A 72,089-nucleotide genomic window follows, 5' to 3' on the forward strand; every position below is an offset into this window, starting at 1 on the left:
CACTACATAACCTGAAAATGGAAAAGAACCATGGGAAAGAGCACAAGACTCATTCCCACAAAGAAGTACAAGAGGGATGCTACTGCTGCACACCATCTTACTTATTATGTAGAGCAGGAATCTGTCACAGAGGAGGAATTAACTTCTCCACAAAAGCAAACCCAAAGAAAAGAGTGAAGAAATGTAGTAGATCTGCAGCTTGTGGAGTTTCCATTTGGAATATATTTCTCAGAAGACAGACAAAACAGGCTTGAAAAAACCTACCAGCCAGCGAGGAATATTTATCCAGACTCCCTCTCCAAAACTGCTTTATTGATCAACCACTACAGAGGTCTTCTCCATTGACTTCTACATAGATGCCAAAAAAAAAATCTTACTCTTAAAAAGGACATTTGAAAGAGACTAGGGAGTTTCCCACTGAGAAAGTTCCTGAAAGTTGAGTTTTTATCTCTATCTATTTCCACCAGTAAAGAATAGAGTGCTATTCTTAAAAGGGAACAGATTTTTTGGTTTTGGCCAGATATAGAAATCTTTGTTGCTATATTTGGCTTCCAATGTAGGACTTTCTGCTTGCTGGTGGGAGGAGGAAATTAGAGCTGGTGTTATTCATAACTAAATGGGCATGAAAAACAAACCACGTCTCTTTGAACTGTAGTGCTACTATGGGCATTCACATTACAAATCATTTTTAAAGCCTGCAATACCTCTGTGCACGCAACAGCCAACATCAAAACTTTATTACCCGCTCATTTTCCCTCAGTGATAAACCATTGCAGATGTACAGTTATTGTCAAGGCAAAGACATTGGTGTAGTTCATGGTGGTGATTGTGCTCTGTTTTGTTTTTAAATATAATTTCTCGCTCATCTTGAAAGAAAGCAAAAGTGATGTTCTGAAAGACAGACGATTACTGGAAGGCTGCAGGATCCAGCCCCCCTCTTCTTCCCAACAACCCCAAAAAGAAATCAGCTAAATTAATTGGCATCCCAGCCCGACACACAGCTCAGCCATGAGGAATTCTCACCAGATGTCTCAGTCCCCACCCGGCCTCCCACGTCACGCAGGCAGCATAACCCTTCAGAGCCTGAGGTCCTGTCGGGGCGACTGGCCCCAGCGTGCTGGGGGTTGATGCAGAGGGCTGATGTTAGCCCCAGCAGCTGGCCCCCACCCACACTTACCTCCCCCACTAGTGTGGCAGATGCCAACCTCACTCCTCACATATTCCATGGCATTTCCCTCATGCCAAGCAGGCTGAGCACTGCTGAGGTTATCCGGCTCCCTCCTGGCACCAAGGGAAGCGTTTCCCCATGGCATCAGGCAGGACCCCAGCTGGCAGTCAGTAAAATCCAAAGTAAGAGTTATCTGGATGGAAGTGATGAGATTTTTGATGGATGTCAGGTCAGTAAATCCAACTGAATGGCACAGATTTACATGAATGGAGGCTGTGGTTCAGCTTGAATATAATCAGTCACAAAACAATTCCTTTTCTGGAGCATCACTGCTTCCCCTCTTGTTTTCTGATGCAGTGAGTACATACAGAAATAACACTTATGAGCATTTGGAAACCAAGGCATGGGGCAAGGCAGCTGGAGCTCTACTCTGGTGAGAATAGTAGATGTTACTAAAGGAGAAAAAGCACATCAGCTCACTCATCCCCCAGTTTAACAGCACTATTGTTGCCTAGAACACGTTTACTTCACTGAGGCTATTTGTGATTGTCCTAAAGCAAAAGGGCTCTCCCAGATCTTTCCTCACAGACTAAACCACAGTGTACACAGCTCACTTCAAAGAAAGAAGTTTCCTGCAATGTTTATTCCAGCTTTTTCTTGACACTTAGTTTGTACCAAATTTCTAAGTCCTCACACTGCTCTGGTATTTTTTGATGGCTGTCATGTCCCTTTCTACTTCTTTCATGTACAAGCCAAGCAGTTGTTAGGCATCATTTGCTTATTTTGCAATGGTCTTTATCCCATCCTCACCTCCATCATCCATGCAGATTGTTTATCTCCCAGTAGTTTCCAACCACTTTCTCTCCTACAGAAAGTTCTGAATGCAAATTCCCCCTTCCCTGGTCTTCCTTTCCTTACATTTCAAGTTCTTACTCATGGCCCAAGAAAGAAAAGGGCGATTCTGAGCAGAGGCAAAGCACTCTGCTTGCAAAATGCTCTGCTTACTGTCCTGGAAATCAGTCCTGGAGCAAGACATATAGGGAAATTCCTGCTCATCTACTGGTGCTCTGATACTGTATAGCCCATATGGTCAGGATCTTCACAGAATTTTGCAAGTAAACTCTTAACAGCTCCCTGCTGATCGCGTGCAAGTGGCAATTTTTCAAAAGCTCTGTGCTTGGCCAAAGTTTGGAGGTTTCCCCTCCCCTGCTGCTGGAACAGTAAATGATATATTTGTGACCAAAATACCAAACGTTCAGCCCTCAATCCAGAATGCAGACATGCGAACATCACTCAGTTAAACAGCTGTAAAATAATTTTAGCAAGGGCATAGTCACTTCCTTAATGGGAATTACTGAACTGTCATAAAAAAGAATCAATTTGTGATAAAAAACTTTTATGGAAAACTTCTACTTGATGAGCATCAAAACTGCAACAAAATTATAAAACTAAAAATCTGTTACAGCAAGAAGCCTCAGGTCTACCAGGTATACCATCTTACTAGATCTGATTTTAAAATAGCCTCTCATTCTAGAGCAATTTAAAAGGAGGAAAAAAAAAAAAAAAAAAGACATTGCAGCAAATGCAACAGACCCTATCTAATGAGAAAGCTAGTGTCCCCATGCAAGAGCCCTTTTAGAAATCCCTTAGATGCTCGCCTTTTGCTCTATCCTATTTCAGGAGAGAATCAGTAGTTTAGGACACTTGTTTTAAAATGTTTTCAACAGGAGACAAAGTCTTGGCTGTAGAAATTAATCTCATGAAAAAAAATAGAAACTCAGGATGCTGTAATTTACAAAGAGATTTATGAGTTCTTCAGTTGCGTAAGAATAAAAATAAAAAAAAAAAAGCATTAGCTAATTGTTGAGAAATACAGACCAAGCTGAAAATACTACATTAAAAATATAACAATAAACTTCACATTAAATTATTTATTCAGTAATTAAAACAGTGACACTTTTCTTTATACAAAGACTCCCACCAGTTTTGATGAGAAGGATGAATGTTCAGTGGAGGTTCTGAGGGTAGCAGGATTAAGAATGAAGGGGGGAAGGAGAGGGACCCTGACTTGACTGATGGTTTTAAATGATAACTACAGACAGCTAGCAGAGAAAGTGCAGCATAGTTCTGCAGATACTTTACTAGATTACTGTAAACCTCAACTGCTATGAACATTGATTGTATATAGGTGCCAATTACCTGAGCCCAAGCTTGCTGGAATCAATGTGGATTCCAGTACGTGTCCACCAATGTTGGACCAGACCCTGGGCATCCACTCTGTTCCAGCCAACAATGGACTGCAGTTTAGGCATTCACAGCTGGTCCCAATGATCTTAATGCCATCAAAGACTTCAACAGACTTTGAGGAAGAAAGGAGGAGCAGGGCTCCTGCCTGCAAAACACCACTGTCAGTGATACACAGCTGATCTATCTTGAAGCCTTGTGCCTTTGTGTGGGTGCATAACAACTGTGATGTTTTAATCACCTCCATCCCTAAACTAAGTTTATTGGGAGCTAAAAACATCTTGCAGTTCAGAGGGAACTCCAAACAAGCTATCACAGGTCCCACCATGGTGTCATGGACACCACAGAAAAAGAACAGCCAGAGGATTATGGGCACAGTGCTGACCAATGGCTGCTAAAACAAAGGTTTCCAGAGATATCTTTAATTCCCTTTGGCAATTAGTTCATCCTATAAGAGGGTACAAGTGTAAACTTGCAAGTACAGTCTAATTTTAATGTGTTGTGCAGCATCTGCCCAACCATCTACATACGATACTGGAGAAGATCAGTTCTGCTCACAGAACTACCATCTCAACCTTTGTAAGACCTCTCCTGACCTTGCACAGGCAAGAGTCCTTTAGTCTTTAAAGGGTCCTTTTCTGCATCATAGCTGTCAGATTGTGCCCATAGGGCTAATATATAAAAGCAGTATTTATTTTTAAATACCATCCTGCTTTACATGAGATTTCAGCTCCAATAAACATGCATCAACTTTTTTAAAAATTCACACAAAAACAATATTTATCATCCAAATACTCCTTAAAAGCTCAAAGGCAGATATATTAAAGACAGAAGTCAAGTTTAAAATATATATGCATATATGTAATTTTGAGCTGCTTGAAAGAAACATAAGTTGCTGGTCCATTGATACGGAGAAAAATATTGTACCTGAAGTGAATTAAAATAATTGTATTGAACAAGATACATTTGTCTACTGAAAGGCAACATATTGTGTCTCTTTGCATAACTCCTTTGACACCATGGTCATCTCTACACACACAACAAATCAGGGCTTTTGAAAGATTAAGTTTTGGGGAAAGGGGTTGTCTTCTCTCTCTCTCTCTCTCTCTTTTTTTTTTTTTTTCCTTTCCTTTCTTAATTTTATTTATTTATTTATTTTTTAAGTGTGGAAAAATTCCATTCACTCCTGAGGTTACGGAGAATGCAATAAAATACCTACTGTTTTTTTTTGTTTGTTTTTACAGTCAGATGAGATTTAGTAATGTCATTCAGTTTATTTCCAAAGAATGTGCATTCGAAGCATGAGGGAGGAATGGAGGGAAGAAGGTACTAGGTATAACAACGTGTGTGTGCATATATATATATATGTATATAAATATATGCACATACATAAAGAAATGTAGGAGAAGAAGAGCAAGACATACATGATTGATTGGAAACAGAAAGGGTGGGTGCATGCCAAGGTGAGTGAACATAAGCACAGTGGGGAAAATATAATGCTCCCCTCATACAGCCTCTGCTCTCAAGAGGTGTACAACCCGCCTCCCTGAAAGCTGTGATGGGAAATTAATCCTCAAAAGCATGTTTCAAAGCAGGAGAAACAGAATATTGAGAGAATCTTGACATTCACTGAACACTTCACACTACAAAAGAGGAATCAGAAAAGCTGATGAGCAAATTTGTGTATCTCGTGAGTAGAAGAATCATAAAAAAGTGCATTTTACTGTCATCAAGCATGGATTATCCAGCTCTCCAGAAATAAAATCTGCTGGGTGGTTAGTAGCTGTAGTATTGCATCATCTTTTTAGGATGGAAATGCCCCAGCTGAAACAAAATGGGAATCTGCTTTCCAAAATCTGGTGGTCAGGTTGAACATCCCCTGCCTTCAAGCAAACAAGACACAAAAACTGAGAGCAGATTTCTCAACATTACCAGGAACAAAATAAAATCCTGGATAACTGTAAGGACTTTAATGTTTAGGTTTTCTTGAAATAAAACAATAGTTTCCCTATGTTCTCCCAGAAAAAGTGACAGAGTACATCGTGTTTTTATAAGACCTCAGAAAATGAATCATCCACTTTCTTGGGACAGCATTAGAATCCACCACACACACACAGAAATGAAACTCCTTTAGTAACACATTAAGACACATAACTTGCCCGTAACCTGATTTTAAGAGTCCTTTATCCTATCTGTGGAAGCATGAGCAGCCTTAGTATTCCCTTTTCTTTCTCACTGCCATCAATGTGCCATAAGTGCAACACTGCAAGCAAGCACTCCTCTCCCCTTTCAAGAGCAGTATTAGCATAGCATCTGCTTCTCATAAGCACATTTCTGTGAGTGTAAATGTGCGTGCATAGACGCATGTGTGAGAGAGAAGCAAATCTGCTCAATTTAACTTAAAAACTTGTCACAGAGAAGAATATATTTTTCTTCTTTCCAATGCTTCAAATCAGAGAATAGAAGCAGGGCTACTGCTACGTACTCAGGCTTTTACTTTCCACTCAGTTGTTAGTACGGGGACTGTTTGTTACTGCGGAAAAAAAACTGAACCTATGTGTCTTCCAAAGCTGGCCGACTGGTGTGTGAACAGCTACAGACGATAGCAGGTTTTTATTGGCACTTGTCTCCTAAAGCCTGCAGAGTAACACAAGTTCTGTAAGAACATTCACAAGTTCAGCTGGGGAAACGGAGCACATAACAGCAGTCCCTGAGGAAAGCGGCAACAGATTCACCACATACCCATGTCCTCTATCCATTAACTCAACAAAATAGTCAAGAAAGAAATTCCAGTGCAAACTCCTGGCTTGACTGTTCCTGACCCAATCCTCTTTGACAACTACAGGCAGCAGGAGGAGATCCTTCATCATTTGAACTTGCAAAGAGGAAGGCAATGAAGTGACTGCTCTTCCTAGACATTAACTAAACTGTTTCAGGAAGTCAAACATATCACATCTCAAAAAGAAATACTACTTTCCTCTCTTCTGCCCTAAACCCTCCAACTCTGATGTTCAAAGAGCTAAATTACAACTTTCCTCATTGTTTCCCTTGTGAAATCTTGCCTCTGCCTTCCAGCTTTACCAAGACTGGGAGGAAAAAAAGAAAATACTTGGATTTTTTTTTCCTCAGTATCTCTAATACTGTAAGAATTCCTAATTTTAAATTTACGTCAGGAATTAATATTTCCTGAATGATTTTGCCCTGATAAACACATCATGGAGGCTTTTGATACCTTCCTTTCCATGCAGTTTTCCCAATCTGTAACTAATTCATTGACCAACTTAGGAGCTAGCTCAACCAGAACAGCAATAATATACAGAACTCTCTCGAGAGTGAAACTCAATAAAAGGAAGAAATATTGATAGACTATAAAGATAAGAGGTGCAAAAAGGGGGAGAACAGCATTAATTTAGCATCCCAACATAGATACTCTAGCCCTATTATTTTTAAGTAACCTATAAGAGTAGTCAATTCAGCATTTTAACACTGCCTGAAACCTCAAATCAGTAAGGTACATGTTTAAAGATTTGCTCAAATTGTGATATAATCCTACTGCCCACAATGTCAGCATGTCAAGCCCTCTCTTATGTCAAGGGAGAACTCAACACCTCATAGGATCGAGTTCAAAAGCTTGGAGAGAAAAAGCAGTACAAGGGTAGAAGGCCTGAATTTCAGACTGGCAGGCACATCCCAATATTCCCCCTCCCCTTTCACACACACATCCATGTGGTGTCCACCTGACAAACTTACATTCACAATACTCACTGACTTAAAATTATACTGTTTCTTATATCAGTATTGTGCTTAGGTCTTGGTTTCCATGTAGATGGTTTGTCTTTTTGACAGGGATGCCTAAAAACAATAGTAACAGAAATACAATAGGTTATGAGAGCCTTGGGAAATGTTACAGAGGGATCCCCAGTGTATTCCTTCACTGAAGGTATACAGAGCAGAAAGGCAACATTTCCAAGCAATATCCAGGATTTGGCAACCCTGATCCTATGCCCAGCTAAGCACATACTGTCACTCGCTGGAGTTACTAGGACTAGACAATGCCATCACAGGAGTGGGACTGTTGAGGGCAACCTTGCAGCCCTTATTCAAGATTGGATCATGTTCTTGGCTTCAACAGAAGTCATTAGAAAGCAAGTCAGACCCAAGACCCAAGGCCAGAAATGTGGCTCCTCTTACATTTTGCAATGTGCTGTGACTAGACATGGCCATGTCACTTCCCAGTTCGGATTTTTACCCTGACAGCGACAAAGCTCAGCTTTTGTGCGTGCTGAGCATGTGCAACTTCTTACAAAATTCAAGAGCAGTAGCTGGAGTCAATAACGCCCCCAGCAAACCTTGGGTTAGACAACCAGATTTTGAAGTCAACAGCAGCTGAATGTTTCAGCATTTCCCATGAGGTCCTCAGCAGACAGATCAGGCCAGTTGAAAATATTTTGTTTCTGCAAGTCATGCATTTTTATGAAAGTGACATTTCTTTCCTAAACATTCATGTTACAAGTTAAAACCCTCGAAATAGCTTAGCTGAAAGTCTTGCCTCATGAGTTAAAATAAGAATATTCTGGTCATTATGATTACTACGAGAGCCTGAAGTGTAACTCATAGACAACTGCATTCATCAGCCTCCATGGATCACAGATGAGGTCCAAACTCAAGTCTGATTCAAATCCGTGAAAGTATTTGGTCCATTTTGAAAGACGGGATGGGTTGGAAATGCAGTTCCTGCAACCCTATGATCCATGCTAAAGGCATTTGCAAGTTTCTGACAGCACAGCACAAAGCCATCTTTAGAAACAAGAACAAAAACACCCTTACTAGAATCTAACACCAGCAGGAAAAATATTTGGCTGAAACTTTAGGTGCGAATTATACTTGCTTAAACTAGAACAAAAGGACAAAAGCATCAAGATCTAGCAATGTGGAAACAAGGAAGGTTTAGCTCTTTAAAAAGTAGGGAAAGATAGACACTTGAGGTAACAAAACAAAACAAAAACAAAATGCACAAACACATCACAGACATCTAAAAATAGCATTTTATACATTTTTGCCAGTGCTTCTCTGAGAGCAAGTTCTTTAAACAGAACTTAACAATTTTTACAATTTTTTTTAAAAAAATATGCCATCCTAAAATAGCCCATCAATCCTTAACCAAACTTTCTGTATTTCTACAAAAATAGATGCACAAAGAGCTACAAAATAATGTATTCCTGAAAGGAGGCGCACTGCAGTCAGGGGAGTCTTCTTCCCAACACTTGAGACTGTTCATAAAGATATCAAGCTGAACGAAACAAAACACTGTTAAAGGAGCAGAAAGGAGTTAGGTTGCCCAGCTGCAGCAGGCTCAGACGAGGAAAGAAAGAAAAGCGAGTTTGTTTTTCTGTTGTTCATTTTCCAACACTGTGGGACCCATAAGTGGCCTTGCAATTAAAAGGCTCAATAGCAAAATGAGAATGGTTGGCTCTTCTTCTTCACTTGTGTCCTTTGCCCCATGCAAAAGAGTCAGCGATGGTTATGTCACCCGCCAAGCTGCACTGACTCCAGCTCTAGCTGGTCTTAAGTTATATCTGGATTTCAAAACCAAGAAGAATCCTTGCTCTTGTCCTGATGCTGTAGACCTGGATTTCAGAACAGAAAAGTAACGCTTAAAATCTGATACATCATTTTCCTCCCCCTCCCTTCGCCTCCCCAAGCATGCAAAGTGAGGATAAAAAGTTACTGATTTAAAACAAAACAAAACAAAAAATCAAAACAAAACCCATAAAAGTAACTTACCATCCTAGTGGATTTGTTAGTAACACTGCTATTGCTTCCAATTCTATCGTTTATGTGGGATAAGCTTAAACCCCACTTAAGTTTTAGACTGGCTTTAGCAGTTCAGGAATGCTGATAAAATCATGCATGCTTTTTTGTTTTGGCCTCATTCGAAGAGGAGCAGGGTGTGAGAAAATCCCCCCACAAGGTCTGCGTAGACCATCCGCTACAGAACATCATCATTTTTCCTGATAGGGGCCAGCCACTGACCCCATCTCTTTTCAGAAAGATCTGCAACACTGTAGGATCTCACCATTTCTATGGCATTTCACCTTATGGAGGAGGGAGGGAAAGTATTCATGCAGCAAGTTTAAAAAAAAAAAAAAACACAAATAATTTCACCTACAGAGTGTCAGATTTTTAGCCAGGAATGGCTAGTGCTTCCACATGGGAAAAATTAATGATTTTCAGCTTGCATTTGTTATGAGTTCTTCTAACATTTTCCTTTATAAAAAGTGAGGACTATCTAATAAATGTGGTGCTATGTTGTGGCTTTAGCATTACGGACTTGGAACCTGTGTTACAATCTGGGATTCCTCTATTCCAGAAGGATTCAATCTTTGCTAGATTTACACCCAACAGGGCAGATACCTAAAATCCAGACCATAGTGGAGGAGGTGAGGATGAAACTTCCCAAAGAAGATATGGTTTTGCTCATTTACAGGGAAAGTGAAAAGGAAAGGTGCAGGCGCTTGTTTTAAGAGGTAGTAACGCACTTATGCCTCACTGATGTAAAACCTGCTCCTTGATGTTTTGTGCCAAGCAAATTAAATTTTGTGAAAGGTGCAATTCCCAATACCGCTGTATCGGCAGTGATTCTCTGTTCTGTATCATGCCATAATTTGGCCTCCTATGCCAAGACCAACGCACAAATTACTTGATGTACTATGAATTTAAGGCCAAATCCACCACTAATTTAAATAGGTGCAACTCTCTCAGACTTCACTGGTGTTACAGCCACTGAAATACTTGTTTGGTAACTGGTGAGAACTGAAGAAGAGCTGAGCATAGATCACTCATTTCCTTATCTGATCACATAGCCAAGCCCACTGTGGCTCTCTGCTCCATTTAACATGCACTTACGTCTATTTCTTTGGACTGAAAAAACTGAGACACGCCTCCAGTACGGCAAGCCACATTCAGAGACTTTACTGAATGAGGATTATTCCTTTTTGCTTATGAGTTAGGAGTTTTTCCGGCAGTATCATTTACAGACAGAGACATAAGCTGCTGTTAGTTTCCTTCAAAGCTCTCTCAAAGTCAGTGATGAGAATTTTGTTATATTTTTTCCCGTCTATTTAATTTTTCATTTTTAAAGCAAGGAAAAAAAAAATAAGAGGGAGTCAGCAGAAAATTTTTGGAGTAAGGGAGTCATTTAAGTCCACCAGTCCAACAAAGGCCCCCAGAGACAGAGAAAGCTGAGGAGAAGAGAGAGATTATACAGTTCATACTGGTTTAATAAACAAAACAAAACAAACAAACAAAAAAACCCACAAATTACACACACGTGTTTAAGAGGACATCTTCCTGACAGTAATGACCAGTAGAAGGGAGATACCAGCTGACCAGGCATGTTCCTAGTTAAATATCTTTGCAGCAAACAGAAACAACTGCAACTGAGAAGTTTAAGGTATAGCCATTAAGTCCAAACAGCCATGGAAAACAATCCAAAGAAATAAAGTTGCCTTAGCTACAGATCTGAATGTGGAACACTTTCCATGCCTTTTCCTCATTATATTCCCATCTTCTTTATGGCAAGACTAACTGCACTTCTAACATGTCATCCAAGTGCAGCCCTACTAGCTAACCAAGAGCTTTAGTTTGCAGCCTGCTGCTAGAACAAATGTTTTCTCCTCCTCAAAGACATCTTAGCTTGTGCTGCATGAGCCAGTATTTCCGCACCAGCAGAACTCCCCATCTCTGAGAGGCCAACGCTGCAGCTAACTGCCTGCCACACATGCAGAACACAGGCTGTGTGGGAACATCTAAACAATCCTGATGAATGGTGACAAACTGGTAGTGTTTGAGCAGAAACAACTCTGCAGAAGGCAGCAGTTTGATCACTCCAATTCTGTGTTCAGCATGACATGCTGGCCTACAGAAGTTTTCAAAGTGGACTTTGCATGGTTAGCCAGGACCAGAGGACACCAGTTAGTTTACCTGTATTTAGGGACAGATGTGCAACTCAATTGGAAAATAGAATTGCAGCTCTCTGATAGGCCAAAATCTTGCTCTGCTTTGAGTGTGCTGGGGTTACAGAAAGCTTTGTCTGGCACATCTGTCCAACAGCAGGGCAAGATTTCCTTCTGGCAGGCTCCACAACAGCGGGGCATTGTACTCTCCACAGGGCAGCACAGCTGGATCTGACCGACACCTGAAGAGTGTCTGTGCTGGCTGCTCTGCTCCTGAGGGCACACAGGCAAGCACTGATGGCTGTAGGGGCAACAAGGCAGAAATTCTCCCTGGTTTTACATGCCCAACTCAGGCGGCACACCCTTAATATGAACACAAGGATTCTGCAGTCTCCATCTACATGTGCCATGAGCTCCTGTCATGCTGTCAGCATGTTAGAGGCTGAACTTGCTTTGCTTGGCACTGGGAAGACTGAGAATTTAAGGCTTAATCTACAAACAGGTTGTGCTCAGTGATTGATACAATACTGATCCTTATTTTGAGCACTTCAGCTTTGGAAAGGCACGGTATACCAGAAGCCACAAGCATAACAGGTTGCTGCAGATTTGATTTAGGCTAGTGCTTTCTTTAATCCCACTTGCGCCAACATAGAAGCTCCTAAAAGGGTTAATTTGCAACATACAGCATGAGGATTAAGCCACATTTAATGGGAATCAGGTACTTAAATCCCTACTCATCCCTCTAAAACAGGACATTGTAAATTCGAACAGATGTGCATGACAGATCAATATTATAGTACCCTTGCAAACAGTGAGATGCTGAAGTCCCATACAATCTGTTCAGAAACAAATTCCCAAATGACACTCAGCATGAAAGGGGAACCCTCTTTTAACCTCTGCAGGGATTCAGCATCATCCATTCAGGAGATGGTATATTTGGCTTTGCATGGAAGAGATGCAACAATGTAGCTGGATGAGGGTAAGATTACAGCCAGCTTGCTCTGATCCCAAAGATATCACTCCATTTAATTCAGCATGAAAAGTTTTGCAAATGTTTCTATAATCCCATGTAACAGTAGCATAAGAAATGTGACTCAATGTAAGAGGGCAAGAAAAAAAAATTATTTGCATATACATATCTGAAGGGCCAAGAAAAACACCCTCTGTTAGCTTTTTTCAAGTGAGTTTGGTTTTTGGTTTTTTGTTTTTTGATTTTTTCTTTCATATAAATCACCTGAAGCTTATAGAATCCAACACATTGATAGTTCCAGGGACTGATGTCTTTTATTCTCTGGGAGTTGTGGGCAAAGAATTCCAGAACTGAGGTTTTCCTGCCACTGTGACCTTACTTAGGGGAAACCTCTTCCAAGAAGATTTTCTTCCAAGCCCTCCAGTTTTCAGTCTCTCTGCTGAGGTTACTGACCCTCAGCAAATATATATATAATGAAATTGTGTGTGATGTGGAGACTTATGCATTAAAAAACCTACCTTGGAGAGGAAAGGGAATAAAAAAAAGATCTCTGCTGAGATCCTCTGTTTCTACAAAGCAGTCACACATCAGTTTTCCTCTTTTATTTCTCTCACAGGAACTCACGGACTTACACAATACGCATGCACCAGAAACTGACTGTCCATGCTTTCCCCACTGCTCCCACCCTGAATGGACAACTATAAGACATGCAAGATATTGGTAAGAACTGTCAAATCAGGATCTTGAGGAAATTAGTATACAGCTGCACCCTTCCACAGGAATTTTCACAAGGAGCATGAAGTACCAGGCAAAGGCTATATTAGCCCTGAAAGGCAGTGCTAGGACCCACAGTCTATTTCAAGGTACTGTACTCTTGAAGGAAGATCACCTGGCTTATGAGAAGAACAAAGAAGCAGTAAGCAAGCCAACTTGCCCAGCGCTGGAATAACTCACAGCTTAGGCAAGATTCAGGAAGTGGTTCTTCTTGACTAATAGCTCTTGATACAGTCCCTGCTCCATCCTCCAAAAGGTAAGTCAACTTCCAGAGTTCCGAAGCTGGACTGCTGGGGCCACTGTCAGATCAGCTGTCTGGGACCCTCTATCAGCGGCAAAAGCAATTTGCTCCTGCTTCAGAAAAAGCAACTTCCATAATGGAATTTGTCAGAACTTTCTATCACAATGTTGTTAGATTACCATCTTATTCTTACAAGCATAAAACACAATACCTCTTGTATCATCTGCATGGCTGGAAATGTTATTAATAAATATAAAATTGTCTAGTATTAAGAATCTTATTGCTCTTTTTCTTAAACTCTTGAAGGAGCAAGTGGCATGGTATTTAGAAGAGGTTACTGGTTCTCAGTTACTATTAAGAGAAGAGAGGTTTTTAGTAGGTTCACTTAGCAATAATTAGGATATGGTTGCTAATATTTCATATTTAAAAAACAGCACTTTTTTCCCACCACCAATTCCTTGTTCTCCTACATGCTAATCAAAGCAAGGAAGCTCTTCTCATACAATGGTCAGTTAGAGCTACCAAGAAGACAGCCTCAAGAAGACAAAAACAGACATCTTAAGAAGTGAGATGCAAATGCAGTATTTCCTTATTAAAGTAATAAAAGTTGTTTAGGTAGTAATCTGTAAGGATATCTGCTGGTCAGATAAGTACCAAGCAGAAAAAGGAGGCCATAACAGTGTACATGAGTGTGGAAGGAGATGCTGGAAATGTATCACCCATCCTCTGACACCATGTGACTATGAAGAACAGTGAGGGTTGCCAGACTGCTCCTAATACTGAAGTGAGAGCCTTCAAGTCAAAACTTGCCTATGATGCAGCAGATGTAGTTTATGAAGGCAGTCCCATGGACAGGGGTAGAATAAATCTAATTTGGAGATCTCTGCCTAGAACCTACAGGATGAAGTTTAGTGTGATGGTGAGTGCAGCTTAAGCAGCATCTCCGCTCTGTATGACACCTAGATACACAGAGGAAGGAAATGCTGGTCTGTTCCAATTTAGATCAGTAAGATGCAATCCTTGTGTACTGAGGAGTTATTAGTTCAGTCCTCTTTGGAGCTATATTTTGGTGAACAGACACACTAACTAGCTGTGGAAGCTTCAACATGGAATTGCAATTATTTCCCACAAGATTTAAACCAGTAAAAAAAGAGTGTATCACACTGCAACTCATTTGGCTCGAGTGGGACCAAGAGTGACCAAGGTCTTTCAGTAAAAGGCAGAGAGCTGGATGTTTCACAGCTTGTCTGCCCTGACAGCAATTTCAGGAGGGATTCCCATCTGGAAACGTATTTGGAGAAGGCCCTGAGAAAAAACCCTACTTCAGCTGCAGGGACTCCACACTGCTTTTCTCAAGTTCTTCCTTCTAAAACAAGCCACAGACACAACTGAACAAACTTACCTGCATCAAACCCAAAACTTGGCACAATGTCCACCGTTCCATGAAAGGCTCCAGCCCATGCTGAGGTAGCGCTGGTGACAGCAGCAGGATCTGTCTTAGTCACGTCACACTGAGGAGCAGGAATCCTGGCTGCACGTACTGAAGGCATCAGCAGAGACCCGTAGCGGGGGTCGCGGTGCGAACTGGGATGGTGATGGTGCATGTGTGGATGAGGGTGATGGCGATGCATGTACACGTCATGCATGTGTGCATATGAAGGGCTCACCTGAGATGCTAAAGGATAATGCCAGGATTCAGTTGCAGCAGGGGGAGGAGGAGGTGGAGTCTGATGAAGGCTGTGTCCTGGCCAGCTGCTGGGATCTGGTGTTGGGAAGGTGCCTGGTGCAGTAATGGGGAAATCGGGGTGTACTCCACTTAAGCATGGTGGTGGGGGAGGCTGATAAGAGCTGGTCCAAAACGAAGTTGGGAAACTGCTCCTTTGGCTTGATATTGTTGAGTTTTCTGGAAGAGAGGAGAGAAAATAAGTATGACTGAAGCTGGAAGAACAATTTAATGACAAAAACCCCTCAATAATTTTCTACTCTCAAATTTATAACACTGAACCCAAGCTTACAGAGTAATTACAGAATCACAGGATGGTTGAGGTTGGAGAAAACCTCATAAGATCATCTAGTCCAATCCTGTTCAAGCAGGGTCACCTAGTGCATATTGTCCAGGATGACATTCCATCAAATTTTGGACAAGAACCAAACTCCACACCCTCTTTGGGCAACATCGTTCAGTGACTGATCACCCTCACAATAAACAAACAAACAAACAAACAAAATGTTTTCCTGTGTTCAGATGGAATTTCCTAATTCATGCCCTGTTGCATTTTGTCCTGTCAACAAACACTACTGACAAATGCTTGACTCCATCATCTTCATTTCCTCACACCAGGTTTTTACACACATATAAGACATCCTTGAGAAGACTTCTCCATGCTGATGGGTCATAACTCTCTCAGGGTCTTGATACAGGAATCAGGAAGAGATAGTATCTCCTGACCAGACCAGAACTTATCATTTAGAAAGGCAGCTGCTGTGATTCTAAATGCTTCTGAGGACAATGAACCAGCTCACACTGCAGAATGAGACATTTTGCTATTGGAATAATACCAGTTCTCTTCAAGTTCATGGCATGCTTTAATGGGGTAGTGATCAACTGAATGCACCTCATGTTATTTTCTTATAGAATACATAACATTGCCTGTTGTCAGGCAAACAACATCACCTACGTAGCTGAAAACAGTCTTTGTCAGAAATAAAAGACTTGCTGCTTCTTACAGCTAGGGCTCAACTTGTATTTAAATGGATTCCAATAACTTCACATAATGAAATCACATTCTAAAAATTCCTCTTTTGAAGGTGCGGTTAGTGTTTTTGATGCGTAGGACAGTATTGGCATCTCCACTCACATATCGCTCTTGCCAACTCATGTTTGAAAGCACTGCTTCATGCAATATGTCACAGCTCAAATAGCTTGGGTTGGTTTTGGTGGGGTTTTTTTTGGTCGAAGATGGAAACATAAAAATACAGGACCTCTGATGAAAGAACAAAGTCATAAAAATAGCCAATAAAGCCAGGGAAACGTAATATTTGACAAGGTGAGGAGTTCTCTATTCCTCGTACAGCATTTACAAAAATGTTTATAATATTTTTCCTAAACGACTTTTTGTTTTGCGTAGTTTAACAAGCAACTGGAATGAGATTTGAATGAAGACATCATTGAGAATGAACAGATTCTTGAAACACTCCTGCCTCTAAACTTTGCTTACATAAAATATTTTGGAAACAAAAACTGTAAAAGTGTTTTCTCAGTGTATCACTAGAACACTTATGTATGTATTTTAAAATCTTTTCAAATAACAATTTTTTTTCCACACATCAATTGGCCAGGATTTAGGGAGTTTATTGAGTCTGATTAACTTCTGGTATTGGAAATACCTTTACAAATGCACTATGGACAATCGTACAGAATTATCTCTGTGCCAAACCCTCTCATAGGCTGCAAGCCTATCTAGCAAACTGCAATATGGCCTTCTTCAAAAGATTGCTTCTTTTTTTAGCATTACATTTCTATTGTGATTCATACTAGAAGACTGAGGAGAGCTTCAAGCATCTAACAGCAGCTTCAGCACCCCTCTGAAACTGGCATTGTTCATCACTTATGAAGTGTTCCTTGTTACAAGGGATTAGACTGAGACACAGAGTGCACAGGGCTTAATGTTGGTAGTAGGGTTGAAAAAAAAAAAAAAAAAAAAAAAAAGAAAATCAAAAACAAGCTTCTTCATACCCAGTCTGTTATTTTCCTCACTGCTCAATAGGGAAACAGCTTGATAATGTATTGTCAGTATTCTGGAAAATCAATCACTGTCGTGGGGAGTTTTTGAAAACCATTTGGCTATTATCAGAATGGAAAAGCCCTATATCCAAACCACCCCACTTCAAAAAAGGGCAGAAAACCACAAACTATCTGCACGATAATTTTAATATCAGGAGGGTACACTTAAAAACACTGAATTTACCAATACGAATTCATCTCAGATTGCATATCAGCTTGGCTTCACCAACAGATCTAGGCCACAGCAAACACATTTGATCATCCCAATTTGTCAAACCCATGTCCATTTCGCAAAGCTATTGCCACTGTCAGAAACTGTCGTGGTTCACCCACCACTGAGACAACCTCTTTGGCCAAGCTGAACTCATATCACTTGGGGTGCAATGCCCATTCACATTATACGAATTTGCAAGGAAACTTCATCCAACCTGAATGCTCACAGAGGATACTACTAAACATTGTGTACATCACCATCAAGAAGAACCATCTCTGTACTGAACCACAACCCACAACTACCATACATTTCCTCTGCGCTTGAAGGTTGCTCTTTCCTCTAAAGTAGTTAGCTCAGACAATTACATTTACAGATGTTACCATGCCAAATGCTTGGCCTCTATGAGACATGGCAATGGAGATATTTCAGCCCTGTCCTTAAGAAAAAAACAGAACAAAACAAAACAAAACAAAAAAACCTGAGTAGTTTCCAGAGGCTTTAGAGAGGGAAGAAGGAGGTATATAACCACAATTGTGTGCCAAGAAAGATATTCAGTTACCACTATTTCCTACTCTGAAGTGGAGGGAGGTAGGGAGATGGCAAGATCTCAGATCCACAAAGTGGTGACTAATGCAAATGCTAATAGTGGTTGGCCAACACACAAGGAAAACATGCCAATGCCCACATGCCATAAAGAAGACAATGTATGGAATTTTCTGAAGCGCATTACTTTTCCATTGAGGCAAGAGGGGAAAAATAACAACCCGCAAAAAAACGATAATTCCCCTTCGGATAGGAAAAAACACGTTGATAAAAATACTATAAAGGTAACATTTATTTAAGTGTAGCCCCCAAGAAAGATTTCAGGTGCATCAGGTATTCAGCATTCATGTTACCTAAGTCTGTAGGAATCTATAATTTGTAGAAAGTCAATCTTGAAGATAATTTTAGCTTAATCTGATCAGTATTTCCTATATAAAATAGACAACTGATTCTCTTTTCTACACAAAAGCAAAATTCCTCCTTAAAACAAAAAATGTAATAATACCATATTTAAAATCATACTTTGCATATCCATCAAGACACTAAAAAAAGCTACAACTTAGATGAAAAATAAGCAGAAAACACTGCTAGTCCTTCCTTTCAGGTAAAGAAATTATAATACAATGAGCTGAATAGACAGCTAATTTCCACACATTTTCCAGTTAAATCTGTACTTTCTAATACAGAAAAATCTTCTTAATTGTTTTTAAATTGATATTTTAATAATTTATTGACAATTCATTATTTATTAATCATGGTTTCTTATTTATTGACAAAAAGGCTTTCCACAAAGTTTATTCATAAAAGATCTTCAATCTAATGATATTTTAAATTCTTAAGCTAATGGAATGCAAATTCATACGCATTTGCTGTAAATGAGCATCTTCAACTATAGTATATGAACAAAAAGTCTAAAGCATTAGCATCATTCTTTCTCCACTTTTTCAAACAGTCATGTTTCAGAAGCTCACTTGGGTCCAATAAAGCCCTGGCCAAATCTCTTCTTTGAAGAAGCAAACATGGTGATCTTCCCTAGAGTCTTCAGTGCAGAAGCAAGCAGCCCTGCCTAGCAACCTCTTTGGGTATTTTCACACTGCTTCAGCAGGTGTAACGATAACAAGGGGCATATTTTCTTACTTTATTCTTGGAACACTTTCCAGACACGCAGACCTCCATGCTCCAATGGCATGGGGCATCGTGGCTAAGGAGTCAGCATGTGTGAGGAACTGCTGTGCCAGATAATCTTGACGCTTGTAGAGACCTCTGTAGAGTCATGTACAACTGAGAGGGTCAGAGCAAAACAGACTATGTCTGAGGCCGAAGAGAAGAACACAACCCCCACCCTGAGATATGTCTCAACATCCAGTAGAGAAGGTCTGTTGTAGGCATGGATCTCTAGTGACTGCCTTGATCCCTCTAAAACACTTACAGTATGTCAGGGTCATTTATAAATGCTCCAGTCTCCTTTTTAGTAAGCACAGATTCAGTTTTATTCTCAGTCAAGTCAACGGAAAATTTCCCATTAACATTAATGGTCTCGTCTGAAGCCATAAATTCCTCTAGCTCCCTAGCCACTTGTGCTGACCTTTTCTTAAACTTCCTTGGATTTGTCATTATCCTTCTGGAAAGCAAGTTCTTCTGTGCTATTTTTCTCTTCACAGTGGTTTCCAAAAATCCTCTCTTTATTATCTGTGACTTTCATTAAAGTACTCTCACCTCAGCATCACTGATTATGAACACCACCACTCCTACAAGGATCCTCCAAGAATCTCTCACTCAGCTTGTTGCAAGGCCATTACTCACTATTCTTTTACAATCCTTTTGTCAGTCCACATAAGGAGATCAGAATTCATGATCTTTTGTGTATCTGAAAAACTGCACAAACTGGCACACGCAACACAAGGAAAGCAGTGTCTTAATGGATATCTTTCTCCAGCCACCAACTTTAAAATCTTATCTGTAAGATCTACCTAGCTCATCTGGCAATATCTGTTCAATACTACACTGAAAATGCTTATATTCATTATGAAGCATGAATATTACAGTGCTGTTCAAATGCTTCACAGCATTGACCATGTTTCTACTTCCTGTTAGGAAGTGAAGTACTGTCAGTCTTATTTGATATGCAGGAGATCAGTAGCAAAGGCCATATCTCTCCCACAAGCTCTTCTGAAAGCAGGCTACAGCCACATGAGCCAGAGCTTCATCCAAGCCTTTTCCAGCCTGTGTCGGCTCCTCCCTACCCAGAAAGCAGCCACAGACAAATCCTAATTACCTGGCAAAGTCACCCAAGTATGCTGCATGGGTCTCCTCACTTCCAAGGACAGAATCCCAAACAGCTTGGCTTGCAGGCCAAGTTTCACACCTAGAGCTTAAAAATAAGCCTCAGATCTTGCAGCAGACATTTGTGAAGCCACATCAGCTCATCTGGGCTCCCTCCAGGCCTTTGTGGAACCATGGGCTATGGGAAGAGTGGTAGACTCCTGCTTCTTCCATGCCTTTGGAACCTCTTTCTCCTTTAATGCACCAGATCACTCAATCACAAGCAGCTCCTCATTTCTTTCAATTTTGGGGGGGAATTTTGAACATGCACAGGGGGGCAAAATTTCAGCTGCAATGTAATATCCATTACTATGATACAGCCCAAGTTCCTGCTCCTCTTACCTCTCCACAAAGGACTTAGCCCTGCCTTGCTCTTGGTAAGGGCGGTTTCTGGGTTGAAGCTACTGGCTTGGCTCAAGGCTCTTGAGAAGTGTTCATCCACTACTGAACCAATGTCTCCCTGGAAGTAGGTGAAAAGGACACAGCGAGAGTTCAGGTACTCCATCTCAGCTGGCTGATCCTTCTCATCCTCTTCTTGCTTGCTGGGAAGGGTCACTTCCAGAGACTCCTGCATCTTGTTGTATACAGCTAATTTCTTCTGGGATTAAAAACAAAACAAACAAGAGATGTATCACTAAAGGCATTCAGTACAAGCTCAACATCTGTTTTCCTTAAAGAAAAATAACTGAATGCATTGAATACTAATTTCAGTTCACTGCAGTTGGGCCACAGGGATATTTTGCACCAACATTTTACAAAGAAGAGATTACCAGAGGCACTTACTTAGAATCTTAATTCCTCACACACAGATGGACCTGCTTCTCAGACACATTTCACAGACACAAGCAATTTAACAGCAATGGCTTTCACCCAATACCTTCAAAAGAAAACAGGCAGACTCTAACAATTCACTGCTGACTCCCACCTGGAAGGGTATTCTCGTCAGAAAGGGCTGCAGAGGTTGTGTCCAGCCCTGCAGACAGGTGGCCAAGTACACAAACTCTGTGTTTCATTCTACTTGAATGTCCACCCAGCTTTCCCAACTGCACTCTCCTGAGTGAGAGGACAGAACAGTGGGTGAACTCCATGATCCATTAACAGCCTTCCATTAACAGCCTTCCTCTGCATTTCAGAAATCCACAAAATACATAAATTGTTACTTAAGGCCAGGAAAGTGTGTGGGTTTTTTGGCTGCTTGGATTCTATCATGAAAAAGTAACTCTTCAGGTAGTGAGAATTTTTGGTTGGTAGAGCTTTCTTTTTTAGTTTGTTTGTTTTAACACAAATTTCTGGAGGAAAGGAGAAAAATTCGAGCAATAAAAAATTTAAACATATGATCTGGAGGAAGAGGGGGATTGACAAGTCTGCAAACACATGCAAAAAAAAATCCCTCCAAACTAAAAACATGGAGAAGCATTTTAAAAAATCAAGCTAGCACAAGCCATCTGTGAACAGCTATTTCAGAATCCTCTCTCTTTCTCTCGAATCAAACCTAAATGTCAAAATAAATGTGTGTGAAGATCCATTTTGCATGGAACATATTTTTCAGATGTTCCACTTTACAACTGTTTTCACAGAAAAAAATCTCCCCACAACAGTTGTGCTGCAGGAATCATAGCTTTTAGCCAGCTAGCCATTTCCACAGCTGACTTTACACACAAGCAGCTTCAGGAACCCAAAACAACTACGGCACATATGCAGAAGTATTTCATCACTTTTCTATAGTCTTACAGCTTGACTTATCTTTTATGGTTTGCTTGGCAACAGTTTAGCGGCATCAGAATCCCTTTAACTTTATGGCTTTTTTCTCTTTTTCCAGAGTTGTTCTATAGAGCAAGTTAAACAACTACGCAGTCTATAAAGTTCCAGTTATACAATAAGTACGTTTGTCAGACCTAGAAATAATTGTAAGTCATTCTCCAATCTTGCATACTATCAATGTACGTACATTCAATGCTTTCTAAAATCACATAAGCTGACAAAAATTATCCCTTTGTAATACAAAATAGAAATTCAGGAGATAATTCTTATTAGTGGTTTAATAACCAAGTGATTATTAAAACCAATTAATTGTAAGGAAGATCTACTTGCAAGTGGAACTAAGCCCTACCATACTACAGGCTCACAGCAATTATGCGATGTATCTCACATTGTGGTAGATTAACTGGAACACATACAACAGTAATATACTACACTTAAATTCTAATGCTGTTGTAAAAACTGCACTGAGGGATGTAACCAAATTTTTTTTTCTGGCCTGGAACATCCAGGCAAAGGACCTGGAATTCAAATAAATCTCTATTTCACAAATAAGTAGTACTGTGGCTCTGCTTAGATAAGGACATACAGCTTTATCACAAGATGTTAAAAAACAAAACAAATAAACAGCAGTAAAAAAAAAAGAATGAAATAATAAAGTTTTACTAGAAACTAATTGCTAAAATGAGAGGTAGCCTGAAGCTATCAGACTCACATTTATACATGTAGAATTTGAAGTGACCTGTACTTTTCTTGGTGTTTTGTGCATCTTCTAACCAACCAAAAAAAAAGTCTAACATTTGCTCCTGCACTGCTCACATGTTACCCACAGTGACCTTTATGGTTTTGTCTAAAAAATCATCATAGGATGAGACCTCAACAAGACAGAAACAGTTATCACAGTATCATACATACAGGAGAAGCACGCATTAGAAATTGATAACACATCCATCTCAGTGGCTTGAAAATGTTTAAAGGTTCAGTACAACTCAGATCCTCCTAAAAAGTGGTTGGGAAGGAGACTTTTAATTTTTTTATTTTTTAACTATTTATTTATTTTAAATAGAGACAAAGTGTGGAAGGGATCCTTTAAAGATATCCAAATAGATACTAATATATTACAACATCTCAGATACAGTATGTCTGCTAGAGTCCAAATACATGCAACACACTTTCAAAGTTGGCTTCTATCATTATAGATATGCTATTTGTATCTATACTGCAAGTACACAAATACATACACAAGCACACAATTATATACAGAAACACATCGTTTAATATAGCCCCTGGCTTGACTTGGTTATCAGGAAGGAAGTCTTTCAATGTTCCCATATAGAGACTGGAGCTCAGGAAATTAAAACTTATCTCCAGAGCCGCTTCTCTGTGCAGGAATGTTCCCCTTTCTACAGCCTAAGAATCTAATTCATTTTCCATTTCAACTCTCTTCCCTCCCCTCCAGTCCATGGGTAGTCATTACAAGACATTCCAAATACTAGCTGTTTTTGAAAACACTGAATCTGAGTCCTTTTTTTTTTAATGTAAAAAAAGATAGCAGTACTGATGGACAACTATAAGGGGCTGTGTACAGACTAAAGAAATTTACAGTGAAAAGTTACGTTTTGTGGAGAGCTTTTTGCAAAGAATGAGATCTCCTAATTAAAAGATGCTTCAAGACCGAATCAACCCTGTATTCAGATACAGATCTACTTAATTTGTATTTCAGGTTAAAAATGTCAGCCAATTTTTTTTTTCTTTCCTGTAATTGCAGAGATTTAAATTTTTAAATAAGAAGCAATAAGAGAGATAAAGCAGATTTTCTTTGTATACAGTGGATATACGGCCTTTATATTGTACACATTCTTTAATAAAAATAATTTTTTTCTCTCCCTAACTCCTTTAGAATTACATCTCTGTGTATGTGTAAATTCTGCATCACTTTTTCTGACCATAACAGTAATCTTTTCTTTGCATTTTCAGCTGCATTTGAATGAGTGGAAAAGCAGGCAAGACCATCAACTGAATTAATTTGTACCACTCTGATGAGAGAAGAAGAAATAAAACCAAAGGAGAAAAAACCCAAACATCACACGTTAGGTTTCTGATAACGAAGCCAGGCTAGTCTGGTTTCCCTTCTATTTCTTTCTTACAAGGAGTTCCGGCATATATCTAAGCAGTCAATAGTACTTGTAAGGTCTTTATAAAGTGTATATGCTGACCAAACACTGCGTCTGCCTTGCCTATGCTCCTATCTGTAATATTTTTAAATGTTTATAAATTATACCTCCTTTTTCCTTAAAGGCTAGAGACTGAGGTCAGAAGCCCCTGAAAAAGAAAACAAAACAAACACAGAAAATCTCAAGTTGGCCAAGACACGGAGTATATAATTTAAAGTCAGATTAGCATTCTGGAAAATAGGTAGAGAAATGGGAAATTCGGTGTTTGTAGCATCTGATACCACATTCAATAACAGACACGAGTTTGCGGCTGAGGGATGAATGGTCTGATCTCCAAGTAAATAATACTTACAGCGTAGGCTGCATTCAGCTTAAACCAATATTATTTTACATGTTTTGTATATTCACAAACAGACTTATTCCAAAGAGAATTCAAGCACTTACTGCAAGTGGTCTAACAAATGGAAGCTAAAGGTCCAAAGCTAATCAGCAATATGGAAATATTAAAGAAGAGACTGTTTATGCCAGATAACATCACGCAGCCTTTAGGAGAAAAACGGACCGCTCAGATCTTTTACGCTAAGAAAGCATGTGGATCAAAATCTCCCACAAAATCTCTGTCTTGCTGATTCCCCTTATTTTCTGACATACCCTACTCAGAACCAGGGGAAACTGCTCTCACGCAGAGAAGCCCCGGCCACATGAAAGCCAATGGCAAAAGTCCAATTGACTTCAAGGGTCCCAGATCTCAGCCGGGGTGTCTGGTAAAAATGTCAGAACATTCCTTTTCATAAGCTGAAAAAAAAAATTCACTTCCAGCTGAAAGCGGACAGTGGGCAGCACACCCTAAAAACTACCAAAGCACAGCTGAGACTGGAAAAAATTTTAGTTAAGCTGAATTTGAACCAAAAATTCAGGCTGGCTCTTATATTACATATAAGCTGGTTGACTGTTCCTACAACTTATTATCTCCATACATGCCATCGTGCAGCATATGGTCCTTTATGCTCCCAAACATGAAAGTCTGGTGTGCCTGTGGCCACCTGTTACAGATTTTCCATTATGAGAGAAAGAACAGGAACCAAAAATAAAGAACCACTACACTGAGGAAATACTATATGACCCTATCCTGAGAAAAAGGCTGTCATTCGACATGAGCTTCTGAGAAGGAATTTCAGTAACAAACCCTAGGCAAATCACGGGCAGTACTTCATTTGTGGAGCTGCCTGCCAAGCAGGCTCATATTGATAACACAGAAAGTATTCAAGAAGACAATTTCATGTAATCATGGAGTGGAATGCTAAGCCTAAAAGCAGCATTTGATGCGTGCCTTGAAAATAGGAAATGCTAACTACTGCCCTTGCAAACAAGCAAACAGATAGCAAAGCAACGTTTCTTCCAGGTGAAAGATGGGATTTAGAGCAGCAGAGCCGGAAGACCTCACAATATTCAGCTGATAGATGGAAGCAGTGGAAATAGTCTGAATTTATAATCTATTGGGGTACCTCTGAACAGAACTGTGCATTAAACCCTAGAGCTCCATTTGTATGCATTTATAGGAAGAAGAAATAGAGTTTGATCCAGATCAGAATAACCAGTAAAGCAAGACAAATAGTTGATATTAGCAGGTCCTCTCTCATGGGATTAAAACAGCAAGAACAACAAACTTCTTCCCTGAAAAAAAAAAAACAACCAACCTCTTCCTCCCCTCCGTCCCCCCGAGGACTTAATCCCAGCTTTACAACCTGTAATTCTGAAAGCAGCCTTTGAAGCCCTTCATTCTGTAGTGAAGTCAGTTGCAGGGCACCCATCAGACTTCAGAACAAGCCTTTAGGAAGGAGCTGAGCTACAAAAACGAAACACAAAGCTACTGTCTGCCTTGCTATCTGTTGTATCGGATGCTGTGGACCACGCACACCCAGCAGCAATATTATAACTCAGTCTTCAAAGCTGCAAACATGTGATGCAAAGAACTTTTCCGGAAAACTGAAGTACATTGTACAAGCATGGGTTTAGCTACAGCCAGCTGACACAACAGTGAGCATGAGTTGTCCCTGTCTGCAGCGATGTCAGTCTGGAAGGAAGAGTTGAGTTAGTGACCTAATTTACAAACAGAGACAAGCCCTTATCTGGAAAAAGTCTGTCTACAACACTGCCAGAAGAAAGTCTGACTTGAGCATATCACAGCTCTTTATGCGAGACTGATGTAGCAAGGATGCTCTTTGGCTTAGTTCTCCACATCTACATACCATGGAGATGTTCCAAAACTACCATTTACTGTAACTTCCCATTTAAAAGGTCGTAAGCTCAACTGTGAGTGAGCTACAGTGAATCCTACCTTAGCCTGAGCTCTGCAGCTAACTGTCCCTAGATGACAGGGTATGGCAAGCTGTCATTGCGTTCCTTGTGCACCAAGAATAAATCAGAATTCTTCGCCAATTAGGTGTTTCCAGACTCTTCGAACAAGCAGCTCTGTTACACCCATTCCTCACCCAAGATATAAGCAATCCGAGGCTTACTACTGCAGTTTCAGAATTGTGAGAGGGGTTTTAATTTCATCATACCAAAGAGCTTTACAGTCTGGCAAGCATGACTCCGTACCACGTACGACAACATGTTCTTATTGTAACACCATCACACATGCACTCTGTATTTTGGCAAAGAAACATAGAAATCCCCTTTTATCTGCAGGAATAGGGTCCCAGCCCATTTTCACTAGCTCCCTGTGGCACCACGTAAGCACCTAAATATATATACTCTCATTTCTCTCCAGAAAACATCCTGGACTTCAGCAGTCTCAAAGATTTAAGGTGCTAAGTCTTCACTCCCATTAACATTCAATAGGAATTCAGGCTTCAGTCCACTGAGCACTTTAAAAGAAAAAGTCTCAACTAAATTAAGTTGCTAGAGTGTTCTTTCTCTGCTGCAAAATGGTTAAAGTGGAGGTTCCACAAACTCCACATCGCTGTGCAAGGCAAAATCAGATCTGCACTGATTCAGTAGAGTGACAACTACAGAAGAGAAATATTGGAGTACCTTTGGAGTGGAATATCTTTTAAGAAGGTGTGATGGAGCATTCTCTAAAGAGAAAAACAAAATAAAATACAATCTGGGCACATATAGATCCATTGTTCAGAGCAACCCAAGATCTGTACATACAAAAAGGAGCTGACGGTTCAAACCCTGCTCAGCACAGAGCAGTGACACAGTGTCAGCTGCTTGACAGAGACATTTCTCCATACCCCCATGTGCAGCATGCAACCTACAGAAAGAGAAAGAGGTGACCTCCAGAGAGGTGCCATGCCCAGAGCTCAAACCTGTCCATCTGCAATGACAGTTCCGCTGCTAAGGAGCTTGCTTTGATCTTCAAAGTGACACGGAAAGCTGCCATCACCCACTGTGTTTGAGACAGATGCATTACAAGGATCTACGAAGATGCATAAGCTTTAATTAGAGCAACACACCTCCAGCTCACTGAAATTAACAGGAGAGTCAAGAAAGACAAATTCCTTCACTGTCTACGGAAAGACAACAGAGTAGTATGAGGGCACTGGAAAATGCCCCAATGGAGTCCTTGGATATTTTAAGGGTGAGCTCTGCTCCATCAGCTCCAGTGCAGGGCTTTATTTTTAAAGATGCCCCCCTAATACATCTTCCCTCATTGTTATTTTTAAACCAGAGTTTTGATTCCAGCAAAGAAGAACATTCTTTAAAATGGTCATCATCCCTACAAAGAGCGCAGGAGTATCTTACATGTTGAACACATGTGGAAGGAGAAACAAAAACCTGGCAACAGACTCTTCTTCCCTCTTTCTTAGGCTCTTTACCACTTGATTAAATGTTCCTGACAGGATGATTTGGAAGAAACAGAGACTCACAGAATGCCATGCATTATCTAAGCAATCATTCCACCAAGACTGCAGAGAGATGGGGAGTCCATCCCATCTTTACTACTTCTTATTTTTTAAAAAGCACTGGATTAAGGGAAAACCCATCAACAGCCCCACACACGGTGGCTGCTGGAGGCAGAGGGCACAGCACTCAGTTCGGCAAGAGCAGCTCGGTTTTCCAGCCTGACGCTTAACTGGTTTGTGAAGACCCTCCAGCTCCAAATGTTCCAGCGAAATTGGCACAAGCAGGATTAACTAAAACAAACTGTCAATAACGCGTGGGACAGCGAGTTCTAGAATGCTTTTTGATGGAAACGGGATACATTGTACTGGCCACGGCTCGTAAGCTGCACTGGCTCAATAGAGCTGTGTTTCTTGCCTTGCATATCTACCTCCACATTTCATAAATAACACAAGCCACAGGAACTCAGTTTATTTAAAATGAAATTTCAAGAAACTTTGGCTTTCGTTACGGTGCCTCTGGGATGTTTCAGATGTGGTACTGCTTACAGCTGATGGAGAAACTTCTTGATTCTGTTTAAAAATAAAGAGCAACCGCACGGGAGTGCGATGCAGCCGCTAATGGGTGCTCAAGAGATTTTCATGTATGAAGTGCTGCGAAAGCTGGAAGCGAAACACAGCCAAGCGCCTGCAGAGCCAAGTGCCAAAAAGTCCACCCAGGCCTAAAGTTCCAATCACACTTTTCTACTTCTAGGTCCCTTAATCAAGGAGTCTAATCATTTGAGGTTATTTATTTTCCCTCTAAGTTGAGCAGGCTACTAACAGGAGCTCCGGATACTCAAAGCTCACAGCTAAAAACCACTGAACAAGGTGAGGGTTCTGCAAGCTGTGACCTAGATTAGAGAAGAAATAATAACACAGGCATGCAGGAACAGACTAAACTCGTAAGCTTTCCAGAGCCCATGTTTACAGAGAATAACATGAGCAACCTGGCAAAGTCCACTTTGGTGCCACACTACAAAATCTCTTCCTCCCAACGATAAAGAAAAAACAATAACAAACGATTGGAATTTTAATGGTTTAGCCCATATTTGTGTCTCCCAGGCAAGTTGATATTAGGGGTCACTTCCCATGTACGGAGAAAACAATCTTCATGGATAATAATGATAAAACCTTATGGAATGCAGCAACAACCAAAAAATGTATTCTCAGATGACTACATTAGGGCCAAGTCAATATTAGTCCCACTTCACCCACGCACTGCATAGTCTAAAAATGCTGTCAGCCTGATAAGAATTTCCTGATTCACTTTTTTTTTTTCTCTTTTTTTTTTCTTTATTCTTTTTCCCTTCCTAATACATCCGATCACCAAATTCAGCTGCAACCCTCTGCAGCAATCCCGCAGCAGAGCCGAGCGGTGCGCCGGGAGCGGCGCGGTCCCATGCCCCTGACGGCCGCACGTTCAGCTCAGTGCGCGGATGCGGAGCGCACAGCGGAGACAGAGGTGAGAAGCAACTTTCTCCCCTCTCCGAACAAGCCAGCCCCGCTCCCCAAATATACGACTGGGGATGGCTTTCAGATTGATTTCAAAGTCTTACCAGGGTCCGCTGCTCTGGGGCACCCTCACGAGCAACCCGCATCTCCAAAGCGCGCCGGGGGCTGCACGGCGCATCGGGCGGAGGTCTCCGCCCCGGGCACGCAGCGATGCGCCGTGCAATCCACTAAGGGGGGGGTGGGGGGGGGGGGGCCGCCGCGACACCCCCATCGCCCTCCCCGCCGCATCCCCGCGCCTCACCTGCGGGCAGCCCCTCGCGGGCGGGCCCACGTAGCGGGGCACGCCGCACGCCGCCGTGCCGGGCTGCTGCATGGCCACGTCCGAGCAGCTCATGGCCGCGGTCGCGGTCGCCCCGCGCCGCCACCGCCTTCTTCCCCCTCCTCCTCTTCTTCCTCTTCCTCCGCGCGAGGCGGCCGCGGCGGGGCCCCGCGCAGCGCCGACTGCCAGCGCATCTTCGGCGGCCGCCGCGCCCCGCGCCCGCACTTATAGCGCGGCGGCGGCTGCGGAGCGGGACGCCCGGCGGAGGTGGCGGCGGAGCGGCCGCGGGGGCGGGGGGGAGGAGGCCGCGCCCCCAGCCCCCCCCTCCCGCCCCGCGGGCGCGCAGAGCGGCCGGAGGCACCTGCGGGTGTCCCCCAGCGGAGCGGTTGTAATTGCCGCGTGTGCGCGGGCAACTGGCTAACAGCTGCATCACCGTTGGCACCTTATTTATTATCGGTAACTTTTCCTTCGGGTGCGGGGACAGGACAGCACCCCCGGATGAGAGTTACCTGCATGGTCCACCTCTGCTTCCTGTGCTATTGGTAGCACAGCCGCGGAATTCATCCAGGAAAAAGGAGGAAGGATCCTGTCCTGTAGAACCTGGCAAAGGCGATGTGTTTTCAGCTCCCTGAAGAATCTCTTCCCACCTTTGGTCTACCAATTTTTTTCAATTTTATTTTATATATATGCTCCCTGTTCATTGCAGGGGAGTTGGTCTAGATGACCCTTAATGGTCCCTTCCAACGCAAGCAATTCTACAATTACATATTTTAATCAATTAATTGCACTGCAATTCAACTTGAAAACCACACAGAAACTCTGAATCAGAGTAGGGCCAGAGCTGATAGAACCAAACCTAATCACAGCCTACCTCTGCATGTGCATTTTTGCCCGTGAGCTGCTCCACTGTAGTGCCGCTGTTGAAAGCTTTCAATCCCATTCCTCACATGGAAATGAGTCAGTGTCAGCATTACCCCAGGTTATAAGTCTGGGCACCACTGAACTTGTTTGCTCTTGTTTTCTTCCCTTTAAATTGAATTATTTCAAATTTATTTTTCATTAATAATAATAATGAATTGCTTTGAAGTTTACCTATACTTAATAGTGTCCAAAGCCCCAAAAATTCTAAATGTGTACTCTATCTCTCTCTCTGTAGATACACACACACAGACATGTGTCTCCTCTGCCAGAACAGTGAGATGAATGCACGAGGTTAAAATAGCTCTGTCTGACCCTGGTAGGATTCCCTGTTTATAGAAAGCATTTCTCTAAAACATTCAGCTGCAGTATTTTGAAAAGAGATCTAATTTCCTGCAGGTACATTGAATTTTTTTTTTATTATTTTTTTTTTTTTTTAATTTTATAGTTTGGGGTATACAGGTCTTAAGCTAGGTATGTACTCCTTTAATAGAGCTCTGATAATGTGTCCCTGATAGCAGTTGCATTTTCTGTATCTGCCTTTGTCTACCTGTGCAGCCAGGAAGAAGTTCAAATACACAGCTGACATGCAAACAATGCACACTTTGCTATGCCACATATATGGTCTTCTGAATGGTTTATTTGAGGAAAACCCAGTGCTAACTGTTATCCATTCAGGGTAAACCTGGGCAATGTGGCTCTCTGAAATACCCTTCCCTCACTTTCTACAGCCCCAACAGTGAGGTTGGCAGTGCTGAATGCAACGGCCCCACTGTGCCACATAGAATCATAGAATCGTTGAATATCCTGAGCTGTAAGGGACCCACGGGATTACTGAGTCCAACTCCAGGCTCCACAAAAGACCGAGATCATTGCCCTGGCACTTTTTGAACTCCAGCACTTGAGGCTGTGCCCAGTGCCCTGGGCAACCTGTTCCATGCCCACTGCACTCTGGTGCAGACCCTTTCCTAACCCCCAGCCGCCCCTCCCCTGACACAACTCCATGCTCTTCCCTCAGGTTCTGTTGCTAGACTACAGGGAGAAATCACCCCTGGGGCTCCTGCACCCGCTCTGGCTCCCCATCCCCCTGTAGTTGGTACAGATCAACAGAAGCCTGGAATACTGTGAGTAGAAGAAAGCTCTTCTCATACTCATGTATCTTTCTGCGGAGAAAATCCATTTAAATCAGCACTAGGCCATAACAGAATTAACGTCCATTTACTATACCAACACCATGTGTTGAGGTGGGAGTGCACTGGACATCACTTTACACCTCAAGTGTCTGAAGGGATTGCAAGAGGCTTGTAGATGTGCTGACATGCAAAGTGTTGTTTCCCATAGGATGCTGAAACATTCAGGTATTCAACTAGTGCACATTCCTCATTACTTTAGATCCTGCAGCAATTCCTATTCGATGCCTTCAGGCATGGTATGGCAGCACGATACATCCCATCAGAAAGCAGAGCAATGCCACTGCTCAGCAGATGTTTGACACGAAGTACCATGCCAGCCAGCAGCACTACACCATACCAGAAATGATTTTGACACAACACAGTGTCAGTGCCGCAGAGCAAAACTAGCATGTTCCAAAAATAGGGACAAATTCACCTCTGGCACAAGTAGAAGTAACTGCAGTGACTTCATTAGATTTGCATCTGCTTATGTCAACAATGAATCTGGCCCGTAATCTGGAATTTACATAGAAGAGCGGTAAGTGGCTGTGTTTTCAGAGATCTTATACAACGTTTTGCTCCAGCACTCAGCATCATGAGGCGGTTGGGGTAAAGCCACCACCTCTCTCAGCAGTTTCCTTTCCACCCCACAAGAAGCAGCATCAAGTTTCCATTTTTAGCAGTGTAACAGTGCCCCAGAGTATACAGTGTCACTTCTAGAGGCATGGGCAGTTCCGAATTTGGAGATTTCTCAAGGAGTAAGAACACTAAGTAAATAAATAAATAAAATTATGGAATAGAAGAGGGTCTCTGCTTTCTACTTCCACACTGTTTCACAATGTTCACTTTAAGCATTAGGGACCCAGGAACTGAGGCAAACCATAAAATTTCTATGAGGGACGGTGCAATAGTAAAATAAAGATACGAAATAAGGAACTTGGCTGAAATGTTGCAGTGTCAGATCTGATGAGATATGGAGGCTTTCCAAAAAGAAACTGTAATGTACTGGTGCTCCCTTTCACCACCTGGGAGCAGAAAACACAGCATAGTGGTGCAAACGCATGACACTAACAAAGGGAGAGAAGGGAGCAGACCAGGCTGATATGAGATATTCACAGCGGAGCAACACGCGTGGTCCTTACTTTAATCTGTCACTTTAATAGGGAACATTAGTTGAAATACAAGCCATTCAGTTGAGTGTATTCATCTTTGCTGTGTATTCAAGTTGCTTAAACCCATCAGGCTGCGTTACTAGATGAACTCCAGCAGTGCTAAGGGCATCCCTAGAAAACAAAGACCAGAAAATCCTGATGGAAAACCAGGTGAGCACAGCAACCAGACACAGCTTGGTACATCAGATCTATGGCCAATAGCACTGAGGAAGCTCGGTTTGCCTGCTACATTCTATTTCTGGCAGAGAGGAACTGTGCTGGGACATGGTGATCTGCTGCAAAGGTGCGTTGAGAACCCATGTGTTTGGCTGTTTCAAGCTGACCTTTTCCCGTTGGTGCTCACTGCTTCCACAGATCAGGAAGTTCACACAGACGCTCGAGCAAATGCTGGAGAACTGTTGCAAGCATTTCAAACCTTCTGAACAACAGCAACAAAAAAGCAAGGATCCTCCCCTCCCTTTTCACCACGACACTGTCACTTCCAAATATTTCCTTGAGGAGAGAACTCTGTACGTTTTGCAGTTCTGCAGAGATTAAAGCAAGCAAACAAACGCGTCCTCTCCCTCATTTCCCCCCTGCCTCACTTCACCCTCTGCTGGCATCCTGTAAGTATTTAAACCATTGCGAACCACACCCAGCTAGCTGTGGCTAGCAGCTACGAGCAGAGCCCCTTGGCTTTGATACTGTGGTCCGCTCAACGGCCAAAAATGCAGAGTGTTACATTTTCCTAAAAGGAGAGACCAAATCTGAAGATATGCACTGAATTCCCAGGAAATAAACACCAGGCATTATCCATGCCTTATATGTAAAGGAATGGAAAGGGTGAAAAATATGTTTGCTTGCAAGAAGCTGGGAATTCTCTCGTAAGATGACAAATAAAAATAATTGATTCTGACAAAACAGAATTTTTGTGGAGAAAGCTCAACTTTTACAAACATCCTCTAATGCAAGCTAGGTTTCTGGTAGAGCTTGCCACACAGATTTCTGATGGTTTCACACCCATTTGCACACACTAGGGAGTTTTCTTTGACCTAAGGACTCGAGGGCTCCTAGGGACATCCCTGTGAAGCTGCAGTGCCATCATCATGGTGACCTCACCTCCAGCTGAAGGTGTGAGTCCCAGAAGTGCAGGAGGCACTGGAGAGTTCCACAACCACAGGGCTAAGCACGAGCTCTCCCTACACCCCAGGGAATACCTAACTTCGGGGCAGGCAAGCAACCCATTCCACTCCTGAAACAAACTGAATGGAAACACACTGAGATTATCCTAAACATCTAGAGAGAGAGAAGAGAAGGATGTGAATTATTTCCTTCTTCCTGGACAAAGTTTCTCTCTATATATACTTACACTGCCCCAGTTGGAAACAATAAGGAAATTCAAGGGCTGAGCGTTTGGGAGAAAAAGAAGTGTTCCATTCATTCAATGCCATTTTCATTCATAAAGCACCTTGTGAGTACAGGAAACAGGCTTAATGTTTCCTTTATAAATATAGTAATTACACACCACCATCAAGGTTTTGACCCCTCTGGAATGGAGGCAGCAGCATGTGTGTGGCAAGCATGCTGCCCTGAGATTTCACATCACTCAATTCAAAGAGCAATGAAATGCAGCAAACAACTGACCAAAGATATGATCATCAGATGCGCAGCAACATTTCTGTGTTTTGTGAGGATCTGGACACCTCTCCAGTCATATCCTTCATGTTCTGTAATAAAAAGAAAGCTGCAGAGCCAATTACACCAAATGTCTATCTTTAAGCCACTAACAGCTTTCACATCTCATGCCTGTAATCTTCAACAAATAGATCAAGGACTGTTATTCATTTTAATGCCTAAATGCATTATATTATTCTTGTTATAATATTTTCTGTTACCACAGAAAATGTTTTGCTCCCAAAGAAAAAGAGGGAATTGTGTCAAAAGCTCAAATTCTTCCCTGAAACATGACCGTTTTTAACGGCTTTAATGAAAGATATGCAGTGGAATCCCAGGGCACAATCTGGCACTAAAATCCACTATCTATATTGGAATTCTTTTACCACGTCTTTTTCACAGTGCATTATTAAACATGTTTCCTTCTCAGCAATTGAGTTTTGGGGCCCTGTTGTGTATGTAAGGGAAGCACAAAGCAGCTGGGGAAGAACTGTAAAGGAGAAGAGAACAGAAATTTTCTGATGCAGGACGAAGCCTTTCTAGCATTCTCACAGAGCACATGGGGATCCTCCCTGTAGCTGTTGCAGTAGCAGCAGTTGGTCCAAGTCAGGGCTGCTCTGTGCCGCTCCCAGCCTGAAGGTTGCTTTGCCCCCCACTCCCTGTGGGATCTGTGGATGGGGCACAGACACTCTTCTCAGTCTCCTGGTACAACTCTGGGGCTGTGGCAGCAGTGGTGAATTTGGAGCAATTCTGGATGAAGCCCAATGGTGCCAAATGTCCGCAAAGCTTGGGGGAACAGGATTTTATTGTTCTGTGAGCTGAAGACAGGCAACCTGTTCATGAACACCGACACTTGGCTCTGAGATGCTTCCTGTTGTCTTCAGTGCAACTACATACAGCATACAATGGTCCTCCAGTCATTGGTACACCTGTAACTGCTGAACAGTATGGATGCAAACACTTTCTGATGAACACTGTACAGAGTTCTTGTCAGTTTTACACAACTGGGGGCAAGCTGGCATTTGGCCTGACCTAGCAGGAAGCCCATAGTGAACCATTAGCTCAGCAGCACATTTAGAATCAAATCTGGACCAATAAACTGAATCTGCAGCAGAGCACGTCATCAACTAACTTCAAAGGTTTTGATATAGTCCAACAAGCCCAAAGGTGCAGTCAAGTCTCTAGATGACTCTTCAGCCACAACTGCTATCAGAAGAAACCCTCCCATCTTCCTCACTTGCTTTTGCTTCCTCTCAACACAGATAAGCGTGCATATCAGGTTAATAGAACAGGAATACTGGCCCAAGTTAGGAGTAACACAGTAAACTTCTTATTTAACTAGGATTAATCATTGGTATGAATAAAATAATCTTAAAATCTGACTTTCTCACATCCAAATGATGCCTAGATTTTCTACAGCCATCTCTGCTGGCATAGCTGGAGCTACCACCTTCCCCCATTCCGCATTTTGATATCACAATCTGCAGGAGAATGGGAATGATACTATGTACCTGTTTCATCCTCAGGCTTCTGTCAGTATTGTACAGTTTTCTCATCAAATTTTGCAGATCCATTTCCCAAAGTAGGCTGCTTTAGGTAACTCCTTACGAAACAGAGTAATTGTAGTACTGCATCTAGTTGTGTTGCATTCATTTTACTTCTTCCTCCTTTTCTTCTGTTCAATATAAGTGGTTTCTACAACAGTTCAGCATGAACTAGTCCTTAAGATTCACTGGATGTGATTAATGACTACAGCAACACTTGATGAATGCCTCTGTTTGCAGAAACAGGGAAACACAAATCCTTTCTTTAGCTTAAATGACAGAAAGTGTTTACTACAAGAGATGCTGCAATGTTTTTAATATCAAGCATCACTTCCCAACCCTAAACATGTAAGTGGAAAGTAGTTTACTGCTATGCATGCAATTTCTTAAACACCTATAACAATTTAACAGTTGCTTGGGTTTCTTTGTTTTGGTTTTTACTTCTTTCACAGAGTGCATTTTAGAGTAATATTTGCTCCTATTTTAGAGTAATTTGCTCCTATTCCAGATTACCATAATAATCAAAACTATCGTCATTTTCTAGTTTCTTTTCTTATTGCTCTTATGACTTCATTATCATAGTCTTTTCATTAGCTTTCCTTCACCCATCAAAAGAATGTGTGTACATGGTGAAGGAAATGGCTAAAAAACAGTTCTAGATTATTACTAGCCTCTTAGTGAATAAAATGCAGATATTAACACTTAAGAAGCTGTTCTCAGTTGTCTATAGCATCATTTTCCCCTCACAAAACTGAATAGTCTTTATGAGTAGGAAAGCACATAGTCAAATCTTAGTGCTTTTATATAAAATTATTTTTACACATTAATATGTACAGCATATTAACTCTCTAATTTCTACAGTGGCTATTTAAGCTATCTCTACTGTTTCTTTTACAGTTGGAGATACAGAGACTATCAGCTTAAACCAGCTCAAAATCATGGGCTTAAGTCATGCCTCTTTTTGATGTCCTGTAGGGAGCAACATTCATTGCATGACTGTTCCGTTTCATAGGCATCTCCATCCTACAGAATATGACTGCCCCAATGAAAAATGGAGTTCTTAAAGCAAACAAAATCATCCTGAAACTGCCTGGAGAAAGCCATTTAAGGAAGTATATTGCTTTCAGTGATGATTCTTCACTTCATAATGGGCCAGAGGATAAGGAAAAATAGAGCAGAATGGTTTCCACTTGGTCTCAAGCTAAAGCAAGCTACAAAATAGGGACAGTATTCCAAAATCAGGAATGAGAGACCTGCAGCTTAAGCTGCATACCCCATCCTATTCCCACAATGGGATTTTCACACCTTATGCCTGAACACATATGTGGATTATCTCTACCATCTAGAAGAAATTCTCTCTTAAAAGTACATATCACACATGAATAGAATAGTTCAGCTGGAATGACAGTCCAACTGTCTGACCTCTTTCTGGCTAATTAAAAGTTAAAGCACATTAATAATGGCATTGTCTAATACCTCTTGAATACTGACTGGCATGGAGCATCAACCACCTTGCTAGGAAACCTATTCCAGGGTTTGATCACCCTCAGGGTAATGAAATTTTTCCTAATGCCCAGTCCAACCCTCTCTTGGCAGCTCTCTACTGTCTCCATTCCGCTATCCAGGAGCAGAGCCTGGCATCTCCTCCTCCTTCCCCTCCTCAGAGAGCTTCAGGGAGCAGTGAGGTCACCTCTTGGTCTTCTCTTCTCCAGGTGGGACAGCCCGGGTGTTCTAAGCCTCTGCCCTCAACATGTGCCTTCCAGCCCTGCTACCAGCTTTGGTACCTCCTCTGGGCACTTTCGAGTACCTTAATGTCTTTTTTTATAATGTGGTGCCCAGAACTGCACATAATATTACAGGTGAGGCTGCAACAGTGTCAAATACAGCTGGAGAATCACCACTTTTGACCAGATGGTTATGCTGTGTTTAATGCACCTCAAAATGCTGTTTACCATCTTGGGTGCCTGGGCACTATGATGGCTCACAGTGAGTCTGACATTACCAGCACTCCCAGGACCTTTTCTTATGAGCTTCCAACCAACCATTCATCTTCCAGTCTGTGCCTTTGTCTGCTGTTACTCCATCCCAGCTGCAGCACCAGTTGAATTTCATGCCATTAATAATTTCTCAGTGCTTCAACAAATCTAGAGCCTTCTGCAAGGTCTCCAGAGAGTCAACAGCACATTCCAGTTTAGTATTATTGGCAAACATGCTAAGGATGAATTCAACCTTTGTACCTAGATCCTTGATAAATGTTGAATTCTAGGCTGGCCCTAGAACTGAACTCTGGGGAACAAAATGTAATTCAGAGTTTTGGAGAAGACAGAAAGTACTAGCATGATGGTTCTATTCTATTCAATTAGAGTTCGCTCTAATTGTCAGATGAATAATGAAGAAAGCACTGGTGAGGGAGTGCTGCCACCTCCGGCAAGGTACATTACAGGCAGAAAAATGGCATGAGCTAAGAATACAGGCATGGCTGCTATACCTCAGTATGAATGAACAACTTAATTCTCACAGTCTATCAGTATCACAATTCCCATGAGCATCATCACGGTGGTGAGGCTTTTTTTTCCCTCCTCCCTAAAGCTTGCACCAATAGAAAGACAGGAAATAGTTAGCAAAGCTAATGTTAAACCAGGATACTTGAATAGCACACTACAATTCATTTCAGAGGTATTTTACTGTTTCAGTACAGCATACTGGAGCACCTCTTTGAATAAAGGCAGACTTGAGGCCTTTAATCTTGTGAAGAAATACTAATTGCCTTCCAAATGTGAGAAGGGTGCACCACTGGGGAATGAGGTACACTGGAAGCAGCTTATTCTATACAGGTCTTCCAAAGAGGTGCTGGTCTCTACCAGTTCTGGTTGCTATATGATCTCACATCCTCGCCTAAACAGAGGAGCAGCAAAGAGCTCACCTACCTGTTCTTGCAACTCTTTCAGAGAAACCTCAGGAAGCACCTTGAGCTGGGCATTCAGTAGGAATGGAACAGCATAACATTTCCTCTCCTAGGCCATAGAACACAGCAACAGCCCTCAGTGACAGCACCTTTCCCGGGAGGAGAATAGAAGGCTGTTTGTCTCCTCCACCTTTATCCCCAGCCCCCGGGGTCCGAGTCTGCTGACACAACTCCAAGTTAGAGGTGGCAAAGCTCATTCACTCAGGCTAAAGGCAATTACTACTTCTGCCAACAGTATCTGCATATCCCCAATCAGGGAACACTTTAAAAAGCAGCAGCAGCTTAGAAAGGTGGGCTGCAGAGTCCTAATTAAACAGCCACTGACATATCACTTTTCAAGCTAAACATCCAACCGGGATGCTCAATTTAGTGCACATGGTTTGTAAACAAGCGAAATAGAGCGCTCCACAGAACAGCCCTGCACACTGTTACAATGAAATAGGCTGAAGGCTTGCTGCAGAGCCTCCCTTTGCCCTTGTAACAAATGATCTAACGATTCTCAGGAGGAGGAAATGAGGCTGATTTGTAGCTCTCTTCAAGAGGCTAACACAGTTAAGCAAGACTTCTTAATTGCCCGCTTTTTATTATTTAATGCATAAGAACATTTAAAAAAACACTTAGGGCCAGATCCCGAAAAAGTATTCAGGCACATAAGCAAGTAACTAGGCAGAATTTAGCTGCAATTATAAATGGTGATATTAAAAACCTCTCCTCAGCTGCTACCCAACTCTGAAGGCTCTTAAACCTACATAGAACCTATTTTGGTTTTAAAGTTCTCCAGGTACCTAGCTTTGGGCTCCATGAGTGCCAAGGAACACCTCACTTCTGACAGGGTAAAGGCAGCTCAGTGCAGCCAGGAGGTTGGAGTTACGGCAGCTTGCTGATCTGACGAGTGTCAGCCACAAGGATTGTTTGTCTGGTAGACAGGAGCATGCTACATGTATCTCTGGAAAGGGTTATATATCAGCCTAATTATAAATTATTAATTGCCAATTATAATACAGCAAAGTAAGCGGGCCTGCCAAAAGGCACGTCACAGATCCAGCAGTTGCACAAGGAGAAGCAGTAAAGCTTCTAATGCTCTTGTGAGCACTTGGAGCTGCAAATTACAATGAACAAATGATCCAGATATTCCATCCATAACAAGGAATGAAAGCATCTTCTTCTTAGACCAAAGCTTGAAAATGAATCCTTTAAATGAGCTGGACCCAGTTCAAGCTATGCTGCCAGCTCATCAGCTGCAGCATCTGAAGGTAAGGTGCTGTCTCCAGCCTTCATCAGATCTTAGAATGGCTTTGGATTGGAAGGCACCTTAAAAGCCTGTTGACATCCACCCAGTTCAAACGCCCTGCCCTGGGCAGGGCTGCCCCCACCAGCTCAGGCTGTCCAGGGCCTCATCCGACCTGGCCTCAAGTGCTTCCAGTGATGGGGCATCCATAGCTTCCATGCCAGCGCCTCATTGCCCTCTGAATGAAGAATTTCCTCAGATGGTAATCTGTCCTATGTCTCCCTTCTTCTAATTTAAAGCCTTGTTCTATCACTATTAAACTCTGTAAAAAGTTGGTCCCCCTCCTGCTTGTAACCACCCTTGCAGGTCTTGCCCCACTTGGAGTCCCGCTAGGAACAAGGATGGGAAAGGCAGAAATGAGCACTGAAGCATATTCTCCACTCTGCTCACACATCCCAATGGTGGCTCTATATGCACTTTTTATGAACAACCTTGCTTTTCCTGACATTTGTGCTATGTCATTTATGTACCACCATTTTGAAGAAGTTAGTTATTTTGTTTTGCTGCAGAGAGCTTTACTCGCATTAATATTTGCTTGAGAGGAATGAGGTTCTTTCAGGAGAGTGTTTGAGACCAAACTATGTTCCACATACAATATCTGATAAGCTTTATTGCCGTATTTTATTAGTTCGCTGTGAATTCTGGTAGTGCACTAGTGGAACAATGAGATAGATCCTTGAGTTGGTAAATACGGGGTCAGAAGAAAAAAGGATTTATGTAAGAGTCTATAAAAGCAATATGGTTTAGAAATCAAGCAGCTGCTCCATTCTTGATTCCCTGCATTGTACCTCATATGGACAGATGTGAGACCGCCAGATCTCTTATATGCTTTGTTGCATTTTATAACGCACAGCCATAACAGAGAAAACAGTAAAGATAAAAAGGATGTGTTAAGTTTTCTGTTGATCTTATGACACTTCACAGGACATTGCACTCCTGGGAGATTTGATTACTTTTAAAATTAATGCTGTGTAATAAAAACACTGTGTATAGGCATACTGCAGTATTTATAAATATAATTACACTCTTCTCAGAATGTTCAACCTTGGTAGATTTCCATTGTTCTGAATAGCATCTATGTAGCAAAACAATAACAAAATAGGTCACGAGGGCCAGAAGTAGTTTTGTTTTATGTTTCAATTGCTGTCATGATCAGTGCCTGGAGACCACTCCCTGACACTGGGAAGATTGCTTACTGCTCTATAATGAAAATGAGCTGGAAACAAAGCCTACTTGGCACAATGTTTTTGCCTCTCCAGAGTGAGGGTAGAGCTCCCAGAGTTCCAGACAGTAGGTGCCACATGTCTCCACAGAAGACAGAACTTTCTGCAGATAAAAATGGAACTGCCTTCCCCAGAGTCCTTGAAGATTTCAATATTTCTTCTGTAGGGTATAAGGAATTACATTCTCTGAAACAGACGCAGTGACACGCATAGCAGTTTTAGTATCCAGCACAACTGCTCTTCATGCCTGCACCTCTCTGAAGAGAATGTAAATTGGAAGATTTTCAGTGCATTTTGCATGCAAGAAATACAATTGGTTTAATAGGAATATTAGTATTAATAGCAAAAATTAACATCCACCATGTTCAAAAGACTATAAATTTGTTACACTCATCCACGGCTTCCACACTCAAAGCAAACAAACAATAAAAGATAAAAGCATACAGTTAATTTTTAGTTTAAATTAGTCAAATCAGAAACTTAAGCAATCACAACAATATACACCAACATGTCACTTAACCATTCATCTCACTATTTATTATGCTTTTGAGTTTCCCAGATGACAGCATGTGTAGGGTTTTACTGACTGTCTTTATCTAAAGAGGTCTTAAAAGGCAGTTAGAATTAAAGCTCATTCAGAATATATTTTTCAAACAGAATTGCTAAGTTGGTAAGCTTGAAGATTCCTCTTTAGCTTTTCTATTTCAACGGCACTTTTTTGCCAAAACAAGCACACAAAACTTACCAAAAGTGTCGTGTCAAACTTGAAATATAAATTTCTTAATGATATTGTTGTTCAAAGAAAAGCAGCCCTACTCATTATGTGAAGGACTAGGGGCACCACAGCCTACTGTGCAATTAATTAGCCAGATACTGTACATGAAGGAGAAAAAGAGTGTGCACAGCAGGACATTCTGTGCTCAAAGACAATCAAAATAAGACCTGCAGTGACATTCCAGTTGCACTGTGCTTATGGCCTTTCTGTTAGATGACTGAAGTAGACAAGATGAGTTAGGAGGGTTTATCAGGGTGTTGGCTGTGATCCAGAGACACAGATCCATCAGTTACTCATTCACTCAGCCAGTAAGAGTGAAAGGAGAGTAGATGACCACAGCATACAGGCAGCATCTGAGCTACTCCTTCATGTTGGCACAGCAGATGCGAAATCAGTAGCATAACTAATTCTAGCAGGAAAACACTTTGATTTGATGCTGAAAAAAGCTTTACTTCTGAATAATTTTGATTAAATGGTCTCAAAATCATATCATGTTTCTGAAAAGAGTTCTGTGATACGTTTCCTGTTCTGTTGTCCATGATTATTTCCATGGTTTACTGTAGTCAAAATGAAAAGGGACTCAGGATATTCTTAACTCTTCTTCTTAAGTATAATTGATATGTAAATCTGTTTTTTAATCAGGCTATTTCAAGTTTCTCCCTTTGAATTTCACAGAGTTCCTATTTTTAGACACAATTCAGGTACTCTCTGCCTATTTGATGTGCCAGTTGTACATCTCCTAGGCAGCAAGATCTAGGGCATACAAGCAAGAGAATTCATTCAAGTCTCCCAGGAATCTTCCCTGTAACATCTGCTGAAGGAAACGGAAAGAGATTGCAGGACTGCATCTTTAATTCATTTTCACAGTTCAGATCTCTCAGGCAATAATCAATCATTCTTCTTCAAAATTTCCACTTGTCCTCTGGGGGTGGGAATTTATCCACTGGAAGCCAACCAAACTGACTCCAGATTTTGAACATGAAGGAAGTGCCACCAGCATCATCTGGATGTACATATGAATCTGAAACAAAAGGAAGAATATAACCTTATCAAGAACAATAGGCTTCTTTAGGAAAGAATCCCATCAGAGAAGCTCTCTAGCAGGCTTGAATATCTTGCAAATAAGCTTATGTCCTTAAAAAAAAAAACAAAAACAAACAAAAAAAAAACCCAAGCAAACAAGAAAAAACATACATAGACGATGTTAGCGTACCTTTAATAAGCAGCTGGGGATTTTGCTGCTGTAATATTAAGTTGTATCCACTAGATGGACCTCAGTTTCAAAAAGTTGAGAGGTTTTGCTTCTGGGCAGAGCTGTGCGGACAAATGGAGGTGGAAGCGGGTGCTGAGTGCGGGAAGGAACGACTGCATCCCAGTGCTTCACGAACGCATTTCAGTAGGGCTGCAAAGTAAGCAGCTGTCATTTCAGGACTTATCTTTTTCAGACAAGATTTTGCTTTCTGATCAACACATTTCCCTCAATTGCCTCATTTCCACAATCACAAAGACTGTTTTCTTTTCCTATTTGACACTTAGCAGACACCTCAGTATTAATAGCTGAATATAGTAATTTCCACCAGCTATGTGATTTATCCACTCCTATATTGCAACTTTCTTGGAAAATAAAAACACTGACTTCAACTGTTTCTTGAAGGTTGCCCACGAGGTAGGAACAGATGGTTATTTTCTCCCTTTCAGTAACCTGATAAGGCGCTATTGTTGATGTGTTTTAATCAAAACTCGCAAGTTAGTTTTCCCCTAAAATCATAACTCAAAACTGACTTTAAAAAGATTGAGTATTAATAATGAGTACATCTGTATTAGTAGATATCAGGCTTCTGAACTCTTAGGGCTTGAATTTTTTCAGCCTGGTTTGTTTGAAGAACATCTTTCTAACTGCTTTCCTGTTTTCTCAATAACAATGAGACAAAAATTGTTTTGCATTTTAAATGAAAGGTAAAAAGTGTAAGAATTAGAAATACGTGACTCAAAGTGCCATGACTAAAGAGCAAACATTGAGTGGTTCTCAGGAGAGTAACAAGCATTGGCAAAATTGGAACAAATTTCTGCCTCTTCCGCTTTAGGCTGATAGTTGGCATTATACATGCAGGCACTTTGGTGTTACATGGCTATGCTTGAAACTATACTTTTTTTTTATTATTATTTTTTAAAACTAAAACTGATTACCTCCAAGCTTGAAGACCAGCATAAAAAAGTCATCAGTGGACTTCTTCAGGAAACCCTCACACATACTGAACCTCTGAAGGAATTGTTTTGAGACAACAGCATACAAATGCTGGGCAGATGCAAAGTAATAAGGAACTAGTGCAGTAACCAGTAGAAAACTGCAGGATCAGAGATGTGGTTAATTCAAATTATGAGATGACATAGCAGTTTCTTCTGTAACTCGTACTTTCACTTCAAAGATGATATTTAAGTCCCCAGTTCAGTCACAGAAGATATTGTCAGTCAAAGATCTGGCTTGCACATGAGATATTGCTGTTTATAGGTTAAGCGAATGCCCTGACAAATAATAGTACAGAGCACTAAGTACTTGAAGACACTGCAAGGCAGCCTTGTGCTAGTCAGCAGATCAGCATGAAGGTATTTCTGCCTCTGGTTCAGCCAGCAAGCCAAAGTAAAGCAAGGCCCATGGCAAGACCTGTTGGTTTTGAGGGACAAGAGAAGGAAATAAACAGCACAGCAGAGTGAGCAATCAGAGCGTATGGGAAGAGGGAAGATCCTAGTGGGAAAGGTAAAAGACACATGGCACAGATCTGTATGAGCAAATGTCATTATCTTAAAGAGCATGTAACAATTTATTACTGTACCACCCTAATTTAACACAGCTTTCCAGAAGAGAGAACAAGTGAAAGAAGCTTGGATAGAAAGCCATCTGTGCAGCTTGCAGAGGAAATATAGATACAGTGCATGGAAATTAACATTTCTAGACACCTTCACACAAATAGCTGATCAAACCAATAAGCTTCTGAAAAACAAATATACATTAAAAATGAATTAACCTCCAGGCTGAAAAATTTTAATAAAAATAGATCTAAAATAGCTGAAGGGCAATGATTCCCAATCCAATTGCTTTTATACATCCTTGTTCTTCCTATAGCTTTACCTCTGAATAATATTTTCATTTTAATTGCATCAGCAGTTTTGCATTGTTCTTCTAAGTAAAGCTTTCATAACTCAGGCTAGCCATGAATAACTTTATTTCTCAAATGGAAAAATCAAAACCTGGACCATATTAACTGTATAATATGTTCACTGTTCCTCAGGGGAAATAAAAATACGGCCCCCGACTGTAGTATCGGGTCATGCTAAATACACCTTCTCATGGTTAGTGAGAGGCAGTTGTTCATCTTGGAGGAAGAAAGTAAAAGAGTGACTTTAGCCTATAGAGTTCAGTTCGAACTGTGGAGGAATGGACGTGAACTTTTTAGGCACCACACCAGAAGTCTTCTCAGCCAAATCTACTTTTTTTTCTGGGAGCACAGAAACTACAAGCACTGCTGAAAGGGAAGCAAGTAAAGCATCCATCTCTGAACAACTGTGAGAACATCTGTAAACTGTGTGATTTCAGTCCTGATAGGGCACGCTGAGTTGCAAAAGGGGCCACACAAGAATGAGACTGAGTCTTCTTGGATGTAGGCAGATAAAGCCACTTCAAATGAAATAGGTTTAACTTGCTGATAAAACCCATCTAATGTGATCATAAAACAGTTCCTTCAAGTATCAACATTGTAAGTAGATTTTATTCTACACTGCAAGAAGATTATTATTAATTATTTTTTTTTAATGGGTATGTCTTTATTACTTTGCTGGGCTTAAATCAGCTTTTAGTATCAATTATTTAACAAAAGCTAGTGGAGGGTTAGAGCAGGTGCTGAAGAAAATGACTTATCTGATTAAAACTGAGTAATACAGAGGTGCCAAATTGCTGGAGAGTATTTACCACAGCATAGTCAGTGATACAGTATCAATCAGGGAAACAGCAGAGAAATCTACAGTTATGACTTACTGAAGGGAAAACACTAAGTCTCTGCTAGGCACATATAACATGGATTTACAAGCAGAAAATGAAATGCAAACTACCCACATAAGCTGGATTTTATTCAATCATGCCTTCTGTCTATTTACCTACTTTTTGTTTAAGCACATTAATCTTTCATCTTCATATTCATTCTGCAACTTGAAGCGGTGTTTCTTTTGAATGATGATTTCATTAGGATTTGTTCTGCCAGATAGCAATGCCTCTAGAGTTATGTACTACATTAATTTTGACAGATCTTTTACCTTGTTTTTATTTTTATTTCACAAGAATTATGGAAAAAAGTCCACATGTAAGAAGATTGGGAGTGCAGGAGGATGATAATTTTAGAAGCAGGAATAAGTGAGACACAAAAATTACAACACTGTTTGCCTGAGCTTGCGGGTGGCATTGTAAGCACCAAAGCCATTCCCATAAAAAGGAGTGGGGACAGAGAAAATTTCCAAAGGGCCAGACACCAGAAAACTGCATCTTCCATTGATACAGGCAATTTGACGATGATGTGCCTCTTACACATCAGAGACAAACCTGGTAAATGTTAATTCAAGCCAAACTGAACTATTAACTAAGCAGATAGCTTTTCACTTATGTCTTTCGTACATTCTTGTGCATATGATAGGAAAAATCTCTTTTAAAACGATATTCAATTTTACCAAAAGCATGTCCAGCACTGAAGGATACAATGTAACTTTCAGTACTTCATTTTTAAGACTACTTGCACTAACAATTAAAAAAATGTCTCGTCTAAACACTAAAGGCAAGCCGTGCTTCCCGAGATCCAGACAGGAGCACTTCTAGGCAGCGTCCATTTACTATTTGCCAGCAAAAAAATGCTTTCTCGCACTTCTGCCCGAAGCGTTTCAAGCGTCCGCGCAGCGCTACCCCGGGCGTACCGGAAAGTCAGAGCCCCCGAACGGCTACAGGAGCCGCGACTCAAAGCTGCGGCAAGGCGCCCGAGGGCAGCCGAAGCCGGAGACAGAAAAGAACAGCGCCCCCCTTCGGCAGCTCCGGAGCCGCGGCGAGGACACGAGCGCTCTAGTACACGAGACGGGTAGACCTGTCCGCTATTCTCGAGGCTTCTAGCTTAGGTTTCATCATTAGGAAAGATTTATTTGCTGTGAGAGTAGTCAAATCCTAGAACAGGCTTCCTAGTGAGATAGTAGATCCCCCTTTTGCCTGCCAGTAATTAAGTGGCATTTGGACAGTTCTCTCAATAACACGCTTGAAAGGTCAGGCAGTTGGACTAGATGATCTTTGAAGGTCCCTTCCAACTGAACTTTTCTGTTCTATTTTCATAAACTTCTTCCAGTTTAGATGAAAGCTGAACCTTTGAAACAAAGTTCACAAAAGACAAGTCTTATATTATTTGGAGTAAAAATGAGACTATATTTTGAATTCAAAGAGCGCTGAATAAATCACAGGTTGGAGGAATAATTAGTGCTAATCACATTTTACATTATTCTTCTGGATGTTTAGCTTCTTTGGAAAAATCTTATAGAGCTTCCTCTTTCTAATTGGAGTGCCAGCTTGAATCTGTCCAACGGATGAGCCCAAACTTTGAAATAAAACTGTTATTCTTGCAGATATGTGACATCTTATGAGGCCTCACATTTGAAAAATAAATAAACAAATGAATCAGAAGAAAACATACCAGCTACCACACTTAAGATACACAACTGCAATAGAAAGGTACTAATGACAGCTTGTGTTAACCTGTTCAAGTTGCCTTTTGTATTAGTTACATTGAGCATCACCAACAGCATGGTGTTCATCAGGAGTTGAAAACCTTGGTTTCGTATTTTTTTTCTTCTTTTCCCTTTCCTCATTTCTCCCACAGCACTTTCATTCAATATAAATATTCACAGAGTAGATCATGCTGTGTTACATGCTGCTACACCACCAGATAGTTTAAGCTGCCTAAAGTATGTTTAGGTAAGGCTGAAGAACAACCTTGTCACCTGTAGAGCAGGGACATGTATCATATTTATGTGAGAGCTTAGACTGGACACCCATTCCATTTTTATAATTTTCAGGTAAGCCCTTGCTGCCTTCAGGAGCTCATAGAAGAGTCAACATTTTCAAAATTCCCTTCAGTGCAAGCTCTAGGTGTTCCTTATGACTATAGTCATTCCTACAGTTATATTGTTACTCTCTCCATTAAAAAAAAAAAAAATTAGGACAGAAAAATCATAAATCATTTAGTCAGAAGAAAGCTATACAATAAAAACTCAATTTATTTTTTCTGGTGTAGGCTTCTCTCATTTAAAAGGGAGATGGAAGGTGATGTGCTCAGTATAAAAACACCGCCCTCAAAAAAGGCAGAAACATTCACACTGCCCAACTGTGAAGAAGCACTCACTGTTCAAAAGTGAAAATGAATGAGATCCTACAAGCATCTCTGCTCCAGCAAAGAAATTCTAACAGTTCAGTTACAGCAGTTTGTTTCCAGGTAGGGACCCCTTTGACCTTGCCAACAGAGGCCCCCTTTAAAATAGTCTGAGGAAAAAGGTGACAGGGAGCAGAAGGGGCATTTCAACATGTTTCTCTTAAGCTTCTTAATTCTTCTCTTAAGCTTTCACTATCATCATCTGCTGTCAACAGTCTCTGTCTTCTCAGACAGTCCTGGCTACCTGGTTAAAGCAGCAGTTCAGCTAGATTCAGCTGTTAAAAAAAAAATAAAAAAACACTTTACACTCCAGTATCAAGAACACTGGAAAGATCTTCATACAGAAAAAGATTGGATCTTATTATTATGATGAAATTTTAAGTCATTACCTATGATATAGTAGTTCCAGTTTGAAATAGAAACTAGAGATAATGGAATATTTAAAAGTTTGTTGAAAATATGTAGAGCTTTTGTCTTGCCTAATGGTAGCCAGTATTGGCTAGGCTCAAATTTTAGGCTGTGCTAAATACTGATTAATATAGTTTCATCTGTGCTTGCTAAAAATGTTGATTTTGTTCTAAGCACATAATTGTGCTAAAACAATAAACATATGGAAGTTCACTGCTCTTTGCAACTCTAGGTTCCCAACCTCTGCATAATTCCCAGATTTCTCCTATTTGAAAAGACTGGAGGCTTTAAGTTAAGTCATTGCAAGCCTGTAACAAGTAGCTGTGCTATTAAGGCTCCATAATATGGCAGAAAAGAATATCCTGTTAAATATAAGTGCAGGGTGGAGGAATACTGATTGAATGATCCTCTAGAAAGATTGAATCTTCCTCTAGAAGGAAGAAATTTGCAGAACTTCATTGGAAAATTTTAGAAAAGTTAGAAATGTTCGAAAATTAAAAACGAATTACCTGGAGAGAGATTTTTTTTAACTGCTTCATTACCAGGGCTGATATTCGATGTCACAGGCTTGACACCTTTAAGAGGAGGGGAGAAATAGTTGCATACAAGCTGCATCTTATCACATTCCATGGTAGATAACTGAAATACATCAGATGCAACTGAGTACTTAGGATATGAAGCTAGAGATGTGAACAGAAAATACCAAATAAGTTTTAAAAGAGCTACTCCTTTCTCTTAAAGCCCCCAACCTCAGTCCAGATGGAAAAAAAAAAAAAAAAGAAAAAGAAAAAAAAAAAGAAAAAAAAAGAAAAGTTTTTAAAAAAGAAGAAGCTTCAAACTTTGTACTCAATATAGCATTTCTTTAAAAAAAAACAAGGAGGGGGCACTAAATTGATGCAGGTCTACAAATTGCTGCATTAAGTCTGCTAATACACAGCCCACGTAAAACAACATAAGAGTAATGCAAAAACATGCATTAGAGATGAAGAAGAATATTAGACCCATCTCTCCTCCCATGAAAGCATGAGCTGAGAGCTGCTGATGGGTGAGAGCTGCTAGCAAAGCCAGCACTTCACTATCTGTGGGTGAACATTTCAGTCCTTTGTTGCATTCTCTTTATTATAAAGCCCACTGAGAACTTAAAGCTGCTTTTCTGAAGGAGCTGTTGTATAACTGTGACATCTGGGGATTTCAGTCGCTGCCATTTTTGAACTGGTTATGGAACACATTAAACCCAGAAGGCTCCACTTCAGCTGTTTACAAATCTTCCCCACTGTACTCCAGCATCCTAGCTTTGTCAACAGGAGTAAGTTCAGCACGGAGCTCCAGGCTCAAGCCTGTCTTTCTCAGATACGAATTACCATGGACTGCAGTAGGAAGGAACCCATGTTTAAAATGCAGCATACTATAAAGCATCTGAAGGAACCAAGACTGTTCTTTTGGAAAGTTTAATCTGCTACTCCACCTTTGGATTCACCCAAGCAAGCTACTGTGCATATGAAAAATCTTTGTGATTTCATATGAATGTGAAGATAAAGCTACACAGGCCTTTAGCTGTATTATTGCTATAATTTGTATGTATGCTTGGAGTCATCTATGGTGCTTTCTTCTGTTTGTTCTTTGTTATTATGATAGTCAAGTGTCATGCAGTAGGTCCATATGTGCTTGTCAACAGCATAACTAAAAAACCCATATAAATAATTCAAAACAAATAATTCTTTCTTTCTGTTCAATGCTTGTAAACACTTTTTTTTTTTTTTTTTTTTTTTTAATTTGCTGTACAAAATAATAATGGCTTCATCAATGTATCTCCTCCTCACCCCACAAAAAACTGACAACTCAGTGCCAAAAGCAGATCTCAAAAATTCCCACGGAGGGAACATTGCCACAACACACTGTTGTATTTGACCAGACTGTAGAGAATCAGAAAACACCTAGATAATTTCATGAAAGAAGAATCCAGCAGGTTGCCATGAAACTCAAGGACACGACTTCTTAGACAGAATGTCTCTGAGCTGCAGATCACTGTAAGCTTGAGAAAAGTGCCAGGAAAGTATTATTATAGGTGTTCTCTCTTTTATGATCTTCCTTAAGCATGAAGGCCATCGTTGGAAAGAAGGGACTGAGTGAGACCCAAGATTGTCTGTACCTTTGATGTGACCTACTGCTGTCTTCCTGCAACACAGAAAATAGTATCGCTTTGCTTATTGCATGGTTTGTGCAGCCACCTGCTGTAATAAAATATCTAAGTATTGACAGATTTTGTTTATGGTAAATATAGCCTTTCAACAAAAACTCAAGAAAGCTTGTTTATCTTGTGTAACAATGGTATTCTGAGCTGATTCATCAAAGGGATTGTGGAGGCAGATATTACGGGTAGGTTCAAAACCTTGTTTCATATTTACATGAGCAACAGGTCCACAAATGGATGCAAAGAGAATAGATAGGAAGGTGACTACAGAGAAGGAACTGCATGTAAAAACTGATGACATTATTCTTTACTAGTCTTTGCACAATAACAAGTTTTTTTGGGGAAAAAAATTCTTTCATATTACTAAAAAAATAATATGTGTGAATGGCTGCCAACATACAGTCATCTTATTAGCTAAGGTTTAAACTAGTGGTGAAGCAGGAAATATGCAGAAATGAGGATGTGGATAAAACTGTGCTTTGCATGATAATGATAGACCCTGGACCTGAGAGTTTACCTTCCCTGAATAAAAATGGTCTACTGCTTTCTAAGTAACTTCACTCAAATTGACTTTAATTTAAGTAAGTCAGGTGCTGACAGTTGTGTAGGTACAGAAGCATGGATTTCAGCACATATTAATGGCCTGGATATTTACCAAGTCTCTCTGGAAACTATAGTATATTCTGTTCAGTTGCAGCTATTTTCTTAGAAAGGACCCAAGCAGCTAGTTTAAAGCCAATTTGGGAAAAGCTACATAAGAAATAGTAACACTGTGAAAGTAAGAAAGTCCCACTGTGAGTGACATTTGGCACTGCTCTACTCATTACTGCTGTGGTGCTGGGAATGAGAACATTCAGGGAAACAAATACAGAGCCAAATAAAACTGTCAGACAAAAGACTTGGGACCTACAAGCAACCAAACCTGCAACACATTTAAGAACAGGCCCTGGAAAATATCGAACTTACATACAGATATAAGGATGTCTGTAGTTTCCATCAATGTTCAAAAGGTTCTGCTTAGCTAACCAGCTCACCTGCTGGACTTGACTTTGATTTCACTTTCATCCATGTGAAACAACAGCTTTTTATCAGGACAAAGTCAGAGCAAAGTCAGAATCAGGTAGTTCTTACAGCAGTATCTACATGCTGATGGGATGTTATGAAACCAGAATACCATTCCAAAAAGGTACACAGCATATCTGCCTGTATTAAAAAAATGCTCTACAATAAGCTAACCATTGATAAAAGCCTCTAAGACGTTGCTGTTTTTATCTATATAAATATTACTAAGAAAAAAAACAACCCCGATAGCTAGATTCTTCGATGATGTAAAGTATGTACAGGCTGCTGTGCTTTTTTTACCTGAACACTAATGGCAATTTCAGAAAAGGAATTCAGGCAAAGTGGTACATAACAGGAGATCAATTGTAAGAGGACTAAGTCATGTTAAAAGTCAAACAAGTACTAACATTGGCAGAAAAATTACCAGCCAGCTTGCTATGCTTTAACATAAATTAGCTGATACATATGTTTCATGAAAACATAAAAGTTACCAAAGGACTTGGGGGAAGAAGTAGCATTTAAATCCTCAAAATCAAAGTCTATTGTGTTATCACTCTCAGTTTTACAGAATCCAAGAAATCTGAAGAAACTTCTGAACAAGTCAACCAGAACACTGATTGCAGATTCAAGATTAATTCAGGAATCTTGCCTTGTTGGAGTGTGTGTGACTTTCTTACTTGATGACAGTGACATGGGTTGTTTATTTTTGAGGAAGGGAATTCAAGAGCCTGTACCTTGCCTGACTTAAACTGTACAGCATGCTATATTTTGATACAGATGGTGATAACCTAATAAAGAAAACCTAATCATAAGAAAATATTCCTTTAAAAGAAGGAAAGTTCTCCAAACTAGGACAGTGAAGTCAGACAATAGAATATTATCCAAATGTAGCTTTGCTGCTAGTTAACAATAGCAGAAACAAGTGTTGGATTCAGTCTATCTTTAATAAATAAGACTGCTTTTATTTTTGACTATGGGAAATCCCTTAAATTTCCCGTAGTTATTTTGCAGCTGATTTTTCCTACCCACAAGAATTCAGCTGTCCTTTGGGAACACAATAACACAAGTGCCTTTTTATATGGGAAAAAGTATGAAGTAACCAATGCCTCTCACATACAGCCCTCTATGGTCTAGCTTTTGCAAACACAGGGCCACTTAGGGCCTTCAGTGGCTTCATTTCTGAAATATGTCCAGGCCTACCACAAAGAACTAGCAAATCTTGTTTAACTGTGGATATATTCAGTTTATGTAATACTTCTATAAGCCTGTGGAATATGTCTGGCTTATGACTGAAGCAATGAACCCTGTCATATGCACAGCAGTTCTGGTGCCAGCTTGCTCCCTGCCTATGTAATGAGCACAAGAAAAGCAGCTGGGAAGGGGCTATCTCACCTAACATTCCCCCAGCCTGAGCTCTCCTGCAGCATGTGTCCTGTACACACTTGTATGTCTAATGCTCCCAAGTCCTAATATATGTCTAATGCTGACCTGCCATGCTTTTGCTGTTTGGTCAATCAGCACATTTCCAATTCTGTCCAAGCAGCTAACCGTAATTCAGGGTTCACAATTACTCTCTCTATAAGTTCCACACACAGGAGATCTCCATTAAAGCATAGCTTTTTCCTGCTGATTTGCTCTGCCCTAAAGAACAGCACCACAAAGTTTCATAGGAATACTCAAAAAGCTGGTCCATCTGCTGACTACAGCTGTGCTTATTGCTGTGTGGACTAAGGTGCTCAGAAGTCAGCTCTGCAGTGCTTTACTGCCAGGAGACCTCACGTTCCCCACGTTTATTTCATTCAGATTACAAAGTCTGCATTATAAAACTCAAAAAGAACCTAAACCCTCAGTTAAAGACTCTGAAGCCATATTCCAAGTCTCTTCCAACCAAAGTGAGAATTCAGTCAATCCAAAGATAATATGTTTACTAATGAGTTTACAATTTACAGAAGTGACCTAGACAGATTTTTTTTTCCTCCTCCCAACACCTTCCCTGTTCGGATTGGGAAATGAGGACTTCTATTGCTGTAGATTATCTGGTGTCCAATTATCAAAGGGAAACTTGCAAGAAAAGGGCTATATGAAGTAGATACAGAGAAGATAAAGAAGATGAGGGAAAATAACTTATGAAGGTTTCTTAGAAATATACTGGAACCCTGAATTTTCTCTGCTGAGTTTATTTTTGGAGAAACAGTGAGAGCCTCTGAGCAATAAGAAACCTTGTTCAGTGAAGCCATAGATCCCATTTCGCACATCAGCGTCATACAGCTCATAAAGTCACTTTTGAGCCATTCAAGTCATTGTTTGCCACAGTAATTCAAGCACTTATTTGTAATACTTCTTATTCATTGAGTCTGCCTTTATATTTTGCAAATAAAAAGCCTCTATTTCACTTAAATGAAAACGGATGGGTAGGAATTGCTTGAGAAATTTCAGAGAGCCAAAACAGGTTCCGTGACTGCTTAAAAGCAGTTTGCTGTGTGAGTGGTGATGGAAAGCACTCAGTCAGGGGCAACAGGAGTCGTGATGGAAAGCAACTCTCAGAGGTCCGTGAGAGGGTGGAGACCTGCAGGATGCCAGGCTGCATTACAGGGAGGTAGATGATTTTGTCAACTGTCATCAGCTATGTAATATCAGTTGTGATAGTTGTATGAGTATTAATAAGAAGGTCTGTAAGTGCTTACAGGAAAGTATGGTTCTGAATATTAACCAGCCAATAAATCATGCCAAATACAGACTAGGTAGTTGATCTAATCATAAAAACAATTTATGAAATGGAACTATAGCATATGCTATATACATAATGAAATTATGTATATATTAAACTACTTGGCCCACTGATTCATAATATGTCATATATTAGGAAAAACAAAACAAAACAAAACATTTTTTTCATCTAATTCTAACATAGTGAAAATTCACACGTAAAGTGATTATTGCTGCATTGATAGTTTTAATTGATAACTAATTTGCCCAAAACTGACAGGCCTTAAGGGCAAAAAAGAAACCAAACCCACAGAGAAAGGGAACAAAAAAAAAAGGAAAAATGCTAAGTTAGAAGATATAATTTCACTGGACAGGGATATACAGCTCTAATTTGTCCATATAAAACTGTAAAACTTACACTTATGTTGTACTACTGATAGCTTGACTCTTCCACAGTGATGGGAAGAGATGTTGCTCTCTTGGAAAGCAGTCCCATGAGGCATGATGATAGCAAGAGACTGGGCTCACCATTTTTTTAGGTCACATTACATTAACTGATATGAGTAATTCAGTTACACTACAAAAAAAGAGGAAAACTGGTGGCCTTTTTGAGGTCAGGTCTTGACAGTAATTACTGAGAATTATTTCCAACTTTAAATGAAAGTGCTTAAATTAGTTTACAAGAAATAGATTGTTCTTTTTCCAAAAATAGGATTCCATAAATCATCACAGGTAGCAAAGTCAGTAGAGTCCAAGAACTAAGTGTAAACAGACTTCATCTGCATAGAGGCAGAGGATCCAGCCCCATATACATCAAGGAAGCACATAGAGACCTGTTCCAGTTGTATATTCTGTGTTTCTATGGGCAGAGAAAGTCATAGTTTGAAGCTCATGTTTAATAAAGCTTCTGCAATTAGAAAATGCAGATGTTTTCTCTGTAATGTTAGAAATTAAATGCAGTAACAGTGAAGCCAAAGTTTCCAGCGCATAATTTTTGTGTTTGAGTTTTAAGTATCTGGATAACATTTTGAACATGTAACTATTGTTTCCAGAAATCATCCATGAAGATTGCTTAGTGAAGCATCTAAACGTAAAGCTGTTTCTCTACAGTGCAGCATATTTTATCCTTTTCATGCTGAAAGATGAACTCTATTACCTCCATAGGATATCTAGTAAAAGCAATGTATAAATGCTAAAGAGAAGAGCACAGAATTTGTTTTCATAACTTAAGATGTTGACAGAATTCTTGACCTCAAAGGATATAGTTAATTATGAGTTGGGGGAAAGTTTTCTCCATTTTATTAGTCCTGCAAAACATACTAGCGCAGGCTGAGCCCACAATAACCACAAATACATTAACTTCCTGATCAGAGGTGGCTTATATCCAAACTGCTCAATCCAGATGTGTCCATAAGATTTGCTGGAAGGACTCAGTGATGGCACCAGAGGGCTTAACTGTAGGAACAAGGAACTGAATCTAATGGACTGGAGTTTGAAGCTGGTGAAATAAATATCTGTACTGTTCCTGCTCTGACATGAATTGCCCATGAAAGAAAGACCAGTGCTGCCTATAGCCACTAAAGCGCAGTACAGAGGTCTCCAAACTAGCTTTAAAACAGGAGCTCAGGTGCTGTTTTGTCTCCATTACAACACCGGCTTCAGCATTTCAGCAGGGTGATTTAATCAGTAAGGGCTCTGTGCTATTCTCTATGTCATGTTGACATGCTTTAACTATTTCTCTTGAACTTAACCTCTACTATATTAATGGGTTTCACTGCTTGACGTATTTTAATTGTATTCTATTGCCAAAGGCTTTCTAATACCTTGATGATGTTTTACTTAGAAACAGAAGTTGCTGGTTGCTGGAAGACTGAGATGTCATTCTGAATAATTGCATAGCTTAAGAAGATGATATCCAAACATATGCCTGAAAATTTCACATTCACAGTTGATATTTCTAATTTCTATGAATAATTTCTATGAATAATCTAAAAACATAACAGAAAAACCCCTGTGGCTCTGATGCATCTATTTTTAAACTTAGGTAATTAGCATACAGGCTTCCCAACACTATTAGCTATCTAGCAGCTAATACAAACAAATTAGAAGTTGATAAAGAATAAAAGAGCTTGAGGTGGTTGGACTCACCCAAACTGTCCTTAGTAGAACTATTTTGACAATAGAGATTTTTGTATTTGTCAAAGCACATTCAGTCTGAGGCACTGATAGTATTTCACGAAGTGACAATTTCAGAACATAAATTTTCCAGTTATTTAAGGTAAAAAGTCCTCTGAAATAGTTCATAGGATTGACCCACGAACAGAGGTGCCAGCACAGTGCGGAAAACAGGGAAAAGGTCTGTGCCATGGAATTTGAAACGAGTTGGGAAATCCAGATGCTTAACATTGCCTACTACTACCTAATATTTTGTATAGGTAAATGATAGCCACATAATTACTCTATTCCTAGAGAAGGAACATATTCAAAAGAAAGATTTGGAGGGCAATATCCCTCCATTTGCATTCCAAATTGGCTGGTTTGTATTTCTTTTTTTTTTTTTTTTTCAGTTTGGGAAGGAAAGTTTGCGTCTACAAGATTGCCATCTTAAATTGAAGTCTACAACAGAAAACAAACCATGAAAAAGTTATGTAGAAAATACTGTTTACTGATTAATGATGTAAGAGATCCTTTAATTTTTCCTTTCAGCCTTACTAGCACTATTGAAAAACACACTTTTCCCCCACATGTGAAGCGGTCACATCTGTGGAGCTGAGTAGCACTTCCATTAAGATCAAGACTTTATCCATCCCTGATACAACTACTGTTAATTCATGCAATACAGATGTTGTTCTCATTGAAGGCCATCTCATACAGTCATTATGCTTATATTAAATGTACAAATTTAACCTCAAAAGCCAAAGGAGTGCTTTATGGCAGAAGTTTTGAAATTTTAGTAGTTAGAGAAGGTCTGTCATGATGCAATTTCAGTTTTCACCTCTCTTGATTGATAGTGAAAAAACTTACATGGAAACTTGGGAAGATAAATCCTCAGGTAGCAGAAAAGCGGAAGACTTGCTCAAGTCAGTAGTCTTATTAGTTAACAGCATTTAAGATTTGATTCAGGTTGTGTGTTGCTTAAAAGCTTCCTTATTTCTTGCTCATCAGTATTCACTGTTTGCAACATTACCATGCATCTCTAAAGACAATCTGGTAAGGCAGAAGCAATGAATTATGTCTGCATGAAAGAAACAAGCAACTGCAAAGCAACCCTTAGACTATCAGATATCGCATTTTTCATGTAAACATTAAAAACGAGTGGAAATACATGTTGAAAACAAAATTTTAATTGGATAACTTGTTCTTCAGAAATAAAACTTTATCCTCTATCGGCGATTTTAATCAAAATGACTACATTTTAAGATTATTTAGATGATAGTGTGAATAAATGCACAAGAAAACAGATAACACAGCTGAAATTTTAAAAAGCGTGATTTGCTTAGTGAGAATGACAGTGTCAAAAGAGTGTAACAAACCATAATGTTAAATTTGACAAGATAATGTCAACAAATGTATGTGGAGTCTATTACTCTATATTCTGCTAAATAATACTTAGATGTGCATTTTTTCCAACATTCAGGCACCACTTCACACAGCTGTGTATTTTTCTATTTTGGCTATATATATACATACATTTTTACATACATATTTGACCTTATCCCAGCAGTATTAATCCTCTTTCTGTTTTTTAAATATTTCAGCATCTCATTAGCAGATTAAAATTTTTGATGACTTTAAGCAGCTGTGGTAACTACAGCATACATTTTCCTTCGTCCTTTTTAATTTGATCCACGAATTCATCTTTTTGAAAACAAATAAACAAAAACCATGAAACTAATACATTATCCTGTACTCAATCACACAGCTATCCTGGTGAAGAGGGATTTCTTTAAAAAGCCAAGACAGTAAAAACCACGATTATTTCAGTTTACCAAATGATATTTACAATTACATTTGTAAATGGAAGCAGTGACAGTTTAAAAAAAAATTAAATCATAGGTGAACTTCTCTGTTAAGCTAAAGGAGAAAACTTCACTGAAGCTTCTCTACATGTATCAGGTTGCACAAAAGGCCAATTATTATTGTCAAAGCTTGTCAATCCTTAGTCATTTGGTGGATTACATTCTGTTTCATATCAGGAGTGTTTAATATCAGTTGTGAAGTAGAGGACTTTCCTGGTTTGTCTTCTATGAAGAGGCAGTCAAATAGCTAGTTGGTAACAGAAACCTCATTGTTTTCAGAAGTAGTGTGAGAAGGTAAGCCAGCACTGACATACTGCTCTTTAAAAAGAAAAAAACAAATTCAATTTCTAAATGTTTTTCTCATAGTTTAGTTGATGAATTTATTTTTCAAAACCAAAACAAGGGAATACAAGGTAAACAGTAAATAAAACTGTATTTTTCTTATATTTCAGCTAATTGCTAGCTCTACTGAATAATGGATTAACAACAGCAGCTATGCTAACTGAAAAGTATTTGATCATTAAGGTCTGCTTATAGCAAGGAAGTTGACTATATTAGAAAAGGTATATGCATCAGACATATATCCTTATACAAAATTCTTCACTGTGTAACAGAAATAGAGTAGGAGGAAAAAAAATGGTTAATCTGAAAAGAAAGATTTAATGCTGGAAATACACAACAGATTGCATATTGTACTAGCTAATCACCATTTAAAAAAAAAAGCTGTAATTATAAAAACCTCCATTGCACAGAGAAACTTCAATTTACAGAATTTTCCTAATGAAAAATTGTTTTCTGTGTGTGACCAGGCCTTTTAATTCTGGTACTCTACATATCATTCCTTCCAAAGTTATCAAAAAGGATAGGATATATGTATCCTATCTCCTATTTTAATCTACTTCATACTTGAATCTATTTTTTATTTCTTCTCAGAGTAAATGGACTCCAGCAATGAGAATAACAGTTAGAGATATGCCAAGTAAAACTGAACTATTTTGTCATAGCTCCTTAACTTAGAGCTTCGTTCTTGATTGAAGGTGCAGAGCTGCATACTTTAAACCAAGGATTTTCCCAGTCCTCTCCAATTCAGAGTCTATATTGGTGACATTTCCATGCAACAAACAATTCTAAAAATAAATACAGCTACACAATGGTGCACTTATTTCATGCCCCTTCCCTGGCTTACCAGGTCTGCTCCTTTCTGCAGGGTAGCCTGGTTACCACAGCAATGAAACCACCCTCATCGGCTGTTTTTCATGCCTCGTCTGCACCATCCCCTCTATGGCACGCCCCAAACACACTGAACATGGAAATTCTGTCTAGTTTACTCGTATTGTTAAAATTAACAATCTGGGGGCTAGAGGGATGTCAATTCAAGCCTCCTCTCTTGGATGTGTATCACTGATAGGACTCCTAGAGCCTGAACAAATAAATGCAATAAATGCCAACAATGTGTCGCCAAGTTACTTCACGTAACCATGGCAAAGTGTAGGCAGCTAAATGAAATTGGCATCATTTTGGATGGCTTAAAATAATCTTACTGACATTGGAGAGGCCAACTGACTGCCAAAGAGGGTTCAGACAAACTAATATTATTAGGAATTAGACACCAAGATGGGGTTGGTATTTCTGTTTGCGTTGGACCTTGTCAGAATATTTCTGGTTAATAAAGGAGGAAAATAAAAATGATGGTTGATTTTTTGGCATGACTCCTTTCCCTTTATCCCTCAGGGTCTAAAGTTCCAGGAAGAAAACTGCAGCCAGAACTGTGGAACTAAAATAAAGAGGACCCAGTACAGATCCCTCTATAAACATAGTGCAATAGATGGCTTTCACTGGTGGCCTGTGGATATCCTGAACACTTATGTGTAACAAAGCCAGTGATACAATACACAAAAGGAAAATATTCCTAGGAAGATTTTGCTTGTTAAGGGCTATGACTGTTACAAAATGTAATGGCAAATTAATAGTATAACGTAAGAGCAAGTTCTTAATAAATGACTTCTTAAAAATCTCATTAGCTCATTTGAGCCATGATTTTCCTGTAGCATTAGGATTTTAGTAACAGTTTCTCCACAAAATTAGAAAACCCTCACAAGAAGACATCCTTTTTTATTTTTCTCTTTACTGTTGCAACCTGATCAAAGATGTCAGAAAAGGCTATACTCCATCCTACATTGCATTACACCTGCAAAGCAATAGGTGGTAACTATGTAACTTTACAGGCCAATAGACTTAAATTTAATGGGAAGATTGACTAAAACAAAGATACAGGTGTCTGATGTCACTTGAGGAAATTGTGATCTGTCTCTAGTCTTTAATGAGTCATGCTGAACTCTAGAAGGCAAGCATGTTTGGTTGTGTGGAACCCATTCAATCATATTCTGAGAAGCAAAAAACGGCCAAATTGCATTCATACAGTTGACAGCTTGATATACCTCATGATAAGGTACACCTTCTATCAGTAGCAGAGGGCAAAAAAACCCACCCATATTTTGAGTAGATTTCTTTCAGCTTACTCATTTAGATAGCTAGCAGCACGCTGTCCACTCATCTCTGAGAGAATAACTGCTAGTACAGTCAATTGTTTTTATTACGTGCAATACCTGAATAGTCTGAAACAGCTAGCATCATGCTAAGAACTACGGCTGGAAACTGGAAATAATGATATGACTTACAGCATGTTGTTAGCAAAATAATCACTGGACTTGTTAATGATACTAGATCAAAAGAGATTGATCATGGTGGATACAAAGAAAATTTAATTTTTTTCACATTATTTCTATCTATCTAGTAAATTTTTCACATTATTTCCATCAAGAGATGTGGCAAATCCTACAGGCATCATAAAATCATTGAGATTGGAAAAGAGCTCCAAAATCATCCTCTCCAACCATCAGCCTGCCACCAATATTTCCCCACTAAACCACACCCCTTAGTACAACATCTAAACATTTCTTGAACACTTCCAGGGATGGTGTTTCAATCACCTCTATGGGCAGACTGTTCCAGTACCTGACCACTCTTTCAGAGAAGAAATTTTTCCTAATATCCAATCTGAACCTTCCCTGGCACAACTTGAGGCAATTCTCTCTAATCCAATTGCTAGTTATGCAGGAGAATAAGCTGACTTCCACCACACCACAGCCTCCTCTGAGGGACTTGAAGAGAACTATAAGGTCTCTCCTAAGCCTCCTCTCTTCTCAGCTAAACAATCCCAGCTCCCTCAGTTGCTTCTTGTCAGACTTGTGCTACAGACACCTCACAAGCTTCATTGCCCTTCTCTGGACACTTTCCTGGGCCTTGATGTCTTTCTTATGGTGAGGGACTCAAAACTGAACACAGTACTTAAAGTGTGTTCTCAGCAGAGCTGAGTACAGGGGAAGGATCACTTCCCTGCTTCTGTTACTAATAGCAACTAATTGTTATTATTTCTGATACAAGCCAGGATAGCCACTGGCCTTCTTAGCTACCTGATGACTCCTGTTCAGCTGAGCACTGACCAACAGCCCCTGACCCATTTCTTCTACACTGTTTCCAGCCACTGTGCCCGAAGCCTGTTAGTGCAGCCAGGGGTTGTGGCCAAAGTGCAGGACCCAGCACTAGGTCTTGCTGAACGTAACGTTATCCTTCAGGTATCTCCTAAATTACAAACACCCTCCCTTGTTACTGAGAAGTTCATGATGAAAACAGTTTTGTCTTCTAGCCCTGCTAGGAGAACCCAGGGTAGCTTGGAAAGGCAAACGATCCCAGTTTCTTAGCACAGGCACACTAATCCTGATGCAGAACCTGAGTATTGTTTATCATTTCAGACAACAAAATTAGCCAAAGTCAAATAAGAACTCCTACTATAACAGACAGTTCCCTTCCAATATTTAAAGGGAGTTTATAAACATGAGATAAATCAACTTTTCACTAAGATAGATAGCAATAGGACAAGGGGGAATGGTTTTAAACAAAGGAAGGGAGATTTAGATTAGATGCCAGGTGAAGTTTTTTACTGTGGAGAGGTAAGGTGCTGGAACAGGTTGCTGCCCAGAGAGTTTGTGGATGCTCCATCCCTGGAGGTGTTCAAGGCCAGGCTGGATGAGGGCTCTGGGCAATCTGATCTAGCAGCTGTCAACACTCCCTGTGGCAGGGAGGTTGGAACTTGATGATCCATGAGTTTCCTTCCAATTCAAGCCAGTGTATGATTTCTATGTTCCCTCTTCAGCCAGGTTTTCACTGATTTCTGCCATGTATTTCACTTATTCATTGAATCAGAGCATGTGTGACTTTAGGATGCAAGGTTTTCTTACATTTCTGCATTGCATCTCAGAAAATATAGAACATGTGTTACTCATCTGCAACAGTAGAAAAGAATTTCTGAAATTCTCTTTTTGTATTTGACTTCTAGACAACATGAAAACTTTGTCTCCTTTGCTTTGCCAATCAGACACATACAACACTTAGACGTGCAACAGTAAAAATGTTTTTAGACTTGGTAAACATTTAACAAACAACAGATATTGATGCCTTAAGAACAATGCATAGCCACAAATAGTTTAAAAAGCAGCACACAAATATCCACAAGCATAATGAATTCCCTAGGAAAGTTCTAAACACCCTAAGCACCGTGTGAAGAAGACAGTACAGATGATTCTGACAGAAATTAAAGAATACAGGGGGAACTGAATGTGACATTTGTCCATTTCCCAAAGTATACAATTTTATCTTCAATGAAGTAGTTCAGTATGCATTGTTATCACCATTGCTGATAGCACCTACAGAGCTGACATCTCCTTCCTAATCTGATGTATTGATAAATTTCTACTACAGCAAATCAACAGAATAGAAGTCTTGATCTTTGCAGAAGAAGCAAAGGCAGCTGCTCCCAGCATCAGAAATAGTTAAAAACACAAAAGTATTCCATGCAAAGTTGATAGGTATTCCCTTGGAGACCTTCAGGAAAATAGATGTAAATTTTCCAAGATAAATACAAAAACACCAAATTCAAAAGGCCGCAGATATCAGTGGCTCAGCAGGATTCTTTTAATAGTGTCTCACATTAATGATAAAATTTCGATTATTTTTGTTTACTTTTAAATAAACCAAGCCAAAGAACAGCTTCCTCCTGTACCCCAAATTTAAAGGAAATATAAATCATTATTTAAAAAAATAAGTAAAAAAACCAACTTTCTCCTGGAGAAGTATATTCTATTAGGCTTGAATTTTTTGAAGTTGGTTATTTTGAGCTTGTTTTTTCCTTGTGAACATCTGGTAATGCTCTGAAATGGATACTGGGTGCCTAAACATAAGGAACAAATGTGTAACAAAGCAACATTTTATTTCCCTTAAGACACTCTTTGTACAAATATTCACTCAGTGCAGGTACATATTAATTCCTATGCAGGCTGCAAACCCAAATTTCTTTGCAGCACAAAAGCAATAATATTATTCGTTTTTTTTTATTTTCTTTTCAAATCAGAAAAGGAGATCTTGTAAGGCTATTTTTCTGGTACCCTATTATTGTTTTGCTGAAAGATTAAAAAACAAAATAAAATGTCAAGCATTCCTAAAATGTATGAGACTATCAATACTGCTCAGTTTCCAGGAGTGCTCTGGGGGTCTGCCAAAAAAGCAAGCTAAAAGCTTAAATGACCAAGTGCTACTCTGAATAAATGTGCTGACATGCATAATTAAATTAGACTGCTCTTATGCTCTTGTCTAAATACTCAGTGAAAGGAGAAGTTTTTCTTTCTATTCTGCCCACAGTAAGGTTAAAGGGAACTTCAGACATGGCAGAGGCCTAAGCTTCTTTATAGCTCCCCCTTCCTCATCTCTCATCCTTCTTGTCTGGCCTTCCTGAAACACCACAGGCCACCACTTCAAAATGATTTATTCTTTTGTTACAGAAGAGTCAGTGAGTTTGTCCCATAAGGGAATGTGAAGATAATGGAAAAAAAAGAATAATAACAGTGAACCTCTTTATGATAGTCCACAAGGGGGAAGCTTGTGCTTAGAGATGCTTCCTTATCTTTCTCTTAGTCTTTGCTCCTATTATGGTGTGTGAAGGTTTGAAAAACAACTAAATCTATATGTAAATCAGAACCAAAGAGGTTGGACACGAAAGATTTGTGGTTCAATCTAACAATAGTCTGCTAATGAACTATGTAACCTCAAACTATTCTCTTTCCTGCCACCCCACCTCTTCCCCCCCACTGCTATAACTTTCTTGCTATCCCTGTTTGGCTAACAGTAGCAAGCTTGTGGCTGCACATTCAGCTGGTATATCCACATGTAAGTTGCCCTGACCTAGAAATGAGTCATTTTCACATAGACCAGGTGCATGTATCTGGATTGCAGACGTTTTATCAGGGCAAGGAGAACAACTGATACAAACTGAAACTGCACATCACTGCTAACTGGCATGGCATTTAAAAATAAATATAACAACACTGAATATTTTTTTTCTTAGTCCTTAACTGTTTGAATCAAAAAAATTTCTCAAAAGAAAATAAGTTTCCATCACTGAAATGCAAAGAAAATAAACTTTTGAGGAGTAAAAGGTTTCTTTATGTCCTCAAATCTGGATATTATGACCAGGGGACTGGTAATTCTCAGGAGAGAGGGCAGGAGCAAGATCTCATTTTTGAATGGCTGTAGTTAGCAGTAGGGAACACATGAGAAACCTAAATTTGGAATACTATCAATTGCGTGACTGATAAAGGAAAAATATGCATTAAAACTGAAAGCAAAGGCATGGAATGGGATAAAAAACAGGAAAGAAATGAATTCTTTGGTCGACAAGAGTTTCTGAACTTGGATCAGTTCTTTTCTTGCTCAGTATAATTGTAACACGGTTTTATTTTCAACAGATGTTTTTCAGTGTTCCAGATCTCAGTTTTCTGAAATTCAAGGAAAATTAGCAGTCTGGCTTCCAAAAATCTTGAAATGAGCTTCAGCATCATGAAATCTGTGATTATTTAGCTTTGCCTTTTCACTTTTGTATCAACAGCTTGCAATCCACTCAATATTTTAAAGAAGTTCTCTGCAGAGGCAGAACATAGATCTTCTTCTTACGGTATTCAACTCTTACAAAAGCCCTTGCTCTCATTATTGATTCCAGTAGTTAAGCCTTTTGGGAAAACACTCAAATTACAAAACTTATGCAAGTTTTCATCAGAATTGAAAAGAACATTCATACAGTTGATTTATTTATTTATTTTCCAATCCTCGGTTTCATAAAAGCTACCACAATGAAGGACTGAGGGCAGGGTAACACTACCAAAGTTTTAGCAACATCGTAATCAAGTCACAAGTGGCAGAATGAACTTATTCCAAAAACTGTGCGTTCATGTACTGTGGTTATATCACTTATTAGAACTGATCCTTGAAACTGGCTCAGAAGCACCTGAACTTGGATATGAAGTTAAGGCTTCTTTCGAAGTAACTCAAACATCCTTGAAAATATTCTTGGTAGTAAATGAGTTATCTATCTAAGCCGTTACGCTTTTGCTTTATAAGTTACACCACGTAAAAAAATAATGTATGTACCTCAAATCCAATTGTTTGGAATAGGGAAAGGAAAATGATTTTGTCATTCTAAAAGATGTTCTGTATATGGCTAAGTGCCCACTGTTTTAAGAAGTTACTTAGGAAAAAAACAAACAAACAAACAAAAAAAAAACATTCTAGTCTAGAGATGATGTTAAGAGTACTAATTGCTGTTATGTAGGTGTATTTGTTTAATTATTTGCATAATTTAACAAAACAATCCTCAACAAAAAATGGTACAATAAATTATATTCTAATTAAAAATATATTCAATCTGTTATTACTTTCTTTCACAACATAGCAAAGAGAAAGCAGTAATTGTTAAGTAACCATTAAATTTACATGAATACACAACAGCTAGGCTGGGGAAAAGAGCCTTTGAATTTAGCAAGTCTTACAGATTTCCTAAGCTTTAGCAATGTTAGCTGTCAAGAGAGGGCTGAATTAATATTTCAGGAGTTAAAGGTCATGATTGAGATGTGCATATAAGATTGTAATAAGGCTTGGCCATTCTTGACATAGCAGCCCTATTAGTACCCACCAATCACTCTTTGCTCACTGTAGATTGAAAAACATTGCTATATTTCCAACAATATTTGAGCCAACACGTTGTGCTTGCCAGTATTTTATCCACTAGACTGCAGAGATAAGCTTTTAAACGTAAAAGCGACAAACAAGCCACTAGAGGGAGCATCTACAGATTCAGAAAGTTAACAAGGGCTAAACAAATACTCTCAAGCATTAACACAGCTTAATGCAGAGAGCTGCAGGATTCAAAATACAACCCAGATTTCACTCTGACCTTTGTATACATAACCTAAAGCGAAGGAGATGAAGTCTGATCAAATTCTCTTTTTTCTTTCCTACAAAAATCACAAAGGTAACAGAGTACGTTTTGTATTTACCCACTCCTAACACCTCACAGAATTTTTAGAAACAGAGATACAATAAATAGTGCATACGTATCAAAAAGCTATAATGCAAAACAATTGAGTTTGGCCCTCCAGTTACGATAAATATTGGGTAAAACCCCAAAAGCTTCCAAAATAAGAGAATCAATCTACAAAGAGTATACCATTTGCCATGAGAGAACTTAGGACAGCTGTGCATAAGAAACGAATACAACCACTGCTACATTTACCCATCCTGTTGGGGAAGCAAAGCAGCTTAGTCTCTACTGAATGCACCAGTGGTTAACATTTACTATGTTACAACAGGAGTGCTAAATGTTTAACAGTGTAAAATAAAATTTTACACTGTTTATTATTCTTGTGAATCAGTTTTGCTTTGTGCTCTAGCATTCATGCCTGGAGCTTCAGGTTTTATTTGACAGAAAAGTGCATTAGTTGCATTTCCACAAACGTTTCAGCCATTCAAACTCTTCTTTAGAAAAGCCCTATACCAGATAGCAATTATGAATTTATTGTCTGTCTTCCAGGAAAATCTCAAATGGACTTGACAACAACTCCACAAGGTTTTCCTGGTTTTATTGCTCTAACTGAATACAAGCTTGATGCTTTGCTTTTCTGAATTTCTGCGTTTATTACTCATGTCACACAAATTCCTTTAATAGTAGTAGAAGTTATGCACGCTGCCTGAGGATGTGATAGATGTCCTAAAGAATAGAAACCAACGAGGTTAAAAAATTCCATAGGAAATTGAAATGTGCCTGCATGTACACTAAGGAGAACATCAGTATGTGCAATACGTAAAAAGCTTATTAATACAAGGTTTCTCCAGTCAACAAATAAATTAGAATGCTCAGACCTATAGAAGTGAAGTTTCTGTCAAGACCCCCAGGATGACGGTAAAAAAAAAATAAAATAATAATAATAATCCCTTACCTGTAATAAAAAGATGAGCAATAGAGATATAGTGCATGAAAGCTCTCACATCAAAGATTTATCCCTGAGAATGGCAATAAAACTAGCTAGTGCAATTTAATTATGAAAGGGAAACATCTTGGACAATAAATTTACTGTGAGGTTCCAACACAGAAATTAAGACACAGTACTTTGTATCTTATTGAATTACCCCTGCTCACCATAAATCAACAGAACAAGAACCTCTTGCAAAGCTTAGGAAAGCTAAACAGAAAGCTACTGCTGCCTTCTCAAGGCTGTGGACCAAGTTGTTAGCAAAGAATTTCCCTTTAGTTTTGGGAAAAAAAGAGTAGCCGCATTTTTTTTCTCCTGTTGTTTTCTTGAATAAAGAAAGGCATAAGAGAGATCCATTGGCATCTTCTCTTTTCAAAAAGTCAGGTTAAAGAAAACAACTATAGTGTGAAAAATCAAGGACTCCTAAAAAACCTGCAAACTAAATTAGAAGTTACATAGTGTGTTATTTTTTTTATTATTATTATTACAGAAATGTTTTCTTTTATGAAGCTTTCACCCTAACCCTTAGGGCTTTATCCCATAGATAACAAAAAGAGGTAATGGATTTTAGTATTTCGCATTAAAAAAATGTGTTCATATTCATTCCTTCATTTTGGACTTCTTCAGATATTTTCTCGAAGACTGTGAAATAAATACACATGTGCTGAGTGAAATGTAAAGCTTTCTTCCAGAAAGCATCTTAAGAATGCAAAGGCCTGATTCTGCTCATTCTAAACATTGTGGGGAAAGTCCATTAACTCCCATTGCTCCTTTGAAATTAGATCTAGAACAAACAATAATTTGCTCACATTACTGTTGATTTCCAGCAACTGAAAGCCAATCAAAAAGGAAAAAGAATTCTACACCTAAAATTAAGCCCTATCTAAGCAAAGCACTAATGGTAACAAATCCTAGCTCAATGAAGTAGGTATTTATTAATGCATTTTGATTTTGCAGTGTTCTTGTACGTAACACAGTGTGAATAGAGCCTACGTACTTCATGAAATCGAAATTATTTTGAACATGTGCTTAAATAGTGTGAGAATATGGGCCTTGGGGATGTCTAAACAGAATTTATTGTGGGACATGCACTTACTAAACATCTGCTGAAAAAGGATCTCTGTCTGTTGTGGAACACAGTGTATTAAGATACAGGAGAGGCTATGGGTAGCATGTTGATTATTTTTCCTTTCCATTTTACTACTTTTTCACATTACACACTTCCCTAATTCAGTTTAAAGCTATGTAGTGTGCACAGAATGCAAGTCAGTGACTTAAGCACAAAGTCAAGTGAGGCAAATAAAGTAGAGTGGCTGTGCAGGATTTAACAGCACCACAGTTAAATTTTTAGCTATCTTTATATTCGGTAATTATCTCATATACTATCATTCTAATTATGCAGATAGATGTTCTCTGTGACTCTCTATGATCACACAGTTTAATTAAAACATAATTGAAATACCTGTGGTGATAAAAGTACCTCTGGGGAAAAGTAAAAGCCTCATGTATAAAGGAAGCTGACTTTACATTTGCTACTAGGCTGTGTCTCTGCCTTCTTCCACCCTCACAGAAGAGCTTATCTTGGTATATCTCTGCTAGATAAATGTATACTTGTTTTCTGACACCACAAGGAAATTGGAATAACAGTGTTATTCTCTTACTGAAAAATAAAACTTGGTTCCAAACCTTACCAACTTTTCAACTTTTTCTTTAGTCACATACATTTTTGCAAAATCACTTAATGGAGAAAAACAAGTGATTTAGAGCATCAGTCTTTCAGATATGATTTGCACAAGATAATTCAGACCATCCAAGGAGGACAACTGTGGAGAAGTTGGCCTAGGGATGTCCAAAGCATTTGGGCTCAAATATTTTTCTGTCAATACTATAGAATGACAGAGCAGTGCTATACAGTAGGCTATATAACACACTACAAGCATCTTTAACATCTTTAAGGCTCAAACAAACAAACAAAAACACCCAAAACCAACCAAACAAAAACCCTTCTAGAAGGTTAAAACTCAAAAACAAAGGACCAGAAAGATAACAAAGAGACTGAAGCATTTTTCCTGTGAGAAAATGTTGATAGAGCTGGGAAGTTTTAGCCCAGAGAAGGCTCGAGGGGGATCTCATGAAGTGAGAAGTGCAGGAGCATGGTGGAGCCTAACTCATCTCAGTGGTGCCTGCTGAAAGGACAAAGAACACTGGACCCCCACTTTTTAAAATGTAAGATAACACCTTATTTATAGTAAGGGTGGAGGCACACAATATAGCCTCAGCTGTCTCTCTCTTCCATCGTAGCTAATCGTAGATGCCTACATCACATTGGGTTTACCCCTTCAAAACCTATTCCATTAAACTCTACATTGCACTCTTCCCTTGTGACTTTATCTTCACAGGCAAGTACTGTCCCTGAAACTTTCTCACTCATGTCTCATTCCAAAAATCTCAGTAACTCAGATAACGTAAGAGAATAGTAGCTACTATAAATCGCCATCTATACCAGTTGATGGTATTTTCTGCAGGCCCTGAAAAGGCATCTTAATGTTACAGAGTATTATTGAATACTAATTTAAGTCTGAGAAAAGAGAAAGGTAGAGTTCACAAACATTATTGCAGTATTTTTTTAGATGCAATTTAGCTTGTTCTATCAATTTTCAAACTGCTCTTCAGCTCTCTGTTACTGTTTGCTTTTTCTAGGAGGATCATATTCAATGTCTTTTCTACTTAAATTATTCAAATTCGGGCTGTAGTTATAAACCCCTCAAAATGAACATTTTAATATACTAGAAGGAACATTGTAGGTTAAATTTATGAATATGTATCTGTATAATTTGTTTCACTGCACATGTATGCATGCACAGATTTTAAGTGTTATTATGAGACATTAGGAGTTTAAATGAAATATTAATTAGGAATAGATTACTGATTTTAGCAGCAGAGAGATTCAAGTAACAGTCGCTTAGGATTTGTTGCAAAGCCACAAGAGAAAAGGAGACTGATGGTGCCATCTGTTGGTCAATTTAAAATGGACATTATTCTCTGGAGGCTTGTAATACGAGTAATTATCTACTACGCTCACTACAACATCATCAAGGTAATACCTCGATTAGCTACCTCAATAGCAGTCTTAATTGTGAACCACACTGAACTCAATTCACAATGATGTATAGAGAGCACACTGGGGCACATAACTCCAAACTACCGAGGCGGGGAGTTCTGCTCGTTCTACTAAGATGTACACAAACATAGATAGGTGACTTTAAATGATGGCTTCTTTTAATTCACATATACTGGAAGCCAGTTTGCTCACAGTGGAGTTT

At 39.7% G+C, this 72,089-nt stretch overlaps 1 protein-coding gene across 1 annotated transcript; it reads right to left on the reverse strand.

Annotated features, from left to right (window-relative positions):
* Positions 1–8,995: 8,995 nt before the first annotated feature.
* Positions 8,996–29,886, reverse strand: VGLL3 (vestigial like family member 3; the record flags this gene model as incomplete). The annotated part of the gene is made up of 4 exons (XM_079540949.1): positions 8,996–9,039; positions 14,755–15,255; positions 20,558–20,813; positions 29,794–29,886. 4 exons carry the CDS (start codon positions 29,884–29,886, stop codon positions 8,996–8,998), a joined length of 894 nt encoding a protein of 297 aa, XP_079397075.1.
* Between the last annotated feature and the right edge of the window lie 42,203 nt (positions 29,887–72,089).

The sequence above is a fragment of the Tetrao urogallus genome (assembly GCF_951394365.1).
Source record: "Tetrao urogallus genome assembly, chromosome: 1".
Lineage (NCBI taxonomy): Eukaryota > Metazoa > Chordata > Aves > Galliformes > Phasianidae > Tetrao > Tetrao urogallus.